General features: G+C 35.9%; 5 protein-coding genes across 5 annotated transcripts; 2 read left to right on the top strand and 3 right to left on the bottom strand.

Moving 5' to 3' along the window:
* The first annotated feature begins 17,704 nt into the window (after positions 1 to 17,704).
* Positions 17,705 to 18,307, top strand: LOC139900591 (uncharacterized). Its single transcript, XM_071883357.1, has one exon. It carries the CDS (start codon positions 17,705 to 17,707, stop codon positions 18,305 to 18,307), a length of 603 nt encoding a protein of 200 aa, XP_071739458.1.
* A 4,443-nt stretch (positions 18,308 to 22,750) lies between these two features.
* LOC139900590 (F-box/FBD/LRR-repeat protein At1g13570-like) lies at positions 22,751 to 23,792 on the bottom strand. Its single transcript, XM_071883356.1, has 2 exons — positions 22,943 to 23,792; positions 22,751 to 22,854 (listed from the first exon to the last, which is right to left on the bottom strand). The coding sequence occupies exons 1-2, from the start codon at positions 23,790 to 23,792 to the stop codon at positions 22,751 to 22,753; spliced, it is 954 nt and encodes a 317-aa protein (XP_071739457.1).
* A 3,987-nt stretch (positions 23,793 to 27,779) lies between these two features.
* Positions 27,780 to 35,030, bottom strand: LOC139900589 (F-box/FBD/LRR-repeat protein At1g13570-like). The gene is made up of 8 exons (XM_071883355.1): positions 34,230 to 35,030; positions 33,962 to 34,120; positions 33,657 to 33,871; positions 31,700 to 31,764; positions 31,521 to 31,574; positions 30,605 to 30,669; positions 27,889 to 27,963; positions 27,780 to 27,821 (listed from the first exon to the last, which is right to left on the bottom strand). The coding sequence occupies exons 1-8, from the start codon at positions 35,028 to 35,030 to the stop codon at positions 27,780 to 27,782; spliced, it is 1,476 nt and encodes a 491-aa protein (XP_071739456.1).
* A 17,476-nt stretch (positions 35,031 to 52,506) lies between these two features.
* Positions 52,507 to 53,787, top strand: LOC139900588 (uncharacterized). Its single transcript, XM_071883354.1, has 3 exons — positions 52,507 to 52,632; positions 52,717 to 53,257; positions 53,528 to 53,787. The coding sequence occupies exons 1-3, from the start codon at positions 52,507 to 52,509 to the stop codon at positions 53,785 to 53,787; spliced, it is 927 nt and encodes a 308-aa protein (XP_071739455.1).
* Positions 53,788 to 58,423: 4,636 nt separating this feature from the next.
* On the bottom strand, positions 58,424 to 60,356 carry LOC139900587 (F-box/FBD/LRR-repeat protein At1g13570-like). The gene is made up of 4 exons (XM_071883353.1): positions 60,342 to 60,356; positions 59,078 to 59,885; positions 58,804 to 58,962; positions 58,424 to 58,720 (listed from the first exon to the last, which is right to left on the bottom strand). Exons 2-4 carry the CDS (start codon positions 59,861 to 59,863, stop codon positions 58,424 to 58,426), a joined length of 1,242 nt encoding a protein of 413 aa, XP_071739454.1. The 5' UTR covers positions 59,864 to 59,885; positions 60,342 to 60,356.
* Positions 60,357 to 72,089: the final 11,733 nt, after the last annotated feature.

Here is a 72,089-nt window from a genome sequence, read left to right as displayed (position 1 = left end):
CCTTAAGTGCTATTTCTTTAGACTAAGATTTAGGTGCTTTAGAATTTTGCGACGATTTTAAAATTTTAGTGCCTTTTAAGTTACGACGCGCTATTTTCTTATTTTTATTTTTTGACGTTTTTCGACGCGCATTCTTTTTCTTTCTTATTTCTCGACGCTTTAGTTTTTAGGACTTAGAAATCTTCTCTATTTCTTATCTAATATCTCAAACAGAAAGAAAAATTATTTAAGTGGTTAAATTAATGGACGTTGACAATTTTCTGCTTCGTAGTAATAGTTGGATTTGTTAGTGGCTGAGTTGTGAACTTCCGATTTAAAGGGTTCTGGCTCCCTGCTGCATCTTTTGGCTATTCGAAACGTGGGCAAAAGCAGAAAAGTCTATTAATTGGACAACTTATATAAGTTTTTCTATTTTTATAACTAATAGGATAATTAGTAAATGCACCACATTGTAGCTAAAATTTGGCCATCGCAATAAAATGGAAAATTTTGAAAACAAGGCTATGGAAACTCTTTTTGATATCCAAAATCAATTAAATCAATACTCTCAAACGAGTGTTGATGACAATTCGTTCGGTCAATCTTGGATCACGAATGACGAAACAATAACTAGTTGTGAAATCTGTGGAGATTATCACTCAACATGGGAATGTTATTATTACGTTCCTATGAAAAATTACGCACCCACGGAACCTGAATGGAATGATTATGAAGAATACAATTCAAATTGGGATTATTCCCAAGAATATATCCAAACTCAACAACCAGTAGACGAGGAAAATTATGCGTCTGAAAATTTATTAGACAATATGAAAATCAAACTCGAAGAACTTGATGCTCAAAATGAACAAATGAGAGAGTTTGTAAATAGGCAAGCTGAAACTCTATCAGATTACACACCTGTTGATCTGAGGAGTCGTGTGCAAGAAAATCTCATATCATCGAATTTTGATGAATTCGAGAGCTCCGAAATCACCAACTATCCCGATGATACTTTTTATTCAGTCTTACCAATTTCACAACATATCGACACATTAGCCTCTACCGACGAAATCATCGATCCATCAACCAATAAAGATAAAGTAAGGGTGACAAATTAGTACTCTTGGGAAAACGATAACGTTGAAAATTTTAACCCCGAGGCCAAACCGAACTTCACCATTCCACAACCTTCCAACCCAATATTCTCAATAGACGAGTCATCCACCGGAAATGAACTACGAGCTGTAATAGATAATGACACCTCGAATTTCACCCAATTGGGTAATAGAGGTGAAAACTTTGACGTCGAGAATAAAAGGAAGGAAACGTTAGAAATTGTCCACCCTATAATATGTATGTCGGTGTATATCGATCCATTTGACCAAGAACCAGAAAAGAGACATATCCATTTACTAAAAGCTACACTTAAAAAAGAATTAAGTAGTGACGATCGGGTGAGTCTAAACTTTAAACCCATTGATATATTATACACCACCCGAGATATAAATAATTGGCTCACTATTCTAATTCGTGGAACTTATTCTACCGACTTCACATGTCGTCAGCTAAGTGTGGGGAAGTCTAACCCCACTTAACTTTAAATTAGGGGTTCGGGTTAGTGCATAACTCGTTAACAAAAATACATGATAAGTTAGGGTAAAAGACGCATTTTCAAAATTAACAAATAGTTCAGAAGAGCAACCGTTTTTGAAGAAAAATATGTGTGATAAAACAACATTAAGGAATGAACGATGAGGCGCGCCATCTATCATTCGAAGAGCTTTGTAAGTACAAACTAGGTTTCTTAATCACTTTTCTACACTAATAACCCTCATGAATTTATAATTATAGTCTGATTTCATGCAAATGAGGGCATTGCATGATCTCAAGTGTGGGGAAGGGTTATAAATTCTCTCGGGTTTGCACTTGGTTTATTTGCCAAATTTTGTGAAAATTTGAAAAATTTTCAATTAAATGAAGTCAAAATTATGTTTATACATATTTATGAACGGTGAAAACTAGGTGTTAATACCGAAATTATCGTTACCTCGGAAAGGACATAAATTGAGAAACACCCTAAAACGATTGAATTCATTTAAAATGGAATAAATAAAAAGGCAAAGAAAGAAACTAAGTGTGGGGAGAATGTGCCAAGTTATTCAATTAAAAACTATCTATCACATGTTTCTGTAAAGTTTATTGCAAGTGCTTTTGTTTTGGACTAAATTAACTGTTTTACCCGATTTACTGTAATGAAAGATGGATCTACACGATGAATCAATTCCATCATTAAAAGGAAGTAAAGTCTTCCGAAAAAGACACGCGCTTCTTGATTTAGGTCAGGAAGTTGTCGTCCAGACCAGCTGTAGGTTGACGAAAAATCTAGAAAAGTCATCTCTAAAATCAGCAGGAAATCCACGGACCTCAGCATCAAACAGGGTCGCCAAGTGGTCAGACTTATTCTAACCATGAGAGGATCTGTCTCGTAAAATGGGGAGGGCGCCGTGCAAATTAGCTTGATAAGACTAATGAATCAGACCCCCAGAAAGGATAATCTCCTTTTAAAGATTAAAAATCAGCTTTTAAGACTGATATTACTCAATCCTTGAGATTGATTTTAAAGATTGAGAATTACAAACTCATGGAATTCGATGATATCTAAACTCGAGCTTGAACGAGAAAATATTTTGATCAAAAATAAAACCGATTTGTTTTCTGAAAACCCATTTTCAATGCGTTCATTGAACGTAAAATCCTAGGAATTCACCTGGAATTCATTAGGTCACCTGAACCAAATCGGGTGTCAACCGTAAGAACGGTGGTTGCATATTGGTCGAAGACAGGACCTTTTGCCAAGACCGAAAAACTATAGGGTGATCTTTACTATTGCTCCTACAAAGGATAGTATTGCATCCGACACGTTAAAGACCATAATCAAAAGCATGTCACGGGACATTGCCTTAACAGTACTTGTTCATCGCTTTCCTTTACAACCGGACGGTAGTTTACCGAAAGGTAATATACGGGACAAGTAAACTGGACGTGTTGCTTTCCTAATACAAGGTTAGCAAGTGAGTGACACAAAACCATAAGTTTTGAGCTAAAATTTTCAAATCTGAAACCCACCAACCCACAAAAATATTTTGCAAACACCGGTGAAGGGTTATTCCGGAAAACCTGTCTAGGGTAAAATCTAGCATGAATTTTCAAAAGATCAAATGTTTTTATAAAGATCCAATTTCCTAACGGATCTAAATTTTCATAGTCATGTGGGACTGTAAACCACAAATGCTACTATCATTGTTTATACCGCCGTATCAAAATCACTGATGTACAAAGTGTGAAGAATAAAGAAGTGATTCTAGTGTGTTTTATTTCAAGACTGTATTGCTTGAGGACAAGCAACGTTCAAGTGTGGGGATATTTGATAGTGCTCCAAATGAACATATATTTAGTATCAATATCCCTCCGATATGTAAAGATTTCAGTTGCAATTATTCCATTTTCATGTAATATTCATTTATATTAAATAAGTGCGAAGACAAAAGGCGAAAACAACGAATTGAAGACGCAAAGGTCCAAAAAGCTCAAAAGTACAAGATACAATTAAAAAGGTTCAATTTATTGATAAGGAACGTCTAAAAATGACAAGAGTACAAGTTACGAAACGCAAAGTACAAAATATCTCAGCGTACGCAAGGACGTTCGAAAATCCGGAACCGGTACATGAACCAACTCTCAACGCTCGACGCAACGGAAAAAAAAAATTACGAGTCTACTATGTATATAAATATAATATAATATATAAATAATTATAAAAATTATTTATATATTATATATATTTAAATAAAAACCATCGGCAGCCTTGGATCTTAAACTTGTGGGCTGGTTTTGGAACCTCCGCGACTTGCGGAGCTGGAAGGCCAAATGGCCGCGACTCGCGGAGCAGTGAATTTCAGTTCTGGCTATAAAAGCTCTCGAGTTCTGCATGTAAAAAATATAATAAAAATAATAATAATACTCCCTAGTATAATATAAATAAATATATATATGTATATATAGTATAGATTAGTGTTATATTAGATTAGTTTGGGTTATGTAAAAATTATTTTTACGGGTTTTTAAAGTCGAAGCTCTGTCCGTGTAACACTACGCGATAAATAATCAATGTAAGTTATGTTCTCCTTTTTAAATTAATGTCTCGTAGCTAAGTTATTATTATGCTTATTCGAGCCGAAGTAATCATGATGTTGGGCTAATTACTAAAATTGGGCAATTGGGCTTTGTACCATAATTGGGGTTTGGACAAAAGAACGACACTTGTGGAAATTAGACTATGGGCTATTAATGGGCTTTATATTTGTTTAACTAAATGATAGTTTGTTAATGTTAATATAAAGATCTACAATTGGGCGTCCCTATAAATTACCATATACACTCAATCGGACACGATGGACGGGGTATTTATATGTACGAATAATCGTTCATTTAACCGGACACGGGAATGGATTAATAACCACTAGAATAATTAAAACAGGGGTGAAATTACATTCAAGGGTAATTGGTGTAATTGTTAACAAAGTAGTAAAACCTTGGTTTACACGCAGTCGATAACCTGGTGTATTCATTAAACAAAGTATTAAAACCTTGTTACAATTCGAATCCCCAATTAGTTGGAATATTTAACTTCGGGTATAATAATAATTTGACGAGGACACTTGCAGTTTATATTTATGACTGATGGACTGTTATGGACGAAAACCAGACGGACATATTAAATAATCCAGGACAAAGGACAATTAACCCATGGGCATAAAACTAAAATCAACACGTCAACCATCATGGTTACGGAAGTTTAAATAAGCATAATATATTTTATTTCATTTTTCCTCGTACTTTTATTTATTGTCATTTTAATTATTGTTATTTATTTTATATTGTTATTTAAATATCGTCATTTACTATACGCTTCGCTTAAAATATAAATCGACAAACCGGTCATTAAACGGTAAACCCCCTTTTATATATTATAATATATATTTTTTGTACAAATATAGTTGTTTAAAAATATAGTGTGCAATAAGCCCGCTCCCTGTGGAACGAACCGGACTTACTAAAAACTATACTACTCTACGATTAGGTACACTGCCTATAGTGTTGTAGCAAGGTTTAGGTATATCCCATTTGTAAATAAATAATTAAAACTTGTGTAATTTGTAACGTATTTCGTAGTAAAATATAGTACTATCACGTACCCCCACGCTACCACATCAGTTGGTCTTAGAGAACCAGAAAATTTGCATTAGTGTGTCTTATCGCGTTTGTTAGGATGCATTAGTGAGTCTGGACTTTGACCGTGTTTGATTTCAAAAGCTATTGCTTATCCTTGTTGGTTAAAAATTAATATGTTATTATTATGTGGTATTAACGTTCTAGTTGTTATGTGATAGATGTCTGGCTTAGAACTTATTATCACATTCAGTGACTCCGAACCAGAATCTTCAGATGGTGTTCCAGTCATTAACCTATCCGATGATGAAAACGACACCTTTGGGGAAGACTCACAAGTTCCGGATGAATCAATTGAAGATGAACCAGAAAGTGATCCTGAGGAGGAAGAAATACAGGAAATTACGAAAGACAAGTTCGAACGAGGAAAGAAAAGAAAGTCTACTGAAATGGAAAATCCAAATCCCGAGTCTAGAGAGAATGTTGTCGCACCAACTCCACCAGATACTTCCACACCTATTCCCGCTATTCCTATTAGTTCTATCCCGACATCCAGTTCTTCGGTTCCTCAGCCAAAACGCAGGGAGACAACCAGGATAACCTTTAAGCGATTTCTTTGAACACAAACGCTTTGGGTTAAATGATGCGCTGTTGTTTTAAACCATGGGATCATATAATGTTTTGTATAATATTACTAGTGTGGTTTGCTTAATGTTTGATGTAAGATAAGCATATGTAAAATAGTGAAGTGTGAAATGCAATAATTTTCCATGGTTAAGTATTATTTGGGTGGTAGTAATTGATTTTCGTACTAAGCTATTAAGTATGAACTTTAACGGGTAGGTACTACCCTAGATATAATTATAAAACGCTAATAAGAAGAAAAGGCTTTTATAATAATAACTGGTTCATATTATTAATAAGCTACGATGTACTGTAAATACATACTACATCTATAATATTCCATGTGAATAATTATTATTTTTTTCATTCTTGTTAAAGATTATGGCGCGATTGAACCGAATGACGGAACAAGAAATCCAGGAACTCATCAATCAGCGAGTGAACGACAGAATGTTATGGGTCGAGGCTGCAAGAGGTGCTGCAGTTAACCCAAATCCTCGTGTGGGGTGCACTTACAAAACTTTTCAAGGTTGCAAGCCCTCATCATTCAGTGGAACAGAAGGACCGGTTGGTTTAACCCGGTGGATCGAAAAGATTGAGTCTGTGTTTAAAATCAGTGGTTGTATTGAGAAGGACATGACCAAGTATGCATCGTGCACCCTACAAGATAGTGCACTCACGTGGTGGAAAAACTATGTGAAGGCCTTAGGAGGAGATGTAGCATATGATACTCCTTGGGAAGAATTCAAAACAATGCTAATCAACGAATATTGTCCAAGGAACGAGGTTAGGAAGTTGGAAGCTGAATTACGAAGCCTGAAAGTTGTTGGTACTGAACTCACCAACTACAATCAGCGATTCATGGAATTAGCTTTGCTATGTCCCGAATTGGTACCAACCGAAGAACGGAAGATTGAACTGTACAAAGACGGTTTGCCTAAAAAGGTCAAGGCAAATGTTACAGCATCCAAACCCAAGACTATTCATGAAGCTATCACCATGGCGAATGAGTTGATGGACCAGATTATTCTAGATAAGAACACCGATGTCAAGACATCGAGAAACAAAAGAAAGTGGGAAGGTAATCATCAACAATCCAACAAGAAACAAGAAACCACGCAAGGTGTGGGTAGCGGTTCAAACTCAGGTTACAAAGGACGAAATCCTTTATGTAACAGATGCCACAAACATCACTCTGGTTATTGTAATGTGGTGTGCAACAATTGTAATCGAAAAGGTCATCTTGCTGAAGATTGTAGGGTTCCCGCTACAAATACAAACGGTACCAAGACTCCTGCCACCAATGCAAATAGAACTGCCTTGGCTACTGTTACTTGTTATGGGTGTGGGAAACAGGGTCATTATAAGAGTCAGTGCCCGAATCCAGGGAAGAATAACAGATCTGCACGTGGAAGAGCATTTGTTATTAATGCTAGAGAGGCATATGAAGACCCGAAGCTTGTTACGGGTACGTTTACCATTAATAACTTATCCGCATCTATTATATTTGATACTGGTGCCGATAGAAGTTACGTGTGTAGAGACTTTCACGCTAAATTGAATTGTTCATTATTACCTCAAGATGCTAAGTACATGATTGAGTTAGCTAATGGTAAAGTAATTAAAGCCGATAAAATTTGCCGTGATTGTAATATAAATTTAGCCGGAGAAACATTTAAGATTGATTTGATACCCGTAGAATTAGGAAGTTTTGATGTAATAGTCGGCATGGACTGGATGTCCAAAATAGGAGCTGAAGTTGTGTGCACCAAGAAGGCAATTCGCATTCCTCGTAAGGATAGAACGCCATTAATGATTTATGGAGAGAAGGGTAACTCAAAGCTAAAACTCATTAGTTGTTTGAAAGCTCAAAAGTGCTTGAAGAAAGGGTGCTATGCTATCCTAGCACATGTTAATAAAGTCGAAACGAAGGAAAAAGTGAAGAGCATCAACGACGTGCCTGTGGCAAGAGATTTTCCTGAAGTATTTCCGGAAGAGTTGCCGGGATTACCTCCATTTAGATCTGTAGAATTTCAAATAGATCTAGTACCAGGAGCTGCACCAGTGGCTCGTGCTCCATATAGACTTGCACCATCTGAGATGAAAGAGTTACAAAGCCAGTTACAAGAATTACTGGACCGTGGTTCCATTCGACCGAGCACTTCACCGTGGGGAGCTCCGATTTTATTCGTCAAGAAGAAAGATGGATCTTTCCGAATGTGTATAGATTATCGTGAATTAAATAAGTTAACTATCAAGAATCGGTATCCACTACCGAGAATTGATGACTTATTTGATCAATTGCAACGATCATGTGTGTACTCGAAAATCGACTTAAGATCGGGCTATCATCAACTACGCGTCAAAGAAGAAGATATTCCGAAAACTGCTTTTCGGACACGCTACGGTCATTATGAATTTTTGGTCATGCCGTTTGGGTTGACTAATGCGCCAGCTGTATTCATGGACCTCATGAATCGAGTTTGTAGTCCGTATTTAGATAAGTTTGTTATCGTTTTCATTGACGATATTCTTATCTATTCCAAGAGTGAGCAAGAGCATGAGCAGCATTTAAGGTTGGTATTAGAATTGTTAAGAAAAGAACAGTTACGCCAAATTTTCTAAGTGTGCATTTTGGCTGAAAGAAGTGAAATTTCTTGGCCACGTTGTTAGTAGCAAAGGAATTCAGGTTGATCCAGCTAAAATTGAGGCCATTGAAAAATGGGAGACTCCTAAGACACCAACGCAGATACGCCAATTTTTGGGTTTAGCTGGTTATTATAGAAGGTTTATTCAAGATTTTTCCCGAATAGCTAAACCATTAACAGCGTTAACGCAAATAGGGAAGAAGTACGAATGGACTTCTGAGCAAGAGAGTGCATTTCAATTACTGAATAAGAAGTTGACTACAACACCTATTTTATCGTTACCTGAAGGGAACGATGATTTTGAGATATATTGTGACGCTTCGCGACAAGGTTTTGGTTGAGTCCTTATGCAACGGAAGAAAGTTATAGCATACGCATCCCGACAATTGAAGATTCACGAGCGGAATTATACGACGCATGATTTAGAATTGGGAGCAGTAGTGTTTGCATTGAAGATATGGAGACACTATTTATATGGGGTTAAATGCACTGTGTTTACTGATCATAAAAGCCTTCAACATATTTTTGATCAGAAACAGCTGAACATGAGGCAACGTAGGTGGGTCGAGCTGATAAACGACTATGATTGTGAGATTCGCTATCATCCCGGGAAAGCGAATGTAGTGGCCGACGCTCTAAGCAGAAAGGAATGGGAACCAATTCGAGTACGAGCAATGAACATAAAAATTCGCATGAATCTCAACTCACAAATCAAAGAGGCTCAACGAGAAGCTCTTACTAAAGAAAACATAGGAAATGAAATAATGAAGAAGTATGAGAAGAAACTCGTTATGTGGGAAGACGGAATTCGATATTTTGCAAACCGTATTTGGGTACCGAAGTTGGGTGGATTAAGGAAGTTGATATTGAATGAGGCACATAAGACAAGATACTCGATACATCCTGGAGTTGGAAAGATGTATCAAGATCTTAAGACGCATTATTGGTGGCCTAATTTAAATACAGATGTTGCAACATATGTTGGGGAATGTTTAACTTGTTCCAAAGTCAAAGCAGAACACCAGAAGCTGTCAGGGTTACTTCAACAACCAGAAATCCCAGAATGGAAATGGGATGGTATTACCATGGATTTCATCACAAAGTTACCTAAGACTGCCTGGGGTTATGACACCATTGGGGTAATAGTTGATCGTCTCACCAAATCTGCACATTTCTTGCCTATAAAGGAAACGGATAGAATGGAGAAACTATTACGATTATACATAAAGAAAATTGTTTCAATGCATGGAATACCTATTTCCATTATATCCGATCGTGATAGTATATTTACATCAAAGTTTTGGCAATCACTACAGGAGGCCATGGGAACCCGTTTGGATATGAGCACCGCATACCATCCGCAAACTGACGGGCAGAGTGAAAGAACAATTCAGACTCTTGAAGACATGCTCAGGGCATGTGTGATCGATTTTGGAAATGGATGGGATAAATATCTACCATTAGCAGAATTCTCGTATAATAATAGTTATCATGCGAGCATTAAAGCTGCACCATTCGAAGCACTGTATGGAAGGAAGTGTAGATCCCCTATCTGTTGGAATGAAGTAGGAGATCGACAATTAACTGGTCCCGAGATCATCCATGAAACTACTGAGAAGATAGTGCAAATCAAGGAGAGATTGAAAACAGCCCGTAGTCGCCAAAAGAGCTACGACGATGTCCGAAGGAAACCATTAGAGTTTTAGATCGGTGACATGGTTATGCTAAAGGTGTCACCTTGGAAAGGTGTAATACGTTTTGAAAAAAGGGGTAAACTGAACCCAAGGTATGTAGGCCCGTTCAAGATCATCGAACGCATCGGACCGGTAGCTTATCGACTCGAGTTACCACAAAAAATCGGCGGAGTACATAATTCATTTCACGTCTCAAACCTCAAGAAATGTCTTGCAAAGGAAGATCTCACCATTCCTCTTGAAGAAATCCAAGTCGATGAGAAACTACAATTCATAGAAGAACCTGTCGAAATCATGGACCGTGAAGTTAAACAACTCAAGCAGAGCAACATACCAATCGTCAAGGTTCGTTGGAATGCTCGAAGGGGTCCCGAGTTTACTTGGGAACAAGAGGATCAGATGAAACAAAAGTATCCACATTTATTTCCCGACAACGCAAAATAGGTACAACTTTAAAATTTCGGGACGAAATTTATTTAACGGGTAGGTACTGTAACGACCCGGATTTTTCCGATCGTTTTATACTTAGGAGATTAATATTTACATAAAATAAACCTTACCAACATGATAAGCAATCCAAACTGTTGAGACTTATGTTTTTGAAAAGAGTTTCACACAACGTTTGACCGTCCAATTTGACCGATGTTATCACGAACTATATAACACACGATAATTATACGATTATGTATATGTACATATCTATACATATTTAACATGATTTAAGGATGGTTTAACATTTCATTGTGAACTAACAATAATGAGTTATAAGTATACTTTGAGATCACTAACTTAAGTTTTCAAAACGATAACTATATGTAACGTTCTTTGACATATATACTTACAATCTATAATGTGTTGGTGATCTATGATTTAAGTGTAATGGGATTTATTTGTAACCAAAATAATCTTGATAAATATCGAACAAGTTTGGGGAAGTGTGGAGTGCACACTTGTTTGAACTTATCTTGATTATGACGGGGGTTCGGGGGCAGCGCCCCCGATAAGCGGGGTCCAAGGGGTGGCAACCCCTGGCGGGGTCCAAGGGGCAGATCCCCTGGAAGGGTCCAAGGGGTGGCAACCCCAGTTTTGAGCCTCTTTTACAGTTATAAACCCGTCCATATTTGAATTCTCGTTCCGATTCCTCAAAATTTCTACAAGTATATCTAGGGTATATGTAACCGTATCATACCCAGCTTCTATACGTATTTACTATTGGTATATACCAACAATAAACTTCAATGATCAGCCACTAGACATGATGTTACATGTGGGAACCAGCCATTTAACCTCATGTGTGACTTTTGTGCAAGAAAACAAACTAAATCTCCTATATATTCATCCCATAATCATGCTATTTTGCACACACACACATACAATTTCATTTCCAATTTTATTTCAAGTTAATTCACTCCCTAATCTCTCTTCATTTACCTACCCAAGAACGTATCAATATAGTCATCCGATTTCAAGGAGATTACTTCCAATCTTTCAATCCCACTCCACCACTCTTTTGATTCCAAGATTTTTCTTACCTTTTCCAGTAGCTTTGTCCAAGTAACTTGAGGTAGTAACCTTATTCATAACCTTATTCGATTCATATTTATATAGCTATCTTATTTTGTGTTGTAAAATTTTAACAACAAGAACATAGTTTGAGTGATTTCAAACTTGTTCGCAAACTAAATAGATCCTTCTAATTTGATTTTTAAAAACACTTCAAGGCCTGTAATATATCATATTATGACAAAATCGGATTAATCATATCTTGGCTAATTAACATAATATTTAATATATATTTACTTATGATTTGATTTTATATATTTCAGGACCACCCGTAAACAACACGAGAAGATTAATCATAAGACCTCATGATTGTACGCAACACGTCATTTGACAACACGGTACTTTATGTACGCAACACGTCATTTGACAACATGGTACCATGGGTCAAGATTAATTCTGATCAATACGAATATGATGGGGTCTTTATTTATTTTATTTAAGCAACTAATTGTGGACCACTAACATCGGACTGCTAACTACGGACTAAGAAAATATTAAAAGTATTAAAAGTATATATATATATATATATATATATATATATGTATATATATATATATATATAACGATTACTTGAAAAGAAAATATGTTGATATATTATATATATGGTTAGGTTTGTGATATCAATCGGAGACCAAGTCGTGATAAATACCTTCAAGGCAAAAGTGAGTATATAGTCCCACTTTTAAACTCTAAATATTTCGGGATGAGAATACATGCATTTTATGATTTACGTTATGGACACAAGTGATTAAAAATATATATTCTACGTTGAGTTGTACCACTGGCATACTTCCCTGTAACTTGGTAACTATTATTTACATGAGGTATTGTAAACGCGAATCCTGTTGATAGATCTATCGGGCCTGACAACCCCAACCGGACTGGACTACCAGTATTCAACGGTTGTACAGTACTTCGTTTCGGTAACTACACTTGGTACGGTGTAGTAAGATTTCATAATGAAGGGAATATGCGACGTTGATTAAATGTTAAGTATGGTTATCAAGTGCTCAACAACTTAGAATATTTTTATTAAAACGTTTATATATGAAATCTTGTGGTCTATATTTATAACGCTGCCGGCATTAAACCTATATCTCACCAACTTTATGTTGACGTTTTAAGCATGTTTATTCTCAGGTGATAACTAAAAGCTTCCACTGCAACATGTTGAATTTAAGCAAGATCTTGAGTATGCATATTTGTGTCAAAAATAAAACTGCATATCGGAGGATTTGTAATGTAAAATATGTTGGAAGTCGTATTGTTATTATCACATGTAAAGTTTGTAAGTCTAAGATTATCGCTAAACGATAATCATTATTAAGTTGTTTAAACCTTGTATTTGTAATAAAAGCTATGGTTTGTATTGTAAAAACGAATGCAGTTTTTGAAAAATGTCGCATATAGAGGTCAATACCTCGCGATGAAATCATATGTTATTGTAAATCGTCCTTATGGTTAAGGTCGGGTTATGACAAGTCTCTATTATCTCAGATAGGGATGGCAGATTTGTTTCAAGATTTTGGTAGACATTGCAACAAACATTGGGGACTCGTCTATACATGAGTACTACTTATCATCCACAAACTAATGGGCAAAGTAAAAAGACGATACAGACCTTTGAAGACATGCAACGAGCATGTGTTATCGATTTCGGAAATAGTTAGGATCGACACCTACTGTTAGCAGAATTTTCCTACAACAACAGTTACCATTCGAGTATTGAGATGGCGCCGTTTGAAGCACTTTATGGTAGAAAGTGCAGGTCTCCGATTTGTTGGAGTGAAGTAGGGGATAGATAGATTACGGGTCCGGAGATAATTCAAGAAACTACCGAGAAGATCATCCAAATTCAACAACGATTGAAAACTGCCCAAAGTCGACAAAAGAGCTATGCGGACATTAAAAGAAAAGATATAGAATTTGAGATTGGAGAGATGGTCATGCTTAAGGTTTCACCTTGGAAAGGCGTTGTTCGATTTGGTAAACGGGGGAAACTAAATCCAAGGTACATTGGACCATTCAAGATTATAGATCATGTCAGACCAGTAGCTTACCGACTTGACTTACCGCAACAACTCGCCGGGGTACATAATACTTTTCATGTCTCGAATTTGAAGAAATGTTTTGCTAAAGAAGATCTCACCATTCCATTAGACGAGATTACAATTAACGAAAAACTACAATTCATTGAAGAACCCGTCGAAATAATGGATCGTGAGGTTAAAAGACTTAAGCAAAATAAGATACCAATTGTTAAGGTTCGATGGAATTCTTGTAGAGGACCCGAGTTCACCTGGGAACGAGAAGATCATATGAAGAAGAAATACCCGCAGCTATTTCCGGAAGATACGTCAACACCTCCAACTGCTTAAAATTTCAGGACGAAATTTATTTAACGGGTAGGTACTGTAGTGACCCGAACTTTTCCATGATTATATATTAATTGAAAACTATATTTGCATGATTAAATGTTTCCAACATGTTAAGAAATCAAACTTGTTAAGACTTGATTATTTGAAATGAGTTTCATGTAGACAATTGACCACCCAAGTTGACCGGCGATTCACGAACGTTCAAACTTATAAAAACTATATGATGACATACATATGGATATATATATATATATATATATATATATATATATATATATATATATATATATATATATATAGTTATCATGATATTATGATAAGTATGTACCTCATTAAGTATTTTAACAATGAGTTAAATACATAAAAATGAGACTATTGAATTAAGAAACTTGAAAACGGTATATATAACGATTATCGTTATAACAACGTCTTACTAATTACATATGAATCATTTTAAGATATTGTTACACTATATATAAACATGTTAAATGATAATTAAACATATCATTTAGTATAATAACAATGAACTACATATGTAAAAACAAGACTACTAACTTAAGGATTTCGAAACGAGACATATATGTAACGATTATCGTTGTAACAACATTTAACTGTATATATATCATATTAAGATATATTAATACATCATTATATCATGATAATGTAATAATTTAACATCTAATTAGATATAATAAACAATGTGTTAACAATATTTAACAAGATCGTTAACTTAAAGGTTTCAAAACAACATTTACATATAACGACTAACGATGACTTAACGACTCAGTTAAAATGTATATACATGTAGTGTATTTAGATGTATTAGTACACTTTTGAAAGACTTCAAGATACATATCAAAGTACTTATACTTAACAAAAATGCTTACGATTACATCCTCATTCATTTTCATCAACAATTCTACTCGTATGCACTCGTATTTGTACTTGTACAATCACAGCTTCTAAATGTACTTACTTTTGGTATATACACTCCAATGATCAGCTCTTAGCAGTCCATGTGAGTCACCTAACCATATGGGAACCATCATTTAACATCTAGCATGACTTATGAGCAAGGAAACAAAAACACGAACTTCTTTTAACCCCACTCACCTTCACCACTCACCACCTACTTCATTTCACTTCCAATTTTCTTCCCAATTCTCTCTCAAAACACATACACTCTTCCATGAATATCTAAGTTACTATTTTTCCAGCAAAAAGCATCAAATACAAGCTTTGGTTATTACCTATAATCATCATAAAAATAATTACTCGAGAACACATCAAGAACACTTCCAAGTTTACAAGTTTACTTCCAAGTTTCCTAATCCATTCCAAACAATCATCTAAGATCAAGAAACCTTTGTTATTTACAGTAGGTTATCTTTCTAAATCAAGGTAATATTCATATTCAAGCTTTGATTCAATTTCTATAACTATAATTATCTTAATTCGAGTAATAATCTTACTTGAACTTGAGGTAGTAATGATGTTCATAACATCATTCGATTCATATATATAAAACTACCTTATTCGAAGGTTTAAACTTGTAATCACTAGAACATAGTTTAGTTAATTCTAAACTTGTTCACAAACAAAAGTGAATCCTTCTAACTTGACTTTTAAAATCAACTAAAAACATATTCTATATCTATATGATATGCTAACTTAATGATTTAAAACCTGAAAACACGAAAAACACCGTAAAACCGGATATACGCCGTCGTAGTAACACCGCGGGCTGTTTTGGGTTAGTTAATTAAAAACTATGATAAACTTTGATCTAAAAGTTGTTCTTCTGGGAAAATGATTTTTCTTATGAACATGAAACTATATCCAAAAATCATGGTTAAACTCAAAGTGGAAGTATGTTTTCCAAAATGGTCATCTAGACGTCGTTCTTTCGACTGAAATGACTACGTTTACAAAAACGACTTGTAACCTGTATTTCCGACTATAAACTTATACTTTCTCTGTTTAGATTCATAAACTTAAGTTCAATATGAAACCATAGCAACTTGAATCACTCAAAACGGATTTAAAACGAAGAAGTTATGGGTAAAACAAGATTGGATATTTTTGCTTGTTGTAACTACGTGAAAATTGGTAACAAATCTATATTAATCATATCCTAGCTAACTCATATTGCATTATACATGTATTCTAATATATTATGTAATCTTGGGATACCATAGACACGTATGCAAATGTTTTGACATATCATACCGACCCATGTATATATATTATTTGGAACAACCATAGACACTCTATATGCAGTAATGTTGGAGTTAGCTATACAGGGTTGAGGTTGATTTCAAAAATATATATACTTTGAGTTGTGATCTAGCCTAAGACGTGTATACACTGGGTCGTGGATTGATTCAAGATAATATATATCGATTTATTTCTGTACATCTAACTGTGGACAACTAGTTGTAGGTTACTAACGAGGACAGCTGACTTAATAAACTTAAAACAGTAAAACGTATTAAAAATGTTGTAAATATATTTTGAACATACTTTGATATATATGTACATATTTGTTATAGGTTCGTGAATCGACCAGTGGCCAAGTCTTATTTCCCGACGAAGTAAAAATCTGTGAAAGTGAGTTATAGTCCCACTTTTAAAACTATTATTTTTGGGATGAGAATACATGCAGTTTTATAAATGTTTTACAAAATAGACACAAGTGATCAAAATTACATTCTATGTTGAATTATCGAACCGAATATGCCCCTTTTTAGCTTGGTAGCCTAAGAATTGGTGTTTATTATAATTGCCACCAATTGACGTGAATCCTAAAGATAGATCTATTTGGCCCAACAAGCCTCATCCGAGTTACGGATGCTTTAGTACTTCGATTTATCATGTCCGATGAGAGTCCCGGAATGATGGGGATATTCTATATGCATCCTGTTAAGGTCGGTTATCAGGTGTTCATCATATGAATGATTTTTATGCAGATTGCATGTTGTTTATGAGAAATGGAAATATGAAATCTTGTGGTCTATTATTACGATTTGATAAATATGTAGGTTAAACCTATAACTCACCAATATTTTTATTGACGTTTAAAGCATGTTTATTCTCAGGTGATTATTAAGAGCTTCCGCTATTGTATGCTAATTTATGGACAAGAGTTGGAGTCAGCATGCTTGTATAATATTGTTTAAAAACTGCATTCGAAGACTTAAATTGATGTGTAATATTATTGTAAACTATTATGTAATAATCGTGTGAAAACGCTATATTTTAGATTATCATTATTTGATAATCGTCGTAATATTTTTAAACCTTTATCGATAAAATAAAGGTTATGGTTTGTTTTAAAATCGAATGCAGTCTTTGAAAAACGTCTCATGTAGAGGTCAAAACCTCGCAACGAAATCAATTAATATGGAACGTTTATAAATCGATATGAACGGGACATTTCATATTTCATCTAGACTCGTCTCCCTTTGATACCATCGCTGATAAACGCAACAACAGTGAGTGGACATTCGAGTAGACTAGGGACCGTTTGAGAGGTAGGACCGAAAGTACGCTGTCTGTTTTACTTGAGGAGATAGGCTGCCCAACGATGTCCAATAGACCTGATTCGTGGCTGTGTTCGATTAATAACGAAGGGGCATTCACTGTTAAAGATACGCGTGTTCATTTGGATAGTATTTTGCTTCCGGCATTGACTACTAGTACTCTATGGTTTAAGTTTATTCCTCGCAAAGTTAACATTTTTCTTTGGTGCATTGGTCTCAATTGTCTTCCCGTTCGTTGGAATCTTTCCGCTAAGGGGATAGATATTGTTTCGGTCGTTTGTGGTTCTTGCAATAATGGGGTAGAGACGTGCAAGCATATTTTCTTCGATTGTGTTCTTGCTAGCGAGGTTTGGCTTAAGATTCGTATTTGGCTTAATTGCGGTCTTCCTCCTTTAGACTCATGGGATTCTTTTATTTCTTGGTTGGAAGGTGTTCGATTACATGTTTCTTCAAAGAACCGGATCATTGCGGTGGTGGTGACGTGTTTATGGGCTTTGTCGCGTTTTCATAATGGTCTTGTTTTTCATGATTCTTTTTGTAGTAGAAGTAATTTATTTGATGTAATTAGATTAGTTGCTTTTCATTGGTTGAAAAATAGAAGCCATTGTGTTTCTAATTGGAACACTTGGCTTTCTATTCCTTTGTAATCGTCCCTTAGCGTCTTGCTAGGGATCGTTTTTCTAATATAATCATTTTTTGGCCGTAAAAAAAATAAATAATGGTGTTCAGTTGGTTTAAAGAAAATCATGTCATCCCTAAGAATCGAACCCATAACCTCTCCCTATCCCATAACACAAAGTACATGAGGAGAACCGTTGGGCATGCCCGCAAGTTCAAATACATACACTTTTAATATCAATTTACAATACATTGTCCACCTGTTCTGTATATAAGCAACACATTAACAAGCCACAAAATCTAAGCATATATATTGCCACAACCAGGAAAATACAGCATAAAACACTGATAACTTGAGATATAAAGGACGGGTGTTCAGTATTTGGTTTCAAACCGATTAACCTGACTATCGAATCGAATCCAAACCAGTTAAAACCAAACCAAATTTCAAAAATGGTTTTCGGATCGATCAAAACAGAAACCGAATTCAATATTCAGTTTTCGGTTTTGAATATTTTGAATTTCGTTTAACTGAAAATCGAATTCAAAACCAAAAAAAAACTTAATAACAATATTTTTATAATATGTTAATATATTTTTATAATAGTTTAGTGTTAAATACTTAAAAATTTAACTATAATGCAATTGTGAAATATAAAGATTTTGTTTGGAGTTTAGAATTCACGTACATTGATATTTTTATCATCTGTGAACTCGAATCTAGTTACTAAGTAACGCTTAATAATGATTATATTAATGTATTGTGTATCATATAATCATACATTTTGTAACTTTGTATGTTAGAATGATGTTTTTAATGAAATTTTAATTTTGTTTGTTTTTGGGTTGAACCAAAGCCGAACTGAAAATCGAATTCAAAAGTTAAAACCAATTAATCTGAAACCGAACCAAATTCATATTCGGTTTTCGGTTTTGATTTTAGAAGTTGAAAAACCGAACCGATTAAACCGAACCGATGAACACCCCTGAAAATTTGCAAATACAAAAGGTAAAAAAAACGTATCCCATTAATTCATATCAGACTAAAGATCACATTTTTGTTACTCCTATAGTTATTTTGATACAAGAACCATGACTACAAGTCTGGCCAATAATCCAATATCAAAAGATAAACCAATTTCACTCGAAACTACATGATATAAAAGATATAAGTGCACCATGATACTAAAACCAGTAGATATTCACTTCAGCTGCGGAAGAGGCTCGATGGAGTTTTAGGAGCTTCGTAGCAAACATCAACTTTCCATTCTTACAACCATTGACAAATATAGTAATCTTCTTTAGCGCGGGCGAACAAGCAAGTAAATTCTTTATCAAACATATCTCATTCTCCGAACCTTTCAAAAATCTAAACACCACATTCCGTAGATTAAGCTGCCCCATTGAGATGTGGTTCAACGCTGAATAACAAAATGCAGGTTGTGGGACGACATCATTGAATGCAGCCTACAAAATTTAAAAGTATTCAGATGCCACCTATGAGATTTTATATATTTTAGTATCATGATGTATATAAATTAACTTACAGAGATCTCAAGGGTCTGCAGTACTGGTGAACTCCAAATCATGTCAAAGGCAAACGATAACATAATATCACTTCCAAAATCTAAGTGGTATAACATTAGAGTGCTAAGGCAGCAAAAGGAGTTACGAACCCAATTCCTCGCACTTGATTCTTCTAAGAACTACTCAATGTAATATAATGAAAAAAGGTACATAAATAGCTACATATCTAATTGATAATTTGTTATGACAATTTGCCCAACGCACCCACACTAGCGGAAGCGAGGATATAATTGTTTGAGACAAACTTGCGAGAAATAAAAGAAAGCAAAATAAAGTAACTGATAACACGACGATTTAACGTGGTTCGGCAAAACCCTGCCTACGTCCACCCCAAGAGTTCCCTTTATTCTTATAATATAAAAGAACCCGATACAAGAAAAAGTACACTATGAGTTAAACCCAAACCCAAGCCCCTTAGATTTTAGTTTAAAATCTAAGTTTCCCGTACACTCTTTTACAATCCTTACAAGAATAAATTCTCGGCCTCACAAATAAACACACTCCGTTGATATACCTATCAACTATGTTTTTCTTTCTCTTTGTGATCTTATTTTTGTGGATGTCCTTCTATCCTCTCCAATATCACATATATATACTTGAGCATATTCATGCATGCATGGAACTTGGACAAGTATCAACCAAAATCCTAAGACAATTTTACTTTGTCCACTCCTACCTCCATGTAGAAGCTACTAGCAACTAGCAACTAGCAACTAGCAACTTTTGACTTAGATGGAATATACATGTGAAAAGCAAACAAGTGGGCAGAGCCGCAATTTATACATGCACAAGTCAATTTGACTTTGTCTACTAAATGATTTGTCATATATTTGGACTAGTGTCCAACAATCTCCACCTTGACAAACATTTATCTTTATTCGTCACCGAAAATATTATCACCTAGTATTTTCACCATTGGCCTCCTTATAACCGCTACACACACCTTGAATCACCTAGGTCCTGAACCTGATTCAAATAAAACGGCCAATAATCATGTGCAGCTGACTCTGTCAACTTACATAGTTGACTCCGGAGAGGAGTCTCGAATCACCTCTCCCACAGTAGGATTTTTCTTCTCACCATCATCTAACTCGATCGAACATGTCGTCACATGTTCCCGATAAATTTCCAGTGTGCACACTTTCCAAACCTTCGAGATACGAGTACATCTAGTACTCCCCACCAGACGATACAAACCCTCATACTTCTCTCCAATCATCAGGACCTTCACGCCACATGTGATTTTCATAACTCCACCTACGACCGAATAGCCGTATCCTTGAGAATCTAACTGGCTTAAGGAAATTAGATTTTTGCACATCTTTGGTTCGTACGCCATGCCACCAAGTGTGTAAGCAGCTCCGTGAAACAATTTTATTTTCACCATGCCAATACCCTCAACTTCACATGTTGAACCATCACCTAAAGTCAGCACCCCCCGCCTTCTTTAATATTAGCTTATCAAAATAAGCTTTCTTGGAACACACATGCATCGTACAACCCGAATCTAAAATCCATTCATCTTGAGCAGAAGTAGAACTTTTGGAGAATGTGAGAACATCTCCCAAATTAACCGACTCATTAACTGCTACTGCAGCTGATGAACCCCCAGATTTATCTTCACCATTCTTTCAGAGTGGACAATCTTTCTTGTAGTGACCCCACTCTTGACATTTGAAGCACTGGACACCCTTCATTCCGTCTCTTGATCTGGACCTACTTTTATCACCAGATCTTTTTTCCGGAAAACCTTCCCTTTCCATGACCAACCATAGCAAATTCATGCTCAAAACGGTCATCGGATCTTAGTCTCTTATCCTGAGATAAGAGTGTCGGTACTACCTCCTTCATCTTTACAGTAGCTTTTCCGTAAAGAACAGTAGTAACCAAAGTATCATACGAACTGGGAAGAGAGGTAAGAAGAATAAGGGCCTTATCTTCTTCCTCAATATTAACCTCAACTTTTGCAAGTTGATCCACCAGACCATTAAACACGTTCATGTGTTCAATGATATTCCCGCCTTCCTCCATCTTCAACCAATAAAGATCACGCTTCAAGTTCAGCTTTGTGGTCATATTCTTCCCGAGATATAACTTCTCGAGGGCCACCCACAACCCCGTTGCGGTTGTCTCGCCACTGACATTATTAATGATCTTATCACTGATGGATAGGCGAATGATACTGACACATCTTTCCTCGATGTCATTCCAATCGTCGTCCGTCATCTTTTCTGGCTTTCCGTCCTTTTTACCCTTCAACGGCTTTTCCAAGCCCTGTTGAACCAGAACATCCTTCACCCTTGCTTGCCACAAGGTGAAATTCTCGGTTCCATTAAATGGATCCACCTTAAACTGCATACCGCTATTTCCTGCCATCTCAAACCAAAAAATATCCGATAAACCTGGCTCTGATACCACTTGTTATGACAATTTGCCCAACGCACCCACACTAGCGGAAGCGAGGATATAATTGTTTGAGACAAACTTGCGAGAAATAAAAGAAAGCAAAATAAAGTAACTGATAACACGACGATTTAACGTGGTTCGGCAAAACACTGCCTACGTCCACCCCAAGAGTTCCCTTTATTCTTATAATATAAAAGAACCCGATACAAGAAAAAGTACACTATGAGTTAACCCAAACCCAAGCCCCTTAGATTTTAGTTTAAAATCTAAGTTTTCCGTACACTCTTTTACAATCCTTACAAGAATAAACTCTCGGCCTCACAAATAAACACACTCCGTTGATAAACCTATCAACTATGTTTTTCTTTCTCTTTGTGATCTTATTTTTGTGGATGTCCTTCTATCCTCTCCAATATCACATATATATACTTGAGCATATTCATGCATGCATGGAACTTGGACAAGTATCAACCAAAATCCTAAGACAATTTTACTTTGTCCACTCCAACCTCCATGTAGAAGCTACTAGCAACTTTTGACTTAGATGAAATATACATGTGAAAAGCAAACAAGTGGGCAGAGCCTACATGCACAAGTCAATTTGACTTTGTCTACTAAATGATTTGTCATATATTTGGACTAGTGTCCAACATAATTCATACACCATTTACAGCAATATAATGTAAATACAAAAATTTCAAATATCCAAATTTCAAATACCTTGCACGTAAAAAGATTCAACTTAAGCTCTTGAAGTTTTGAGAAATGACCCACAAGGTTATAAACTAAGAAATTTGAGATTCCTACGGTGTCAAGCTGACACAATGGGATGGATAGCGATTTGAGATTTGTAAGCTTTGCAATCTCAACCACTTTTACTTTTCCAATAAGATTAGTGTAACTAACTTTCAATAATTCAAGCAATGGACATTGAGTGATAATTTTTCCAAAATTTCCATTCTTAAATGCTACATGACGCAAGTCCAAGCTCAAAAGATTTGGGAAACCACAAAAAGTGGGTGCGGGGTAAAGAGAACAGTTATAAAGTGTCAAACATTGTAACTTCACACAAGAGAAAAGATGGGTAGACAACTTAAGAGGTTCTACTTTTATATCTATATTTATATTTTTAAAATTAAACTCTTTAATTCCCTTTTTGGACAAGAACATCACCCAATGATCAATATCCTTAACATCCAATACCTTTCTATATGGTATATAGAGATCAAACTTTGTAATGGAACCTTTAAGATGAAAAAGAAGTCTACTAATTATATTCCTCTCATCATACCTATTTTCACCTCCTAGTCCTTTCAAATACTCATAGAATTCCTTGTCAAATACGACGTTGCTGAGTAAAGTCCACTTGAACCTCCAGTTTCCTGACAAGATAGAAGTCCTGACCGCATAATGTATCGGCAAACGATCTAGAATATTAGCTATCACATCCTCCGGCATTCTGCTAATTATATCTTCAGATGCTGATTTGGAAGCATTACGTTTCACGGGAGCTGGTTCCATTATTCTAAAAATATTCCTGGATCTTTATGTGCATTGTATTGTAATCGAAATTGTATGCAAATAAATACAACTGTTATAAAAAAAAAATAGAGGATAAGCTTTAGTCATAAAAATCAATGGAATGATAAATCAAGGAGGTCTAATGTCACAATGCGATAAAGAGTAAAAAAGATTGGTGCAAACTACACAGTTGATGACTAAATTTTACACTAAGAAGATTACTGTAATTTAATTGTAAAAGCCCCTTTTCCCACATAATAAAATACGGAGGTTTATTATTGTTACATAAAATCTCTGTAATTATTATCATGGTCGTAAATAATATACGAAAAATAAGGAAGAACCCTAACCTTGATATGATGTTGTACAGAAAATAATTGGAGACAAACGTTGACGCACTAAAATTTACACTAAGATAATCACTCTATTTTACTTGTAATTAAAACCCCTTTTCCCAAATAATCTCTGTATCTTTCTTGTAACATAAAAGCACCATATCACATCACAAGATTTGATAAAATTAAGAGGCTTATAATTGTTTCATTAATCTCTGTAATTATTTTTATGGTAGTAAATAAAATATGAAAAATAAGGAAGAAACCCTAACCTTGATATGATGTGTCGTACAGAAAATAATTGGAGACAAACGTTCTTCTTCTACTGTATACGATAGAGATAAAACTCCAGAAAATATATTACTCCGTATTAAGAAACTGAAATAATGAATTCGCATAAAACAGAGTCCAAACCTAAATCAAACTCCTAAAACTCGTCAACTTTATATATAGAAACTATTAATTAAATAAATAAATACTAGTGAAATGACCCGTGAGATCACGGGTTTGTTTAAACGAAACAGTTTAATGATATGTTTTAGGTATTACGTAAATGTAAATGTTAAATTCATTTAGTTTAATGAACCGTGGAACCACGGATTTTGACTAAAAAAAATTTTCGTTGTTTTTATAAACATATTGATGTACTTACCTTGGTCGGAATAAATGAATTGCATTTATTCTCCCGCCACTTTCTTTCAATTTTTATCACAATTATTATTTTCCTTGTCATAAAAGCTTACATTACAACCTATTATTGAGACATGTATTTCACATACATATATAAAGCAATTAATCTCTTTAAAGAGAACCCATATTTCACGTTAAAATAAAATATAGAAAAAAGACTAATAAAATAAGAATCTTGCTAACAACCACCCATATGGTTATCGTTAGTGTGATTTAAAGGGTTGTGCTGAACATTTACTTACTGATTTGAAAGTGGCACTTCTTAAATTGCACAGTTATTTTATACACGTTAATCCTAAGTACTGTCGTTAGCAAAATCCATAAAGTAATAGTTACTAAAACTTTATGAGTAACATCATAACATAATATGATTGCGTTTGTTTCGATGAATGATATCAATTCTCATAATTAATGTAACAATTCCTTTTAACAACAATCTTTCATTTTAATTGAAAAATGTGTACATCAAACCTTCAAGCACAAATGTATATAGATCCTAGTAATGCAATATACTCATCCACTCATAAAATAAAAATTATTTGCTTGTAACTATTTTTTAGTAAGATATGTGAATTCAAGGGTTTGTTCAAATTAAATATATGAAAGTTTTATAAAATAGCATTATTACATCCACTACATGCAATATTATATGAAACTTGGTTAATTTAAATTTGATAACATATAGAGTAGATATGTATGTAGATGACAATTTAAACAAATTGAAATAAGTAATGCATTTCAAAAATGAGAAATCGATACTGAAAATAAATTATAAATAATGAAAACAAATTAAATTCATATGAGTAACCATAACCCTCCTTGATACATTATTAGAAATGTTTGTAGTAGCATTAACATTAATGCATATATTCTAATTAGAAAGAGTAAGTTTATTGCAAAAAGCAACATGCTTATATGCTAAAACTTTTCAGATCAATATGGCACAGCCCAAGTTCTTCATGCAGTACACATCAACTAATGTGCTTTCTACGCAACATCAGGTAACAACTAAATGGGACCAAAATGATCTATTTTTTTTAAAGGTAATAATATATTAATACATCACCAATTACAATAAATGGGAAGTGTATATTCTAACCCAAAACCAAAAACAACAACAGACCAAAATACCAACAATCAATACAAAACAGACACCAATCACCTCAGCATACCAAAATGATTGAATGCTACTAAAAGTTAACCAAGGTTTGAATTTTGAAATGGTTTAGGAAACAAAGAAATAGTATATGTAGATACAGTTCCTATAGAAAGATGATACTTTGCACTAATTCGATATTAGAGAGTTGTCTTCCACAAAAAGCTAGACATTTTATAAGTATTAATTAAATGCATAAACTTTGACATTTTATAAGTGTTAATTAAAAATTGAAAAAGCAGTCCAAACTTTGTCAAACATAAAAATGAGTATTTGACATCACCTGTCTATTGAGTTACTACTCCATGGATCAAAAAACGTACCTTTGAAGCATGAACAATAGCAGCAAATGACATGTTTGAGTTTTGATAGTCCAATACTTCATCAAATACCTACTAATCATACACCATTACCATAACCAACATACTAACCAAGGAAAAATAAAAGCTAGGGTATTAATTATAAAAACCTTTTTCAAGAAACAACAATCAGGAAGTGATCACACTACTAAAAATATCATAAGTAATCCAGACATCCATCCATACATTACCTTTTAAGTTATATTCATCAAATGAAGTATTAAAACTTCACTTGACATTGTTGATATAAAAACTACTATCAAGTACACATTTTTAAAAGAATGGTATGGGATGAGCAAATTCAGCTTTTATACATACATATATACAAATAGTAGGCGTGCTTTTTAAAACCTTTACTGATTAAAAGCTATTTCCGAGTTTAAAACGTATAAATTATCAATTGACCCAGTTAACCTGCTTCATATTAAGCTATTTCGTATAATACCCATTTGACCGAATTTTAATATATCTCGACTAAAATAATTCATACGTAAATGGGTCAAAACACCACGTCTACACACCACAAAAAGAACGCAATCAGAAAAGACATACCTTGAGACTTAAAGTAGTTGGCTTCTTGGGGTTGCATAGTCAATACACAGGGGTCTGCTTGAACAATAATGGTCATTCACAGCTCTTGTACTCTCATTCCCATCACCAAATCTAACAGACCCATAACCTTTAAAAAATCTAATAGCTTAACATGGGTCTGCTTGAACAATAATGTTCATAGCACAACATGAAAACACAAATTAGAAGTCGATAATATCGCACATAACTTAAAGGATTGTCACTGCAGTAAGTACAAAGGAAATTACTTGTTTAACCTCTCGTTCCATTTTTTCAGTAGATCCAGTCTTATTGTCTATCATCACTAACAAATAATCTTATAAAGTAGTATTCTTTAAAAGATTAAATGGCTCAAGGTCAATGCAGATATGGTATGATTAACATAAGTATATTTATACCTTTATACTAAAGAGTAAAGGATTGCAATAAAAGTTTTTAAAGGAGATGGTGAACATACTGGTGTGTGTTATTTTAAACCATTTTAGTCTAATACTCCATATTAACCATCAGGTCTGACCCATATATCAAATGTTAGCATGCTTTATGCCCAGCAAGATGACTATGTTCTTTTAGAAGCACCAAATAGTTTTCATTCAACCTGACATCAAACAATTAAATATGTTCAAAAATGACATTAACAAAATCAGTTTTCATTCAAGCATTTGATCAAACATATTTTATCCATGAAAAAGATGGATAATTTTATACACCCACCAATAATCAGCAATAAAACCATGTTCACATTAAATTTATTTATTATCTATAAAACAAAACAAAAGATTATTTGTCTACCATGTCTATAGTTTCTATTATTTCATATATGTTGCGTATAAAGATACACAATACTAATATACTAATACTAAATTAATTGATGATACTAACCCACGTGAGTTGTGAGCATACAATTGTTAATCACAAACTGATACAAAAAAAAAAAAGCAAAAACAACTTCACTTACCTTTTGAAGTTGTAAACAATTGCCTCACCTGATCCGCAACTCTCATAGTGTCTGTCCCATTGCCTTTCACGGTTACTCGATCATTATTCGAGTTAGGTTCAACCTGTTCATCACATAACATAATAATAATTAATTAGAAAAGGTTAAACTAATTGATCATGAACATCACAATATTTACAATATTATTTCAAATTAATTATTATTATGACTTAACCATTGTAAACAACTATATTATGATGTACACCACAAAAAAAGCCTTAAGATAAGTATACATGTAGCAAGCATTCATAACCGGGATTGATTTCCGTAAATCAACAATTGTTAAGTTTTATTCTTTAAATATTAGGATTAAAAGACGAATCGGTACATGAAAAATAGTTAATCAAACATTTAATTCACCGTTGCAGTCCGCCATCCTCCACCGCTAGAAAAAACCCCACCTTTCACTTTTCAGTTGAAGTGGTGCTAGCTATCTCCTAAAACCAAATTTTCATGTTCGATCAAACCCATAAACAAAAAACTAAAACCAATGACACAATAAATATGTATAAAATCATTGACAGAACCATAAATATTCAAAATAGATACGGAACCCTAAATATTCAAAATTGATACGGAACCCTAAATATTTAAAATTCATACTGAACCATTAATATTCAAAATTAATAATCACGAAATAGCACATAGCAATATAGTTACCTCAAAGCTTAAAAAAATAGATTTCGTTGTTCTATAGATCTTCAAAACCAGGTTTGCAGGTTTAGATCTCAATCGACTGAATATTACCGGCCACGATCTTTTAGGAGTTCTTCTGAGGAGGTTTTTTGTTTTTGATGTTTCAATTGACAATAGGTTTAGAAAATTATTAAACTCGTTCATTTAATAGCTTACAAAGCTTTAAAGAGATAATTAATAGGATAAAGATCATTACCTTGAATGATAGAAGCTTGATGGTGATGAGAGAAGATATGATGGTTAAAGAAAGAGGCGTGCAGACTCAGAATTGAATTTGGGGCAGTAGCGTGAAGACTCTTTTAGGGTTTTAAGAAAAAAAAGCTTCATCCCATTTGATTTAATCTGATAAGATTTTAATATTTGATTTATATTATTTTTATTTTATATACCGTATATGTCTAATATCTAATCTAATAAACTTTAATTTTTTAATTGTAATTAAATTGTTTAATGACATCATCTAGATGTCCTGTAATTATTTCTTTTATTTTTTGATTTTCTTTAACAAAGAGAAATTAGTTATTTATGATGTCATCATTTTAGCATTTTAATAGAAACTATAGATAGATAGATAGATGAAGTAACCTTGTTGGGCAAGGTTTTTTCAGTCTGGCCCATCAATTAGCCCGTTTCCACACCTGCAAGAGATACGAATAAATTGAGAGCAAGCTTTCAGACTCAGAGGCGGCCAACAAAAGGAAGAGTCCATTTCAGTTATAAAAACGAAGACAAACAGCATTTTGGTGAAAAAGGATCTGCAAGAGACACGAATGGAGCTTATGGCCGCACAACTATATTTACAAAAGACTGAGGGAAATTTTGAAAAAAAGGCTTAAAATACTTGATCTTGTTCAAAGTAAGATAAATCAAAACAAAGTACAAGTTAAAGATGCACAAGCAATTTAACTTCACAACACGTATATAAACATAGGAGGTTTTCTCTAACAACACTTGTATATTTTTATTACGGTAAGTTGCATCTCGTTGGTGCATGTAATCCCTAGTTCTTAGTCGTTTATCTTTAAATACATACACAGTCGACCGAGTGAGTTCACTCACTCGACCGACTGAGACACACAGTCGACCGACTGTCTAACACTGTGTCTAACTGCAGTATATATACGGGACTTGACCTCCCTTGAGGGGTTACTCATTCCCATAACCCTAAATCGTGTTGCTTTCGTTCCAGTCGTTCCCAACACCGAAAACCACCGAATATCAACGTTTAGGAGTTGTTCTAATCAAGTTTAATCCCTAGGTTCGACTAATTCGACCCCAACACGACCCATTGTTCGGTTAATCTTTGTTCTAGTGATTTTTGCCACTAGATCGAGTCACAAGCGTCCTAAGATCCGTCAAATCAACGTCAACACAACACAAATAATCTCTGTTATTTAGATGTAACATAAAAGCACAAAATTTAATAAAAATACGGAGGTTTATTATTGTTACATAAAATCTCTGTAATTATTATTAGTATTACTCGTCGTAAATAAGATCTGAAAAAGAAGGGAAAAAACCCTAACGTTGATATGATGTATGTCTTCTTAGGGTGAGTGATTTCAAGCGACTAATATATACGATAGAGAGAGAACTTCAGAAAATATATTATTAAGAAACTGAGGAATTAAGAAAGAATGAGCAGCCTAGATTGGGCCTCATCAGAGTACTGTAATCATATTAAACTAAATAATAATCACATCTACGTTTACCTAAAGTTATTTCTTACCAGCAACAGAACCATCACCATAATAAGTCACTTTTCATACGCTCTTACAATTTGTTTGCTTTAAGGGTTTAATAATTTGAGAGAAAAATCAAGAAATACATTTTTCACCCTTTTTGATCATGTAGGTAAAGTAGTCAACTGCCAATACAATGGCTGCCAAATACATACACTTTTAATATTAAAACAACAATACATTGTCCACCTGTTGTATATATAAGCAACACATTAACAAGCCACTGAATCTAAGCATATATATATATTGCCACAACCACAAAAATACAGCATACAATGCTGATAACTTGAAATATAAAAAGGTGGAACACATTAGCTGCAAGTCTGCAACCACTGAATATGTGCAAATACAAAAAGTCAAAACCTTATCCCACTTATTCATATCAGACTAAAGATCACATTTTTGTTACTCCTATAGGTGTTTCGATTAACCACAAATATAAAAAGATAAACTAATTCATAACTATCGATGATCAAATTGCAGATGTCTTCCCCAAGCTGTTGTCCTCGCCAAGATTTCTCTTGTTACGATCCAAGCTACAGGTCGTTCCCCGGCCTTAGCTTGAGGGGGAATATTATACAGATGCATTTAATAACCGCACTACATTTAATAGAGTAGTTGGGAGATGGTAGTTGTATTACATTTAATGTATAGATAATCTAGATATCTCATGAGGTTATAAATACCCGTTCATGTATTCATAAAGAAACACAATAACATATACACAAGAACACAGTTCAATATTCTTTCTCTTATCTCTTATATCAGTTAATACCCGGACACTGCCCGTATGGATGTGTTTCCGGGTACCGTCGATCGGGTTCGAGTTTCCGCCCGAACGTGTGTGTTACGTGCAAATGATGAGGGTCATTGGAATAAATGATTCGCTGATGCAAAAATCGTCGTTCAAAAAAAATAAAAAACAAAATGTCATTTAAATTAACGAAACAAAATGACAACATTAGAGAAATTGGGCACATATTGAGACAAAAAAAGTGGATCGCAATAAACTGGATGCAGAAATTTTATTGCGTTAATTCATATTAATCATATTAAACTAAATAATAATCACATCTACGTTTACCTAAAGTTATTTCTTACCCATAATAAGTCACTTTTCATACGCTTTTACAATTTGTTTGCTTTAAGGGTTTAATAATTTGAGAGAAAAAACAAAAAATACATTTTTCACCCTTTTTGATCATGTAGGTAAAGTAGTCAACTGCCAATACAATGGCTGCCAAATACATACACTTTTAATATTAAAACAACAATACATTGTCCACCTGTTGTATATATAAGCAACACATTAACAAGCCACAGAATCTAAGCATATATATATTGCCACAACCACAAAAATACAGCATAAAATGCTGATAACTTGAAATATAAAAAGGTGGAACACATTAGCTGCAAGTCTGCAACCACTGAATATGTGCAAATACAAAAAGTCAAAACCTTATCCCACTTATTCATATCAGACTAAAGATCACATTTTTGTTACTCCTATAGGTGTTTCGATTAACCACAAATATAAAAAGATAAACTAATTCATAACTATCGATGATCAGATAGCAGATGTCTTCACCAAGCCGTTGTCCTCAACAAGATTTCTCTTGTTACGATCCAAGCTACAGGTCGTTCCCCGGCCTTAGCTTGCGGAGGAATATTATACAGATGCATTTAATAACCGCACTAAATTTAATAGAGTAGTTGGGAGATGGTAGTTGTATTACATTTAATGTATAGATAATCTAGATATCTCATGAGGTTATAAATACTCGTTCATGTATTCATAAAGAAACACAATAACATATACACAAGAACACAGTTCAATATTCTTTCTCTTATCTCTTATATCAGTTAATACCCGGACACTGCCTGTATGGATGTGTTCCCGGGTACCGTCAATCGGGTTCGAGTTTCCGCCCGAACGTGTGTGTTACGTGCAAATGATGAGGGTCATTGGAATAAATGATTCGCTGATGCAAAAATCGCCGTTCAAAAAAAATAAAAAATAAAATGTCATTTAAATTAACGAAACAAAATGACAACATTAGAGAAATTGGGCACATATTGAGACAAAAAAGTGGATCGCAATAAACTGGATGCAGAAAATTTATTGCGTTAATTCATAATAATCATATTAAACTAAATAATAATCACATCTACGTTTACCTAAAGTTATTTCTTACCAGCAAGAGAATCATCACCATAATAAGTCACTTTTCATACGGTCTTACAATTTGTTTGCTTTAAGGGTTTAATAATTTGAGAGAAAAATCAAGAAATACATTTTTCACCCTTTTTGATCATGTAGGAAAAGTAGTCAACTGCCAATACAATGGCTGCCAAATACATACACTTTGTATATATAAGCAATACATTGTCCAACTGTTGTATATATAAGCAATACATTAACAATCCACATAATCTAAGCATATATATATTGCCACAACCACAAAAATACAGCATAAAATGCTGATAACTTGAAATATAAAAAGGTGGAACACATTAGCTGCAAACCTGACGTGGACGATCCACTCCCGTGGCAACCACAGAGCATACTCTGACTCCTATAACCGAGACCCCCGTCAAACCTGATGCTCTGATACCAGTTGTTGGGAAATTATGGTCTCACTAATTCCCACCACCAAGCCCAACAATAATAGTAAAGAAATAAGAACAATACACAACACAAAATTTAACGTGAAAACTCCAAAACAAGAGAAAAACCACCGGCCCCCAAAGAGAGAAATACACTATATCACAAATTGTTACAATGATATAGATGACTCTCTTAAGCCAACTACACTCTCCAAAATATTTAACTAATACAACTCTCAAACAAGGGTAAGAAAGAAAGAAATAATCAAATACTTAAAGTGTATTGAATGGTGCAATTTGGAAGTAATCCCATGGTCTCCTTTTATAGCCAAGGAGTTCACCTCCAACTTTCTCCTCCCACCTATGTGGGATAACATCCTTCACAAAGTAACCATATCAATTTTTCTATCAAAAAATAAAACCAACAATAAACATAAAAAGGTGGAACACATTAGCTGAAAGTCTGCAACCACTGAATATGTGCAAATACAAAAAGTCAAAACCTTATCCCACTTATTCATATCAGACTAAAGATCACATTTTTGTTACTCCTATAGGTGTCTCGATTAACCACAAATATAAAAATATAAACTAATTTCACTCGAAACCACATGATATAAAAGATATAAGTGCACCTTGATACTAAAACCAGTAGATATTCACTTCGGCTGAGGAAGAGGCTCGATTGAGTTTTAGGAGCTTCGTAGCAAACATCAAATTTCCATTGTTAACAACATTGACAAATATATTAATCTTGTTTAGTGTGGGCGAACAAGCAAGTAAATTCTTTATCAAATATCTCTCATTCTCTGAACCTCTACAAGATTTAAACACCACACTCTGTAGCTTAAATAGCTGCTCCATTGAGATGTGGTTCAACTCTGAATAACAAAATGCAGGTTGTGGGACGGCATCACTGTATGCAGCCTATAAAATTTTTATAAAATATTCAAATGCCCACATATGAGATTTAATGATGATTAGTATTAGTATCATGATGTATACAAATTTACTTACTGAGATCACAAGGGTCTTCAATTCTGGTGAACTCCAAATCATGTCAAAGACAAACGATAACATACTATCACTTCCAAAATCTATGTTGTATAACATTAGAGTCTTGAGGCAGCAAAAGGAGGTACGAACCCAATTCCCGGCACTTGATTCTTCTAAGAACTACTCAATGTAATATAATGAAAAAAAAAATACATAATTGATATTTCATAAACCATTTACTGCAATATAATGTAAAGTAAAAAATTTCAAACATACAAATTAGTCATACCTTGCACGTAAAAAGATTCAACTTAAGCTTTTGAAGTTTTGAGAAATGACCCACAAGGTTATAAACTAAGAAATTTGAGATTGCTACGGTGTCAAGCCGACACAATGGGAAGGAAAGCGATTTGAGGTTTGTAAGTTTTGCAATCTCAACCACTTTTACTTTTCCAATAAGATGAGTGTAAGTAACTTCCAATAACTCAAGCAATGGACATTGAGTGATAATTTCTCCAAACTTTCCATTTTCAAATGCTACATGACGCAAGTCCAAGCTCAAAAGATTTGGGAAACCACAAAAAGTGGGTGCGGGGCAAAGAGAACAGTTATGAAGTGTCAAATGTTCTAACTTCACACAAGAGAAAATATGGGTAGACAACTTGATAGGTTCTACATTTATATCTATATTTGTATTTATAAAATTAAACTCTTTGGTTCCCTTTCTGGACAAGAATATCACCCAACGATTAATATCCTTAACATCCAATACCTTTCCATATGGTATATAGAGATGAAACTTTGTAATCGAACCTTTAAGATGAAAAAGAAGTCTACTAATTATATTTCTCTCATCATACCTATTTTCACCTCCTAGTTCTTGCAAATACTCAAAGAACTTCTTGTCAAATACGACGTTGCTGAGTAAAGTCCACTTAAACCTCCAGTTTTTTGACAAGATACAAGTCCTGAGCGCATATTGTATTGGCAAACGATCCAGTATATTAGCTATCACATCCTCCGGCATTCTGCTAATTATATCTTCAGATGCTGATTTGGAAGCATTATGTTTCATGGGAGTTGGTTCCATTATTCCAAAAGTATTCATGATCTTTATTTACACGGTATTATTATCGAAGATGTATTCTGATGCAAAAATAAAAAATACAGTCATAATTGTTTTAAAATAGATACAGGATAAGCTTTAGTCCTAAATATCAATGGAATGATAAATCAAGGAGGTCTGATGTCACAACACGATAAAGAGTGAGAATTTTACACTAAGATTATAACTGTATTTTAATTGCAAATCAAAGCCCCTTTTCCCAAATAATAAAATACGGAGGTTTATTATTGTTTCATAAGATATCTGTGATTATTATTATTGTCGTAAATAATAAAAAAAAATAATAAGGAAGAAACCCTAACCTTGATATGATGTCGTCTTCTTAGCGTGAGTAATTTCAAGCGACCACAGTAATATGGACGCGCGTACAGAAAATAATAGGAGACAAATAAAGGAATTGATATTTCCAACATTCGATTTACTTCTTCCACCTTTAATTACTATAACACCCTTAATGATAGGTTTAGATAAAAATTCTAAAACTTTTTGTTCTAATTTATTAAGGGGTATTTTGGGAAAAAAAACATAAAATTATGATGGAACAAGTAAAAATGATGTTAGAAATATCATATATACTGACAGAGAGAAAAATTCATAAAATATGTTAATGTTAAGAAACTGAATAATGAATTCGCGTAAAACAGAATCCAAAACTAAATCAAACTACTAAAACATGTCAACTTTTAATATAGAAACTATTAATTAAATAAATAAATAAATAAATATGAAGTAACCTTGCTGCCCAATCTTTTTCCAGTCCGGCCCATCAATTAGCCCGGTTCCAGATCACACATTCACACACATCTTGTTAATCACACCATACTAAAAAAAAAAAAAAAAAAAACTGTTTCAAGTAGATACCCATTTAGTTTCGTCTAATTATATGCATTGCTTACATATAAAAGTTTACAGTTCTGAATCTGGCATAACGTGTATCCAATACTACAATGTAGGTGTAGACGCTGAGAGCAGTGGCGGTACCAGGATTTTTTTTCACTGGGGGCAAAAAAAAAATTTAAAACCGTAGCAATTTTTTTGAGAAAAATATGGAGGTTTTGGGGCAAAAAATGGAGGTTTTTAGGCAAATTACGGAAGTTTTGGGGCAATATTTGAAGATTTTGAGGTAAAATTTGAAAATTTTTGGGCAAAATCTGAAGGTTTTAGGGCGAAAAAAAAAATTCACCGGGGGCAAAGTTGAAAAATCCAAAATTTTTACACTGAAAATTGCAAATCCACTGGGGGCGGCTGCCCCCGCTTGCCCCTAAACAAAACCGCCCCTGGCTGAGAGAGGATCTTAGAATCAACCTAACACGATCTAGAGGCGGAATAACACTAGAACGAGCTTAAACGAATATCTATGGGTTTTCGGGTTCGTACAAGTCAAACCAAGATTAGATCTTGATAAACACGAAGCCTAGACTGACATTCTGTGGTATTTGGACATGAAGATTGAGAGAGAGACTCGACCTAGAACTGTTTTCGTGTGTGTGTAATGTGCAGAGTTGTTAACCAAATTAATGAAGATTAATTAGGCTTAAATACCTCAGTTCCTATGTCGGTCGACAGTGGATGACAGTCGGTCGACTGACCATGTCAGTCGGCCGACTGTCGAGTAATATTACGAATTATATTTAAACGTTTACAAATATAAAATAACACATCGACAATCAACGTTTAACAATATTACAGGTTACAACATGATCGAATAAAACGTTAAAGTTCATGGAACTAGGGATTACAAAATATGCACTAACAAACTCCCCCTAAGACCTAGTTCCTCATAAGTCTTCGATCTGCTTCAATCTCTGTACGGATCTGTAACCATATTGTTCAAATAACAAACCTTTGCAACACGAATGTACTGTTGTGCTTGAACTCTATTTTCTGGCCTGTACAGCATCCGATTGTAGTACAATGTGAAGATGTCAGCTTCACAGCAATTTCTCAACCAAACGGGATCTAAAACCCGTATCGAGTCTGTCTCATCTTCCTTCAATTTGTCCAAAACGATGACTGCCTCCTCTGAGCGTTCATCGTAGTACCACCAGCGAAAACGTGGGCTAAAGTTCTGCGGCATTTTCATCACAGGAACCTTTCTCATATAATTTACTGGCTTGTATTTGACAATCTTTCTTCGTTCGCCCGTTTTCTTGTTTGTTCGATAAGTGATCGTGGGAAATTGAGGGCTGAATCCCTCAAAGTTCTTTGACAAGTACGAGTGTCTTATCTTCTTGCAGACAATATTAGGAATTCCGTCATAATCCCTATATAACATTTTGAGCCTAGCCACCTGCATAAATTCAAAGTACGGTAGAGACGTGAACTCGTATCCATGTTTGATGTAATCCACTCCGTACTCCTTCTTTATTGCGTATATATTCAACTCTTTAATATATGCCCATGCAATTATTTTTCCTTTAGCCAAAAGATTCGCCGGTCTATTAATGTAATTCATCCATTTAGGTTCCGGCGCTGGCTTCTCACAATATTTTCTGATCCTCAACAGGATCTTCCACTCAGCTTCTAGAACTTCTATCTTTTCTTTATTTATTTTGACCGGTAAAAACCCCGGAGGCAAATCTTCGGTCTTTTCTTTTTCTTCGCATTTACGGTTTAGAAGCTCTTCATTCATTTTGAAGTAGTCTTGAAATGTAGGTAGATCTTTATCGTTATTACATTCGTACTCCGGAAAATCACCTATTGGTTCATCTTCAATAATTACTTCATCAAAATCGTTGTCGTTTTCATTACTTATGACAATTTCCTCAAAATCATCACTAGAATCGTAACGATTCTCAAAAGATGAGCTAGCAGTTGCGTCAGCTGAAGTACTTGCTTGTTGCTCTTGACGCACTAGCTCGGCCTGCTCCTCAGCGCTTAGATCCGGCGGGATCTCCCCTTCTTCTAAATCATCAAATACAACTGAGTGATTCAGACGATCCTGCTTTGCCAAAAAATCACGTAAAGAATAATCAATATTTAGAGGAATTACTGACAGTGGGTTCTCGCTTGTGCCTTTAGCAATATCCAAACCTAGCTCATCCTCGCCTTGATTGTTAAAATTACCAAAGTCTATATCCTCCTCGAGATCAACAGCCTCAATATCGAAATTATTTTCCCACTCAAGCACCTTCGACAGTGCCTTGTTCGCTGTAGTCTCAGCCTTTACAATCAGCAAATTCTGAGCATCAAACTTAGTTTGTAACTTCTTCAATTCAACCTGTTGATCTTCAACCTGCTTGGTCAGTTTGGCAATCTCAGCATCCTTTCTTCTCTCTCGTTCATCAGCTTTTTCTTTAAACTTTTCAAATTCAGAAGCCATATTGACAACCTTCTCACTTAATATAGAAACCGCAGCATCTTGTGTAATAACAGTCGTGGATGCAGCAGCATGAACTCCTGTATCAGTTTCAGCACGTGTTTCTTGAGTAGCAGCAGCTGAAGGTTGTCGTTGTGGTTGTGATTGCTGTGATTGTCGTTGTTCAGTAGCTGAGGACGACTCAGTCCTTTTTGCCTTCTTAATGAATCTTATGCGCCTCTGCTTCGGCTTTGTCGTAACCGAAGGACCCTCAAATTGTTTTCGCTTTCTCAGCTCGAATTGATCAGGGTCAAAGTCATCTCCTTCATCGTCTTCATCAACCAGTATCTGTTCAGTTGTAACAACTGGCGGTGGCTGATTAACCTCTTGATCGTCTTCACCAACTGCGACGATATCATCTTCATTACCAGACGTACTGTTCTCATGACGACAGACAGCACCTGGTGGACATACATAGTTTTTATTTGCGAGGTGGCCAACCAATCTCTTGAATGGTTCATCCGGACCTCTCTTTTGCTTGACTCGATTGAAAGTCAAATCGTTCAGATGATTCAGCTTAATCTCATCCTCCCAAACCTTATTCAATCCTTGCACTTGCTTTTCAATCATCACCTGCAAGAACCTAGGAAACATTAAGTGGCTCTTCTTTTTCACGTTCACCAACATGCTTCTGAAAATTACTTCGGAGAAATTGAAGTCCGCATGAAGAACTAGCGCTGCAAACATCGAGCTATAAGTCTCATTCAGCTCATCAAAACCGCCTACCATTGGACTCATGCATCTCAACAACACCAAAGTTAGGTATTTGTATTGAGGACAGAATCGAGTTCTCTTAACATCACCTTTCATTGGATCACCAGAGTATCCACATCTTACTAGACACCTTCGGACCTTAGTTCTATTCAGTGTGACTGGCATAGAATCATTATCTGGAAAACCTAAGTCTTCACGAACTGTCTGTGACGAGATCTTTACAATTGTACCACCAACGCTGCTTCGTATCGTCTTTCTTCCTTGTTCAGTGACAATAGAAGCATTGTTCCAGAATTCTCGTTGGTGTGAGTAGTATGCCTTGCATTCTAGAGTTATTGCAGTATGAATCCTGGACCTTTTCAAGAATTTGATAATATCAACGAAGCCTTCCTTTGCTTCAGGTCCTTCCTCGTTTAGACATGCCTCTAGATTGGCATTTTCGCTTGCCGTCAGGCCTGGAAGATTCTTGGACAGAATCACCTCTTCCTCATGTACGTCTTCGTTCACTGGACTACCTAGTTGAGCCATTTATTCTGCTATACAAACATATATACAATAATCGAAAAGCATTAAATCGAAAACCATAAAAAGAATACAGGAAACAACAGTCGGTCGACATACTATGTAAGTCGGTCGATTTTCAAGGACAGTCGACCGACATTTATACAAATCGATCGACTTATAAAGTCGCCCGACATAGGGTAAATCGGTCGACTTAGGAAGTCAATCGGTCGATTTATCTAACGAAGCAAAAACGCAGATCCAAACTCAAATCCACCGATTTTATGGTGTTTTGTTTCAATCAAAGACTAATAAAGATCCAGAGAAAGCCGATATACATGATCTAGTATTCAACTAACTCTAACAGATCCTAATTCGCACCAATTTAATCGAAAATGAAAAATAAACAAGAAAACTTCAATAACTTTCGATTGAAAAAGAATTACCTTGATTGGTTAACGGCGCTGGAATCACAATTCAAAGATGTATACGAAAAACACGATCAAAAGCTCTTCCTTGCAAAGTTCGAATTTTTTGGTAAATCAACACAATCGTACGAAATAAAGAAAATCGGCAGTCTGAGGCCTTTTTATACCCAGCTTGACAATCGGTCGACTTTGGTGTTATGTCGGTCGACATATGTGACAATCGGTCGACATACTTGATAAATGATCGACATACTTGATAAACGGTCGACATTATAACAAACGAGTAAGTCGGTCGACTTTGTTCAACATCGACCGACTTATGTTATAAAACGGTCGACTGTCTCCTCCCTTTATAAAATAGTTTTTCGTTTTAGAAACCCCAATAATTCCTTCTATTCACTTCCACTGGCTGATTTTACACGCAAAATATTTTCATTTTGAAGACTTTAACAGGTTTATGATTTGAGATGTGTAGTTCGTTTCTTTTTGACGTCGAGACACAATTTGTAACTTCAAGGAAATATACACATATTCACATAAGCAAACAAATAAAATGTTTTTGTATTTTTCAAAATAAATATCAACACACTGAAAAATCTTTTTGTAGTTTTTAGGATTTTAAAACTTTTCACAATAACAATGCAAATGAAGTACAATTCTTGTCAGAAAGTCAATGATCAAGGTTAAGAAAGATCCAAGATTGTATGGCATAAAACATGTTATTTACAGGAAGCAGTTTCTGTAAGTCATAAACCTAAGGAAGCTAAATTATCAAAATGTATACATGTTCAATTAACATTCAGACAACAGTATGTACACAAGATTTCACAAGTAAAAGCAAACAATAACAGAGAAATGAATTTAACATGGTTTCTATTTTCATCAACCTTTTACAGACTTTCCTCTTAGACATTTTGATGATCAAGTTAATTAATTACATTAACATATTGCTATGTTAGATTCAATCACAGACTCGGTCATCAATGTGAGATCGCACGATTTTTTAGGTAGTCAATTGAGCACAAGTCTATTGACGCTTTCCGTTACCACAAACACATACGTTAGGTCCAATTGAACAGGAAGATTCTCATAGTAATTTTGGAATATCCCTGTCAGCCATTAGCTTCTATCGAAAAGTATACTTTTCAATTCATATGATCCTGATGGATCTTATAGTATATTCAATATTCTATCAATCATGCAATCTACCAACTTCTATCAATCTCATTCCTTCTTTATTATTAAAGTTATTGGAGGAAACGGAATGAAAGACGTAGCTTTCTTAATAAGTGAGTATTCAGAATATCTCTCTGAAAACATCTTTCGCTGTCTAGGCCTTAATGGGTACAGTCCCATATCACAGAAAATGATAATAAGTCCAATAGAATGGTTTTGTTGAAGTATGAATGATTTAAGTTCTTCTTGGTAATCTTCACACTCATTTGTATTCTTGCAAAGACTTCTCTTCTTGATTTCATCATTATCTTGACCTTGATATTTTCGTCTTCCATGATTTCACTTCTGTTTTCATGATATAATAACTTGATATGCAATGTGCCATTTTTTTTTAAACAACACATTGCAGTCTTGACTTTGATTTAGTTCTCGAATTGACTTCCTTGCGATGAAGATCTCTTTTCTTCATTTGTGTATCAATTAACTTAAATCATTCATTCATGGACTGTCTGTAATATAGAACCACACTTTTCAACCCGTTCACAGGAAAGACACTCTTATTGAGATAAACTTACTATTTTGGAGTTTAGGTACGATTCAAGAATTAAATTTTGATAGAAGTCGGTATGCATAGTCAATTAGAACATTTTCAACGCTTATTGATCGCTTGAATATCCCAATTAGTCGTGAGACTCAATGGTGCAGCAATTTGGAATTTGCTTGGGGATATTCTACATGTGTTTCTAGATTATACGTCATGATAGGGGATACCCTCACCTTTTGTTGATTTCCTCAACAATTTTCTTTAAAGTATGCACCTGTGGTAATTAAGTGACTACCCTCAACCGCTGTAAACCTTTCCATGAGTTCCTTATCAAGATATTTACATGATTGTGATTATGATCATCTCATTCTATGATTAAGTCCGTATCCCATTTTTATATAGATCAAACTCGTTTTTTTATTTTCTGAATATCTGATGTTGCATTCATTACTCCCCCTAAAATACTAAAAATCTAAAATCTTTTTGGTTTTTGGATTTTAAACACACAGAAACAATCAGAAAGAAAAGAAATATAAACACACAGTATATACAGCTATGCAAGCAGAACACATAAAATGAAGTTACTCGTTGGTCTCTTCGTCAGGAACGACATCTGACAATATTTTGACACTTAACTCAGTTAACAAGAAATCAAAACGTGGTTTATCAAAAGCTTTTGTGAAAAGATCAGCCCTTTGCGTAGTTGTGCCAATTTGGATAACGTCAATTAGCCTTTTCTCATAACAGTCTTGAATAAAATGATATTTAATCCCTATGTGTTTGGTCTTAGAATGATTCACAGGATTTTTCGTAACAGCTATGGCAGCAGAATTATCAACAAAAATAGGAGTGTTAGAAATATTCAAACCGTAGCCACGAAGCTGCTGTTGTATCCACACAACCTGAGATGCACAGCTTGCTGCAGCAATGTATTCAGCTTCACAAGTGGACAAGGCCACTGCTGTCTGCTTCTTGCACTGCCATGTAACTAGTCTGATTCCAAGGAATTGACAACCTCCTGATGTTGACTTAAAATCTTTCTTGCATCCACCATAGTCGGAATCACTATAAGCCGTCAGTACAAAATCATTATCACAGGGATACCATAGGCCCAAATTCAGAGTTTGCTTTAAATAACGCATAATCTTTTTCACCACAAGCAAATGATGTACATTCGGATTTTCTTGATAGCGAGCACATAAACAAACTGCGAACATGATATCAGGGCGAGACGCTGTTAGATACATCAACGAACCAATGATGGCTCTATATAAGTTTTGATCAACCTTATCACCTTCCTTATCCGGTGTAATCCCGTGATTCACCGATAGCGGCGTCCTTGCAGGACGTTCATCTTCCATTTTGAATCTTTTCAGAATATCTGATACATATTTTGTCTGATGTAAAAAGATACCCTGATTCGTTTGTACAACCTGAATACCAAGGAAGAATTTGATAGTTCCCATTGAACTCATCTTGAACCGTTTCTGCATTACCTCCTCAAAATCATCCACCATCGTCTTATCTGTAGATCCAAAGATAATATTATCCACGTACACATGTACTAGCATTATATGCTTGCCCTTTTCTTTGATGAAAAGTGTCTGATCGATGACACCTCTTCTGAAACCATTATCAATCATATAGTTGGACAACATACCATACCACGCTCTTGGAGCTTGATGAAGCCCATACAGTGCTTTTTCTAGACGATATACCTTTTCTAGAGAGTGTGGATCTGTAAAACCCGGTGGTTGCTTAACAAACGCGGTCTGATTGAGAGTCCCGTACAAAAAGGCGCTTTTGACATCCATTTGATAGACCTTGAAGCCTTTAAAAGATGCGAATGCCAAAAATATTCGAATTGCCTCAAGTCTAGCCACTGGTGCAAATACTTCATCATAATCTATATCAGGGATCTGTTGATATCCCTTCACAACCAGTCTAGCTTTATTTCAAATTACAATACCTTGCTCGTCTTTTTTATTCTTCCATACTCATCGAAGCCCATAAGGTTTGCAACCATGAGGCGGAGTCACTAGTTTCCATACTCCTAAATTCTTGAATTGCAAAAGCTCTTCTTGCATGGCATTTACCCAATCATCATAAAGAAGAGCTTCCTCAACAGAATTTGGTTCAATTTGACACACAAAGCATGAATATGCATGTAAGAAGAGTTTGCCTGACCTATTTAGTGAAGAATAGAAAGCTTGCATAACATTCTCAGTTGAAGCTTTCTGATTTTCAGACGTTGAGGCATCATTTGATGGTGCTCCAGAAACTCCTTTCGAATCAACAATAAAATCATCTAAGTGTCGAGGTAGGACAACTGTTCGTGATGATCTACGAACACCTTCAGGTTCTGGTTGTTCTTCCTGAACTTCTACAATTTGTGGCAGATTATGAACACTTTCGCCACTGTCTATAGGTTGTGACTCCTCTTCAGAATCAGATCCATCATAAGATTGATCATCTTGATAATCACCTGATTCTTCATCATCTTGAACAAGTTGTTGTTGCGGCACTGGGTGATGTTGTGGTGCCGTTTGAGATTTCGGAACCATTTGTGATGGAGACGTCTGCATTTCATTCAGTAATCTTGCAATAACTTCATCATCAGTAGCAACAGACGGAAGACCAAAAGAATCAAACAAATCTTCATAATCAAACTGCCATGAAAAACCTTTCCCAGCAGGAATAGCAGCATTTCTTTGAACATCTACTTCGAAATGTTCTTCAACACGTTTAGATACAGTGTTGAAAACTCTTTTGTTTGGATTCCCATAACCAAGAAATATACCAGGAATAGCCTTAGGATTAAATTTTCCTCCAATATCTCGTATCATGATTGAACACGGTGCACCAAAGGGTTTGAAATGTTTAATGTTAGGCTTCCTTTTATGTAGCAATTCATAGCAAGTCTTTCCATGCCTCTTGACTACTAACAATCAGTTCATTGTATAACATGCTGTAGCCACAGCTTCACTCCAGAAGTTAACCGGTAAACTTGAATCGGCTAACATAGTTCTCGCAGTTTTAATTAACGTTCTGTTACGTCTTTCAGCAACACCATTTGATTGCGGAGTATAAGCTGGACTGAACTGTTGTTGAATGCCTTTCTCGTTGCAGAAACTCTCCATCTGCTGATTCTTGAATTCAGTACCATTATCTGTTCGAGTCTTCCTAACCTTTAACTTGTACAAAGATTCCAGCTTCAAAAACAACAACTTTATATTTTCAAATGTGTCAGACTTCTTCTTTAACATCACTACCCAAGAGTATCGTGAGTATTCATCAGTCACTACTAAACAATATGAATCTCCATAGATGCTTGTTCGATTAATCGGACCAAAAAGATCCATATGTAACAACTCTAGAGGAACAACAATTGAATGATGTTTCTTGTTGCATGTGACTTTTTAGTCTGTTTGCCTTTCTTACACGGAAGACATCCTTAAGGAATTTGAAAACTCTTAACATTTACTCCCTCAATCCGATTATTATGAACAAGATTGTTCATCTTTCTCAAGCTCAAATGACCCATACGCTTGTGCCATGAAATTGATTCTTGTTCTGTAGCTTTGGATATGAAATCTTGATGACCTGTTGCAGCTTTAACATGGGCTGTTGACATATCCAAAATATACAAATCTTTATTTCTGGGAGCTGTCATAAGAATCATCTCTTCCGGTATTACATACTATTTCTTCAAAATGTAGCATCTTTGATCATCAAAAGCAACCTTATGCTTTTTATCTGCTACTTGCGAAACTGACAGCAGATTATTTGACATCTGCTTCACAAAATTCACTTTATCAAAACTAACATTAGCATTAGCAATCACACCCTGAGCTGTAATAAAACCTCCTTCATCTCCTACAAAAGAAACAGATCCTCCATTTACTGATTTGACATTAGAAAGTAAGGACATGTTTCCTGTCATGTGCCGGGACGCCCCACTATCAACAATCCAGGTATTTCTACTCGGATCGTAGGCGACCTGCACAACAAGAAAAGAAGTTAGTTTGAGATGGACACCCATGCCCGAATGGCAGTGGGTTTCCCATCGACACCAATAACTTGCACATCCATCCATTGACCCTTTGATCCTGATGGATCATTGGACTTGTCAACAACCTTTGTCTCGGTTTTAGGCTTCCAAACGGTACATTTACCAACAGATTTCTCATAATAGTCATTCGTTTGAAAATTTTTATTCACACCCGACTGTACCCTTGTGGATGAATTAGCAATAGAATTTGACTTTGGTTTATAAAAACCTTTTGAACTATTACTTGAAGTACCTATGGAACTGGAACTAGAAGCATAGTGTGTAGTTTTCGTTTCAGTGTCAGATTTTTTTTTGGTGTTTTCCAACGCTGTTGACAGTTAACAGCACAATGACCCTTTTTCCCACATTTATTACAGTTTTGAGTTTCTTTTGTACGTGTTTTTGAACTCAGATGCTTATTGGGAAAAGACTGTTTCATGGGTGACATAGGCTTCTCAACATGATGTTTCAAGCCTGGTCGACGATTAGGATGCACATATTTAGGCACATTGTTAGTATTAGGGCTCCTTTTATTAAATAGTTCTTCAGGTGCTTGTGTAAGAACATATTATTTATCTAGGTTGAGTCCCTGCTGATACTTGACAGGTGTCTGAAATATTTTCTTTCCATTAGCGTTCCTAGAGTTTACTTGTTTTCTAGGTGTGGGTTGTCCGCTTTCACTAGCCTTACTAGCATTCAATGGATTTTTCAGGATAGTAATTGGTTTGGATTTTGGTGTCACAAACTCTGAAACTTTTTCATACTCTGAATCAGATTTACTGTCCTCAGCTAAGTCTTCAACAACCGGCTTAGTGCTTTCTGATTTTTCATTCTCTACAGGCTTAACACTTAGGATTTCACTAAGGCAAGAATCAGAAGGTTTATTAATGTACTCATTCCTAAGAGGAGGAGGACACTCTTTATAACCTAAACCCTTTTTACTATCATTCTTGTTATAGACAGTATAGTTAATGACATATGACATTCGCTGCCAAGTGTCATTTCTAGCCTTTTTTGACTCATACTTAATCTTAAACTCTTCCTTTTCTCTCTTAGCACATTCAAGTTGATTTAAGTACATCATTATGGCCTTTTGGTCACCTGAAATTGTAGCTCTTAAATCATGAACTTGATTTTCTAGAGTTTTGATTGTCTCCCTGAATTCCTTTTTATTGTTAAACTGAGTTAAATTAGTCTCGTATAGGCCTTTTACCTCAAGATAAGCTGCTTTAACAATCCTAAGTTCCTGTTTTACTTCAGGACAGTAGATACATCCTAAGGGGATATCATTCACTTTAGAAACTATGGATTCAAGTTTAGCAATTTCTAACTTATGATCAGCACAATAGTTACATACCAAAAGAAATTCAGTTTGTACCTTAGAGTCACTTGATGTGTTTGCCATGAACGCATATTCCTTTTCTTCAGTCTCTGATTCAGGTTCAGATTCTGAACTAGAACTGGAACAGTCAGAATTATTCAACTCAACTGAAGTCTTGACATCATCTACTACAATAGTTTCTCCATCTGATGAAGACGAACTACTGTAATCCGTCCATACATCGCCATCATTGTGCATTGCGTACTTGAACTTCTCATACACTCTCTTGTTAAGAACACCTCTTCTAACATATCTGATCATTGCATAAGTTCTCTCAATTCTTGCTTCCATCTTGCAGATGTAACACATGCATTCATTCGCAGTACCAACACAACCAGCTTTCTCTCTCTCTTGTTTCTCACTTTCAGTTTCTTCTTCGGTCTTAGGCATTCTAACAACGTTAGCATGATTTTCATCATCAGCAAATACTGTCCAATCACAACCTTCGTCTGAATATGTTGCAATTAAGCCTTTTGCTTTATCATTTCTGATAGTATCACTGCTCGTTGTTTCAACTGGCACATTAACCTTTGTCTTATTATACTGATTGTGAAATGGGTTGTGAAAACCAGTTTTCTGTGGCCTGGTACATGTTCTTTTGAAGTGTCCTAACTCAATTCAATTAAAACATCTCACTTTTGACATATCAAAACCTAACTTAGTATCTCTAGTAACACCTAAGCTCTGTTGACCTGTCCTTTTCAGAAATTTCTTCGCTCGTCTAATCACACTACCCATAGCCTAGAGGATATCCATCTTTTCAAGTTCATCCTCATCAATCTGCTCATAATCTTCTGCTTCTAAATGAGCATTACCAATTTGACCACCAACCATTTCATTATAAGAATTAACTACCAAAGCAACTAAAGCCATATCTTCCTCTACAACTGAAAGGGGCCTAGTTCTTAAATTCTCAGTGTTGAGAACTACAGTTTTTGGCTCCTATCTAATGGTGGACTGATTTGTACTACTAGGCTTATTTACTTGGGTTGGAAACATCACATTTTAAGCAGGTTGTGATCTATTTACAGCACTATCATTAGAAACAAATGCTGTTTGTAAGGGAGCATGAACATTGCTTAATCCAGAAGTACCAGCTTTGTAAATTATAGGACTCTGCTGACCCTCAAGATGTTTCTTCTTGGTTTTCATATCCAAGTCCTTTACCATCAATTTTGATGTGAATTTATCTAGGGTCAGTGATTCACCAGCAGACGAAGCTCTGTCTTCTATCTGTTCAATAAACGCATCCCACTTGTGTGGTAAACCATCTGTTAATTGTTTGATAGCTTTCTGTTCTGTAACTTCTACACCTAAGTTACCCAATTCAGAGACAAGCTGACGATAACGAATGATTGTCTCTTCTAACGTTTCATGACTTAGAGCAGCAAACCTTTTCCATTCACTTTTGATTACTTTAGCTTTCTTTTCACGATACGCCTTATTTCCTTCGACACCTATCTTAATAGCATTCCAAAGAGAATATGATGTTAAGTGCATTTGATATTGATGATAAATATCACCGTCTAAACCGTGGGTCAATTGAGCATAACATCTACATTCTAAGGCATATGTTTCTTTTCCTGTCACGCTATAATCTTCATACTTTTTACTATTACCATCAGTACCTAAAGGCTCTTTATATTCATGTTGTATCAAATCCCACATTCTAGGATCAAGGCCTCTAATGTAATTCATGAACCTAGCCCTCCATCTAATGTAATCATTTGTATTATCAAGTCTAGGAGCACGATTGGCACTGCCTGATTCACTATCAGATAGTAAAATGTTTTGAACGCCGGAAGTAATTGCCATTGCCTGATCAGACACCTTAAAATTTAATTAAGGTTGAATCTGATCCTAAGTCGGTCGATGAACAGCTACAGTCGGTCGATGAACAGCTACAGTCGGTCGATGAACATCTACAGTCGGTCGACTGTCAATGGTTAATCGGTCGAAGTTCTGTTTACATTTAGTCAAATAGTAGTACTTTTTTCAATCGGTCGATGTTCCTTCAATCGGTCGGTTTAGTACTTAAGTCGGTCGGTTTACAACTTAAGTCGGTCGGTTTACAACTTAAGTCGGTCGGTTTAAAGACAATCGGTCGAACTAATGACAATCGGTCGAAATACACGAAAATCGGTCGATTGTCTCCTAAGTCGGTCGACTGTACTTTCTTTCAGAGCTAGAATCCCAAAAAAAAAAAAATCAGGTTTTTGACTTCTAAACGATTTCAAGCTCAATTTTCGAACTAAAACTACTGACCAACACCTTAAGCAACTTAGAATGACTTCTGTAAACACTCTAAAGCAATTAAAACCAAAGGTTTAACGTAAAAGTATACAAAATTCAATCCAAAACCAATTTTTTTGACCCAAAAATATACCAAGAACTCGTTTAAAACAATTGATTCAGCAAGCCATCGCTCTGATACCACTTTGTAGACGCTGAGAGGGGATCTTAGAATCAACCTAACACGATCTAGAGGCGGAATAACACTAGAACGAGCTTAAACGAATATCTATGGGTTTTCGGGTTCGTACAAGTCAAACCAAGATTAGATCTTGATAAACACGAAGCCTAGACTGACATTCTGTGGTATTTGGACATGAAGATTGAGAGAGAGACTCGACCTAGAACTGTTTTCGTGTGTGTGTAATGTGCAGAGTTGTTAACCAAATTAATGAAGATTAATTAGGCTTAAATACCTCAGTTCCTATGTCGGTCGACAGTGGATGACAGTCGGTCGACTGACCATGTCAGTCGGCCGACTGTCGAGTAATATTACGAATTATATTTAAACGTTTACAAATATAAAATAACACATCGACAATCAACGTTTAACAATATTACAGGTTACAACATGATCGAATAAAACGTTAAAGTTCATGGAACTAGGGATTACAAAATATGCACTAACAGTAGGGTCTAGTAATGCACCTATTCTTAGAGCCATTTACAGCAAACATGATGATATGAGTCCTTCATCACCATCATGATACATTACCTAAAGAAATATTACGAATAATAGATTGAGTCTGAATCAATATAGATTTGTGAATATGTTCATCCTAAATAAATTAAGAGTTGTTTTATTTATTTATTCCCGGAAATATAAAATTAATTAAAGAGATGGACCGTTGGAAGTAACTATAGATGACAATTTACACCCAATCCAAAAATTTTACACCATGGACATTGAGATACAAAAGTGGATCGCAAGAAACTAGAAAAAGTATTGCCTTAATTATTTCATAGACTACCAACGAAGCATTGCTTCAATGGTACCGCGGTTACACTTGTGTACTCGCAGGGCTAGAGGTGTCGGGTTCGAGCCTCGTCACCCGCTCTAGGAATTGAAATATATTCCTTGAAGGTGGCCCAAAGGGAAGGTTTTACCGACCCGCTCCGGGACTAAGATCCGGCCCGCCTGCCCCTCGGGATGGTTAAAGGGTCGGATCCTCAGAGTGTGGTTCGGGTTTCCTGCCCGAAAGCGCGTGTATGTGTGCAAATGATGACTAGACTTTGGTCCGGACTGATGCAAGCTTGCCTTTCAAAAAAAAATTATTTCATAGACTAATAATCACATCCACATTTTTGCAACAGGCCGGTGTTCCTAAATAGAAAAAGAACCATCACTAGCATAAGTCTTTTTCTTATGCTGTTACAATTTGTTTGCTTTAAGGGTTTAATAATTTGAGAAAAAAATTCAAGAAATAAGATTTGGTATGAAATGTAATCAATTGTCAATACAGTTGTTGGCAAATGCATATATTTTTAATATCAAACTATTACAGCACTCCTATTACATATGCAGTCCACTAAGAAGCCGCAAAATCCTTGGTAAGAAACATTTTTAATATCAATATTTTAATATCAAAATATTGCCACAACAATGAAAATACAGCTGGCAAACTTGAGATATGGAAGGCACACCACATTAGCTACAACAACTTACTATGTGCAAATATCAAAAGTCATGACCTTATCCCATTGATTCATATCAAACTAATTATCACATCTCTTTTACTCCTAAAGCTATTTAATTACAAAACAAGAGCCATAACGACAATTAAGCTTAACCAGTCTAGCCACAATTCTGTCCAATTAATACCAGAGGATATAAGTGCATATAATAATACTAAGACTAGTTGATAATCACTTTGGGTCACATGATGATCACTTGGGCTGCGGAGGAGGCTCGATGGAGTTTTGACAGCTTTGTAGCATACATCGACTTTTCATCGTCACTACAATAATTCAGGGATACGGGACCTATAACAATCTTCGTTACGAAGCTAGGGTGAAAAAGCAAGTATATTCTTTATCAACCACATATCATTCTCTGAACCTCGATGGAATGATAAATCAAGGTGGTCTGATGTCACAATGTGTTAGAAATATTAATGTATTTCTAGTACAATCTAGAACTAGTGATGATACTTAATGAAAGAAGATATTTAGTTAATAGATATTTAGGAAGAATTAACTAGAAGTGAGTAATTAATTGTTTAACTTGTTAAAATGTCGGTCATACTACTTCTAGTGAGTAATTAACTGTTTAACTTGTTAAAAAATCAGAATATACTAGAAGTAGTATGACCGACATTTCATGCCTATAAATTGGCAAATGTACTTGCAAATGTAATCACTTAACAAGTAATCAATAAAACTCAATTTCCTTTCTAAAATAAGAAGTCCATCATCATACTACTCAAATTACTAAAACATCCCCTCAACTATATTTAAACACTATAATACATCTAAACTAAAATTAATCAACTTCTAAATCTACAACTAATTTTAACAAGTGGTATCAAGAACCGTGTTTGGGCGTTAGTTCGTATACACCATGACTACCGTTGGTGCATACAATATTCCCGTCCCTATCTTTGATGGTGACAACTATGATTTTTAGAGTATCCGAATGAAGACATATTTTCAAGCACAAAGCTTATGGGATATTGTCGAATTCGGGTTTACAACTCCAAAGGACGTCGAAACTCTGTCCGTGGAAGAACGTGAAAAGCACAACAAAAATGTTGTAAGAAATGTTGCCGCTCTAGGTTATATTCAACAAGCCTTGACACCGTCCATCTTTCCACGAATCATGGGAGCTACGACAGCCAAAGAGGCGTGGAAAATCCTTCAAGAAGAATTTCAAAGAAATGTCAAGGTAAGAGCTGTCAAACTACTAACTCTAAGAAAGGATTTTGAAAATTTAAATATAAAAGACACTGAGACCATAAAAGATTACTATTCTAGAATTAAAGAAATAGTAAATCAAATGAGAGCTCATGGAGATAATATAAGTGATAAGAGGATCGTAGAAAAAATACTTATCAGTATGACTGAAAAATATGATCATATCATTACTGCTATCGAAGAGTCGAAAGACATCGAGACTCTATCGGTACCATAATTAATTGGCTCTCTTAAAGCATACGAGCCTAGACTGAGTCGGCATAGTGAAAGCTCACTTGAAAGTGTGTTTCAGTCTAAACTCAAATTACGGTCTCAAAAATCTAATAAAGAGGGGAAAAGAAATTTTGAAGAATACTCGAGAGGAGGAGAAAAACCCAGAACCGGGTTCGATCAGAGAAGAAAAAGCTACCCTTCATGTGGTATTTGCAAAAAAACAAATCACTTGGAGAAAGGTTGTTTTCACATAGGGAAGTCACAATGCAATAATTGCAAAAGATTTGGACATTTAGAAAAAGATTGTCGTTTAAAACGAAATCACCGGGCTAACTACACGGAAGAAAATGAAGATATAACGGAGAACAACAATCAGCTATTTTATGCTTGCCATGATGCAAATGAGCTAAGAGATGACGCTTGGTTCATCGACAGTGGGTGCTGCAATCACATGACAGGAGATGAGAAACTATTTCAGAGTATCAACACCTCCATGAAGTCCCGCGTCAAGTTAGGGAATGGAGCACTCGTGGATACTAAAGGTAAAGGTACTATAACAGTTCAAACTAATAACGTCACTCTATCTGTTAATGACGTTCTTCTAATACCAAGTTTAGCAAGTAACTTGCTAAGTGTTGGACAAATGATGGAGCACGGATACTCTTTACTCTTCGAAGATAAATCATATGTTATACGTGACAAGAAAAAGAGCTATAAATTAATAGCCGAGGTGCCAATGGAGAATCGCAATTTTTCACTTCGTTGAGACATGACCATGAAAGTTCAAGTTGAAGAATCATGGCTATGGCATCGAAGATTTGGCCACTTTAACTTTCACGCACTAAAAATCCTCCAACATAAAAATATGATGAGAGACTTACCAAACATAGACGAGATCACTGACACGTGTGAAAGTTGTATGATGGGCAAGCAACATCGAAAACCTTTCCCTCGTAACAAAGCCTGGAGAGCGAAAGGTATATTGGAGCTAGTGCACACCGACGTTTGTGGACCAATGAGGACCCCGTCTCTTAACCAAAACAAGTACTTTAGTCTCTTCATCGGTGATTATTCTCGAATGACGTGGTTTACTTCGTGCGTGAAAAATCAGAAGTATTTACGATATTCAAGAAGTTCAAGAACTTCGTAGAAAAGAGTAGTGGGCATTCTATAAACACTAAGGAGTGATAGAGGAAAATAATACACCTCTACACAATTTAATAAATTTTGCGACGACGAAGGAGTTAAACATCAACTCACTGTTGGTTACGCTCCTGAGCAAAATGGCGTCTCTGAACGCAAATGTAATGGAAATGGTCAAAACGATGATAAATGAAAAATGCCTTCCAAACAGTTTTTGGGCTGGAGCTGTATACACGGCTGTATATATATTAAATCGATGTCCAACGAAAGCAATAGAAAACAAGACTCCGATTGAGGCATGGAGCGGAAGGAAACCATTGGCGAAACATCTACGAGTATTTGGGTGTATTTGCTACATCCATGTTCCTAAGGAGAAGAGTCACAAGCTCCAAGAAAAATCGAAAAAAGGAATATTCTTGGGCTACATCACACAATCAAAAGGCTACCGAGTCTATTACCTGAAGACAAATAAGATCTTCATCAGCAGAGACGTAGAGTTTGACGAAGATGCTTCTTGGAACTGGGAGAAAGACAAAGTCGAAAAACAAACATATCTGCTGCAGATATCTATTGAAACTACATCTCAACAACCACTACAAATGGAGCATTCTGGACAAGATGAAAGTACCGGAGAAACGAGCCCTGCTACGCCAACTTCTCCGTCATCAACATTACCTATATAACACAAGACGATTCAAGTCCAGAGTCAATACCTGGAAGAGTTAAAAAGTTAACAGAGGTATACGAGACTTGCAACTTCACAACTATAGAACCTGAAAGCTATGAAGTTGCAACCAAAGATGAAAAGTGGGTGGCTGCTATGAACGAAGAAATTAGAATGCTTGAGAAAAACAACACATGAGAGTTAGTTGATCATCCCAAAGACAAAGAAATAATTGGAGTTAAGTGGGTTTACAAAACAAAACTCAAACCTGATGGTTCTATACAAAAACACAAAGCAAGGCTAGTAGCTAAAGGCTACTCGCAACAACTTGGAGTCGACTACACTGAAACTTTCTCACCCGTAGCTCGACTGGATACTATAAGAGCACTTGTGGCGCTTGCAGCTCAACGAAGATGGAAGATTCACCAACTAGATGTGAAATCAGCCTTTCTAAATGGATTTCTAGAAGAAGAAATATACGTCGAGCAACCACAAGGGTTCATTAAGAAAGGAAAAGAAAATCAAGTCCTAAAGTTAAAGAAAGCCTTATATGGACTCAAACAAGAGCCACGTGCTTGGTATAGCCGCATTGACAGCAACTTCACAAGTTCAGGATTGAGGAGGAGTCAAAGTGAGCCCACACTCTACATCAAAATCCAAGGTAACTCTGACACTCTCATTATTTCCGTGTATGTTGATGATCTTATATATACGGGGAACAATGAGCGAATGATAAAAGAGTTTAAAGAAGACATGATGAAAACGTTCGAGATGAGCGACCTTGGATTGATGCGCTATTTTCTTGGCATCGAAATCAGTCAAGAAAAGGAAGGCATCTTCATATGCTAAAAGAAATACACAGAAAATCCCCTGAAACAGTTTAAACTATACGGTTGTAAAACCGTAGCCACACCACTAGTTGCCAATGAGAAGATGAGAAAAGAAGATGGATCGGATAAAGCAGACGCTTCAAGATTCAGAAGTCTCATTTGAAGTCTACTATATCTAACAGCAACAAGACCAGACATCATGTACTCAACGAGTCTGCAATCCAGGTACATGCAAAACCCTACTCAAATACATTACGGAGCTTCTAAAAGAATATTAAGATACTTGCAAGGTACCATGGACTATGGAATATGGTACAAGCCCACTATAGACTCGACGCTTCATGGATACACTGATAGTGATTGGGCTGGATCGGTCGATGACATGAGAAGTACTTCAGGATACACATTCACGCTTGAATCTGGTGTATTCTTATGGGCATCAAAGAAACAAGAAACTATGGCAAAATCATTAGCTGAAGCCGAGTACGTCGCAGCCGCAAACACAGCTAATCAAGCTATATGGCTAAGAAGAATACTAGAAGACATGGGCGAAAAACAAGACGGTGCTATACAAATATTCTGCGACAACAAGTCTGCAATCGCGATGGCAAAGAATCCAGTATTTCATGGTAGAACAAAGCACATCGATATCAAATATCACTTCTTACGAGAAGTCTCCGTCAAGAAAGATATTGAATTAAACTACTGCAAAACCGAAGAGCAGATTGCAGACATTTTAACCAAAGCACTGCCAAGACCCAAGTTCGAGTTCTTATGCAACATGCTCGGAGTAACACCGATATACATAATTAAGGAGGAGTGTTAGAAATATTAATTAATGTATTTCTAGTACAATCTCGAACTAGTGATGATACTTGGTGAAAGAAGATATTTAGTTAATAGATATTTAGGAAGAATTAACTAGAAGTGAGTAATTAATTGTTCAACTTGTTAAAAAATCAGAGCATACTAGAAGTGGTATGACCGACATTTCATGCCTATAAATAGGCAAATGGACTTGAAAATGTAATCACTTAACAAGTAATCAATAAAACTCAATTTTCTTTCTAAAATAAGAAGTCCATCATCATACTACTCATATTACTAAAACATCCCCTCAACTATATTTAGACACTATAATACATCTAAACTAAAATTAATCAACTTCTAAATCTACAACTAATTTTAACACAATGAGATAATTAGTAAGAATGATATTCCATATTGGTGCAAACTACACAGTTGTTGTACTAAATGTTACAGTAAGATGATCATTGTATTTTACTTGTAAAAGCCCCCTTTCTCAAATGAAATCAGTATTTTACTTGTAACATAAAAGCACATCATAAAAATACGGAGGTTTATTATTGTTACATAAAATCTCTGTAATTATTATTATTAATTGTCGTAAATAAAATATGAAAATAAGGAAGAAACCCTAACCTTGATATGATGTCTGTTTTCTTAGGGTGAGTGATTTCAAGCTACTACTAAATACGATAGAGAGAATGCTAAGAAAGAATGAGCAGCAGCAGGTTTATAAGTTTATTGAAGTTCAACTGCTTGAACTAATTATAGCCCAAAATCAACTTATGGCCCAGTTTAGTATATCCCAACATAAAGCACAGGCCCAAAACCTTGGTAGTATGCCAGCCCAGATTGATAGTTTGCTAGCTCACATTGGTAATTTGCAGCTAGGGCCTCATTAGTGCTGTATTCATTATTGGGCCTTAACAGTACAATGGGCCTCATGATCCCGGCCAGACTGCCACATGAATGTGCATCTTCTTACTCACTCACCCTTTTGTACATAATCTTACTACTGTATTATTTTTTAGTAATTGCACTTTTTCATATATCGTTGTTGGTGATGGGTTACCCATTACGGTCACCAACACCGGTCATAACATTTGCCACACCATAAACAAGTCTATCTCCGACTATTGTGTCTTTCTTGATAACTTGTTATCTGGGTTATCAAAACTTCAACTTACTCCTTCTCGGTCCAGTGCCGAGGCTGAATATAGAAATGTTGTGAACACTATCGCCAAAACCTATTAGCACCGCAATTTGTTTCGTGAGCTTCATTACCCATTCTCCTCCAATATTCTCGTCTATTGTGATAATGTAAGCGCCGTTTACATTGCCTCCAACTCAGTTCAACACCAGGTGCCTCCAACTCAGTTCAACACCAGGGGACGAAACATATTGAAATCGACATTCACTTTGTTCGGGATCTCGCTGTTACTATATAGGAGTAGGCGGTCATCTTCAACAAAGGTCTAATAGACCGAGTCCATCTATGCTATCGAGCTCGACAAATCCCAATATTCTAATAAACAGTATTTAGCGGACGAATGCACCTCATTGGCCGGCTCACTGAATGAAAAAGTATTAAAGACAGACTTAGGCTTAATGTTTCACCCTTTGCCATCCATAATTGAATCATGGAAACAAATTTGGAGTACAAAAAATGGTACAAACCAATTCATTCTTCTTGAACCTGAAAAACAACAATGCTTTGATCGATGATTTGAAAATGAAACCAACCAATATATCAGTTACAGGGTCCAGAAGCCATAACAAGTTTAAAAGCACGAATTGTGATGGTATAAAACGAAATAAACAAACAAACATCAATAAGAAAATTGGGTATATATTGAGATATAAAAGCGGATCGTAAGAAACTACATACAAAAATCTTATTGCCATAATTCATATTAGACTAATAATCACATCTACATTTTTTGCTAAATCTTCTATTTTAAAATAGAAAAAAAACCATCAACATAATACCTTTTTTTCTTGCAATTTCTTTGCTTTGAGGGTTTAATAATTTGAGAAAGGATTAACAAAAAAGATCTGGTAGGAAAATTGATCAATTGTCAAATAAAACATTTCAATGTCCTATTGCATATATATACAATAACAAGTCACAAAAATCCATATTAAGAACATATATTTGCCACTACCATGATAATACAACTTTTATGCAAAGAACTTGATATATAAAAGGTAGATCATATTAGCTGCAAGCACTAGCTATGTTCATATGCCAAAAGTTAAAACCTTATCTCATGATTCAAATCAGACTAATGATCACAAGTCTGGCTAATATCAAAAGATGAACAAAAGTCCGACAAGTCTGGCTAAGACCAGTTGATCTTCACTTCAGCTACGGAGGAGGCTCGATGAAGTTCTAGCAACTTTGTGGCAAACATCAACTTTCCATTCACATCACCAAACATCAGGTAAGGTTTGGTATGTATATCAATCTTGTTTAGCTCGGGGGAACAAACAAGTAAATTCTTTATCAAACATATCTCATTCTCTGAACCTCTGAAAGATTTAAACACCACACTCCGTAGCTTAAGCTGATCCATTGAGATGTGGTTCAATGATGATGAACAAAATGCAGGTGGTGGGACGGGATTATTGTATGTAGCCTACAAAATTATAAAAATATTCAGATGCCCACCTACGAGAGTTAACGATCATTAGTATTATGATGCACATAAATTATACTTACTGTGATCTTAAGGGTTTGTAGTTCTGGTGAATTACATATCATTTCAAAGGCAAACGATAACATAATATTACTGCTAAAATCTATTGGGTCTAAAACCAGAGTGCTGAGGCAGCGAAAGGAGGTACGAACCCACTTTTCGGCACCTGCTTCTCCTAAGAACTATAAGAAAAGTGGTACACAAATAGCCACATTAATTAGCACTAGGAATATAATTTAAAAGCAATTGCTGCAATATAAAAGTAAAGAAAAATTCAAATATCCAACTTAGGCATACCTTGCACTTACGAAGATCCAAATAAAGGTCTTGAAGTTTTGAGAAATGACCCACAAGGTGAAAGATTAAAGAACTCGTGATCGCTATATTGTCAAGCTTACACAATGGCAAGGATAACAATTTGAGATTTTTAAGTTTCACAATCTCAATCATTTTTACTTTTCCAATCCGATCCCAATTCCTAACTTTCAAAAACTCAAGTAAAAGACATTGAACGATAAATTCTCCAAAATTACCGTTCTCAAATGCTACCTGATACACGTCCAAGCTCAAAAGATTTGGGAAACCACGAAAAGTGGGTGGTGGGTAAAGAGAACAGTTACGAAGCTTCAAACGTTCCAACTTCACACACGAGAAAAGATGGGTAGACAACTTTAGAGGTGCCGAATTCATATTAATAAGATTAAACTCTTTAATTTCCTTTCCGGACAAGAACATCACCCAATGATTAATACCCTTAACATCCAATACCTTGTCTTTTGGTAAATAGAGATGAAACTTTGTAATGGGACCTTTCAGATGAAGAAGAAGCCTACTTATATTAGCCTCTTTATACCAATTTTCACCTCCAAGTCCTTGCAAATACTCAGAGAACTTCTTGCCAAATACGACCTTGCTGAGTAAAGTCCACTTGAACCTCCAATTTCGTGACAAGCTAGAAGTCCTGACCGCATATTGAATTGGCAAACGATCCATAATATTTGTTATCACAATCTCTGGCATTGTGCTGATAATATCCTCAGATGCTGAATTGGATGCATTATGTTTCTTGGGAGCTGGTTCCATTATTCTTAAAATATTCCTGTCTCTTTATTTACAGTGTAACATTATTAAACACATAATATGATGTAAATAAATAAACTACCGTTAAGGAAGTCTGATGAGTAAGAAGGATTGGTACAAACAGCAAAGCTTGTATTTTTTTTAAGAATGCACCAAAATGAAAATTATACTAATCACTACATTTTTTAAGCTTGTCTTTGTAAAAGCCCCTTTTTTCCTCGATAGAATCCAACAATAAATGTCCCAAACCTTGGAGTTTCATAACCTAACAGAGTATCATCAGTTCCATATCAAGTAGAAGTATGAATCAAGATAAAGAAATTGTTACCGTTAATAATTTTTCGGTAAAAACAACATTAAGGCGTAGTAATCAATGTATTTAAGTAACCCACTGGCTACATGAAAGCAACACATCCCAAGCTTAAAAAGGTTATTATCATTGTGAATAAAAAAATTACGAAGTTATGGAAGAACCCCTAACCTTGATATGATGCTGTCTTCTTAGAGCGAGTGATTTCAAGCAAGTGAACAAAAATTTAAAATAAAATACAAAAATATGGAAGAAACCCTAAAGAGAAATGAAAGATTTGCAAGAGCTTGTGAATTCTAGGAAACACAAAGATGGTACTCTGTTAAAATATCATTACCTACCCTTTTACTTGCTAGTTACTGTACTAGTTAGACCGCATTTAGCATTTAACCCTGACTAAGTGAAGTAACTAGTTATACCACATTTACCATTTAACCCTGACTGAACTAAGTTGGTGCATTTTTTTTTAAGTGAAATAATGAGTTCATGACTCTGACTTGTCAATGACATAACATAAAGTTAAATAGTATTGAGTGTTAAATTTGAGGAGTGGAAAGTTTTTAAGTTATGATAAAATATGATTGGAAGTTGAGTGAAAAAAATTAATTAATTAATAATATATATAATTTTTTTTTGAAGTTGTGATGTGGTCCAACGGTTGGTGTCATGTCTCCTTTATGGAATGTCGACTAGACGGCTGCATATTAATTCACAATTTCATCCCTGCCATGAAGTTCCACCCATGGCACCTTTCCCACATCACGTTGGGGGTAAATGGGAGAGGGGGTTTTACCGTCCATGTCCCGTATGGGTTTGGTGCGGGTTTCCTCCTGGACATGCAGTTGGGGGCGGGTATAACTGTGTAGGAGATGAACACGTGAGTGGTTAAGTCCCCCTGAGTGATCCATATATATATATATATATATATATATATATATATATATATATATATATATATATATATATATATATATATATATATATATATATATATATATAGGGGCAGGATCAATGTGGAAGTAACCAATCGGAGGGAAGCGGGGGGAAGCAATTTTTTTTTTCCGTTTTTTTGAAAAAACTTTGTTCACGAACATTATAGATTGGATGAAAATAAGAACATTTAGAAAAGATAAAGAAACTGTTATCGTTAATAATTTTTCGGTAAAAACAACATTAAGGCGTAGTAATCAATGTATTTAAGTAACCCACTGGCTACATGAAAGCAACACATCCCAAGCTTAAAAAGGTTATTATCATTGTGAATAAAAAAATTACGAAGTTATGGAAGAACCCCTAACCTTGATATGATGCTGTCTTCTTAGAGCGAGTGATTTCAAGCAAGTGAACAAAAATTTAAAATAAAATACGAAAATATGGAAGAAACCCTAAAGAGAAATGAAAGATTTGCAAGAGCTTGTGAATTCTAGGAAACACAAAGATGGTACTCTGTTAAAATATCATTACCTACCCTTTTACTTGCTAGTTACTGTACTAGTTAGACCACATTTAGCATTTAACCCTGACTAAGTGAAGTAACTAGTTATACCACATTTACCATTTAACCCTGACTGAACTAAGTTGGTGCATTTTTTTTTAAGTGAAATAACGAGTTCATGACTCTGACTTGTCAATGACATAACATAAAGTTAAATAGTATTGAGTGTTAAATTTGAGGAGTGGAAAGTTTTTAAGTTATGTGATAAAATATGATTGGAAGTTGAGTGAAAAATTAATTAATTAATAATATATATAATTTTTTTTTGAAGTTGTGATGTGGTCCAACGGTTGGTGTCATGTCTCCTTTATGGAATGTCGACTAGACGGCTGCATATTAATTCACAATTTCATCCCTGCCATGAAGTTTCACCCATGACACCTTTCTCACATCACGTTGGGGGTAAATGAGAGAGGGGGTTTTACCGTCAATGTCCCGTATGGATTTGGTGCGGGTTTTCTCCTGGACATGCAGTTGGGGGCGGGTATAACTATGTAGGAGATGAACACGTGAGTGGTTAAGTCCCCCTGAGTGATCCTAATATATATATATATATATATATATATATATATATATATATATATATATATATATATATAGGGGCAGGATCAATGTGGAAGTAACCAATCGGGGGGAAGCGGGGGGAAGCAATTTTTTTTCTTCCGTTTTTTGAAAAAACTTTGTTCACGAACATTATAGATTGGATGAAAATAAGAACATTTAGAAAAGACACTTCGTGATGAATATTATTATTTTGGCGGGAAAACGCTCGTCAAAAATAACATTCAAGATAATATTGTTCGTGAAGAATGTTAACGTTTTTTTTTTTCATGTTTTGTGAAGTAAAATTTAGCCCGATTTAGGGTTTAGGGTTTAGGGTTTGGTGTTTTGGGTTTATTCCATAAACCCAAAACACCAAACCCTAAATCCTAAACTCTAAACTCTAAATCGTTCGTGTTAAAAAACTCAATCTAAATTCTAAATCTAAACCCTAAATCTTAACCCTAAACCCTAAATTTCTAAACCCTAATATCTAAACCCTATAAACCCTAATATCTAAACCCTAATGTCCAAAACCTCAACATACGCTCGAAAAACACGATAATTGTTATATATTACTTCTTCGAGCGTTTTCGCGCCAAAATAATAACATTCAGCACGAAGTGTCTTTTCTAAATGTTCTTATTTTCATCCAATCTATAATGTTCGTGAACAAAGTTTTTTCAAAAAACGAAAAAAAAAATTTGTTTCCCCCCGCTTCCCCCGATTGGTTACTTCTCTCTTGATCCTACCACTATATATATATATATATATATATATATATATATATATATATATATATAGGGAGAGGAACCAATGCGAATTTTTTAGTGTGAGAACTCTAAGAATTCAAAAATACACTAAAATTCGAACAAAAAAGGGATACGGACAAACAAAAAACACGGTAGTCGAGAAAAAAACAAACACGGACGAACAATTTTTTTTTTGTTCGAATTACCAAAATGAAGAACACATTTTTTTTCGACTACCCGTGTGTTCTACATTTTTTTGTTCGACTATCAAAAATGTAGAACACATTTTGTTCGGCTATCACATTTTTTGTTCGACTATCACCTTTTTGTTCGGCCGCCTTTTTTTTCTTCGTCCTTCCCATTTTTTACTCGACTTCCCCTTTTTTGTTCGCCCGTGTCTCATTTTTGCTCGAATTTTCCTTTTTTGCTCGAATTTCAATGTATTTTTGAGTTTTCAGGGTTCTCACACCAAAAAAGTTCTCATTTGATTCCTATACTATATATATATATATATATATATATATATATATATATATATATATATATATATATATATATATATATATATATATATATATATAATTTTTTTCTACATTCTGATTTGCTGGAAAAAACGCCTTTAATTTTTTTCGTTAGCTGCTTGACTAACGCGTCGTCAACGTTAGATCTGGTGCAACGGTAGGGGTGTCAGGGCGTCAAATTTTAGCCACCTCACATGCCAACTCACATTTTAGGCGTTACTTTTGTTGGGGTGTCGCCCCGTTAATGACGATCTTATACTCATATATCATGGTCCATTTCAATTTACTGTTGTGGGGTTTATGTATCGTACTGTATTTAGATAAAAGATTTTTAAGTGATTTTATGGACCTAGCTATCATAGGACTAAAGCATTTTAGTGGTAAACACCAACTTGACAATAAATTAGAAGAAAATGAGTAATCATGTATGCGGCCATGGCCGCCCCCAAGCTACCATGAACTAAGGCAATGTAGATGATGCACAAATACGATGCAGCAATGGACTTATGCAAATCAGATGGGGTTTCGAGCAATGTGACTTACTTACTGCGCATATATATGGTGTTACCATGGACATAAACAAAACAACCATGAGCTTAGGCAATGTGACGCATGAGGTGTAGCTAGTGCATAAAGAGATATCACATAATTAACTTGCGAAAGTGCACCACAATAGGCACAATGGGAAGACGCCACAGAATGGTGTTGCATAATGTTGTCCTCACAGATCATATCTTCACTTTTACCACGAACACAACTTGGTGTTACCTTGAGGCGTAACGATAGTCAATGAAGACATTACAAACCAGAAACCGGTAGCGACTTGGTGTTCCCTTGAGGCGCAATGATGCTCTTCCCCAAAAGGGAGATACATTTGGCTTTGTAGGTAGCCTGAGTTATCGTGGGCGAACCTCCATGGCCACAAAGGATTTAAATTTTTTTCACATAGGATTTGAACTCTAGACCTCTGAGTATTTTCACCCATAGAGATTAAATGTTTACAATTAGGCCACCACAGTTACGGTTTGTCATATTACTCTGTAACATATAGACTTATTGTTAGGAAGAGAGGATCGCCTGGACGTTGGGAGATACAAATTTGAGAGAAAAATAACTCTATTACTCACAAGAATAGATTACACGAGTATTTACAAAACTCTAAAAAAAACTCTCAAACTCACACACACTCTCAAGGTTGTGATTACACTTCTCTGAGTGATTTGGAATAATTTACAACTGAGGTTTACACCTCTATTTATAGCTAAGATCTTATAGCGGTAGATAGGAGTGAACGAGGAAGATGACGTGTGAACGTGGAAGGTTGGCGGCCGTCACCGTTTTCAACTTTGCTACTTCCACATGGTGTTCAAAGAAGGCTAATTTGAACATCTAGAAGGTGGGCTTCTAGATTGTAGGCTGGAAACCTTCAATTCTCCCCCTCCAGCCGAATCCACGAACATTCCAGTTATGTCTCTGCATAACTCCAATTTCTCTCGAGTCACCACCTTTGTCAACATATCCGCAGGATTCTCCTTTGTATGGATCTTCACTAGTCTCAATAGTTGTCGATCAATTACCTCGCGTATCCAATGATAGCGAATATCAATATGTTTTGTACGGGAATGGTACATGGAGTTCTTGCTCAAATCTAGAGCACTCTGACTGTCACAATGTACCTTGTACTCCTTTTGCTTGATTCCAAATTCTTGGAGATAACGCTTTAACCACAACATTTCTTTTCCAGCTTCTGCGGCAGGAATATACTATGCTTCAGTTGTGGATAATGCAACACATTTCTGTAGTCTTGACTGCCATGAAACAGCTCCCCCTGCAAAAGTTTAAATGAATCCTGAAGTAGATTTCCTACTATCATGATCTCCGGCCATATCCGCATCTGTATAGCCTTCCAAGATTGGATCAGCTCCCCCGTAACAAAGTCATATCTTCGTTGTACCTTTAAGATATCTGAGAATCCATTTTACCGCCTCCCAATGCTCTTTCCCAGGGTTGGATAGAAAACGACTCACTATTTCCACTGCGTGAGCAATATCGGACCTTGTACACACCATTGCATACATCAAACTTCCAACTGCTGAAGAATATGGTACTGACGACATCTCCCTGATCTCTTCCTTGGATGAGGGACATGATCTCTTACTTAACTTGAAATAGTTGGCTAATGGAATGCTAACAGGTTTGGCATTGCTTATATTGAATCGTTCAAGCACTCGTTCAATATACTTCTCCTGAGATAACCACAACCTTCTATTTTTCCTGTCTCGAGTTATATGCATTCCCAAAATCTGTTGAGCCTCTCCTAAGTCTTTCATGTCAAAAGACTTCGAGAGTTCCTTCTTCAGCTGGTTGATCTTCGTTGCGTCTACAATCAAAATATCGTCTACATATAGTAGAAGAGCAACGAAATTTCCTTCAAAAAACTTCTGAATGTTGACACACTCATCTTGTAACGACCCTGGAATTTTCAACGTTATTTTATTAATAATTATTATTATTAATACGCGTGTTTAAACGAAAGTACGTTATTACATTTACATGTTTTCATGATTGCCCGAACTTGACTTTTAAGTGCCCGAAACGTCTTTGTGACACCCGAAACTTGCACGAATGATATTTCTAGATATTATTTGCATTCATGATTAAATTTATTAATCATTTTAATTAACTAAGGCTATTAGTTAGTTACTTGGGCTTTAATTGGTTTAACTTGTGATTTATTTGAACTTGGTCTTTGTTAGTGTAATGGACTCATGTTATTGGACTTCCAAGCCCACCCTACATTATTAATGGACCCTTTAGCCCACTCTTTCAAGTGTAAGTATCATTTAGAACATGGAACTAGCTAGTTAAGAGAATTGGAATCTAGTTGCACTTAATCCCCATGTAAACCATCCTTTTAACCAACTTTAGAAGCTTTAACACATGAGTAACCATTGAACACTCCCTCCCCCCCTCTTTATTCAGCTGCAGGCCGTGGCCTATGGGTGCCCAAGGAGTGGTTTTTGTTTCAAACTTTGCTTACTTCTTTCACTAGTTCACTTGTATTCCTCTCATTCAAAACACACACTTAATTCTCTCAACTTTTATTTCTCTCTTTTCTCTCTAAACTTTGTAAGTTACAAGACTTCTTTTCTTTCTCTTTTTTTTGCTAAAACCGAATTATATACACACTTAATCATCATCATCTTTTGTTACTTGCTTGTTTGATTTCTTGTTTGTTGTTGTTACTTGTTTCATCTTGTTGTTGTAGTTACTTACTAGCTTTCAAGAACCTAACTTTCTAGTTTTGGGTCTTCTATTATCTTGTAAGTTCAAGAACACAAGAACATAAACTCACTAGTTTGTGATTCTACTTCAATTGTTTCAAAAGTTACAAGTTCCATGTGTTGATTAAAGACATACTTGAAGCTCATGAAGTAAACTTTAAAGTTTACTTTCTAAAGATCAAACTTTGGTTTGAATCTTTAAAGTATGAACAACCATGAACCTTTTCTTATTTATTTAAGTTTACTTCTTCAATTTATGCACTTTAATTTCATGTAGTTAGTTTATATGGTCAAGTACTACAAGTTAGTCTTGATCTCATATCTCTTGAACAAATTAAGTTAACTTTGAAAGTTCAAGAACACACAAATAAGTTTTCTTTAAATATAACTTTGGATCTAGACTTTTGAGTCTTGGATCTTCAAGATCAAACTAAGAACTATGTTCTACTACTTATGATCTTGATTAGTTAGTTAACTTTCAAGTTTATAGTTCAATATTTCTTTTATAGTTCATATAAGTGTCAAACCTAAGACTTTGATGTAACTTTGGTTCATCAAACTACATGCAACTCTTAAGTGAGTTGTGCTTCATGTCTTAGACTTGCACTAGGGTTATGATGGTCAAGACTTAGTTAAGAGGATGTAGATACATCAATGAGTTGTACACTTGAAGCTATATGCATCAAGGATGAGAACCATGATGAACATCAAACACCGAGACCACCGGAACCCTTTTAAACTTACTGTTTCTGTCCAAAACTTTCTGACCTGATGCTTCTGGAACAGACCAGTAGACCTGGGCTGTTCTAACCTTGATTTTTAGATAGAACTTTTCGAGTAGATAACTTTTCATATAGGACTCGTCTTAATCCGAGTTACGGTTTAGGATTTATGGCCCTCCGGTCGTCACTATGTCCTTTAACGTTGTGCAGAAATTTCAGACCTACTCGCACTTAAACCATCACCACGGTTAAACAAAGACGAGTTTGCTTCTGTACATTTTACCACACTTAAAAGACTCATAGACGGAGCCATGGCCACTGGTCTCACCTTAATTCAGTAAGGGTAGAGGCCGTGGTGACTGACTGAAGTCAGAATTTGTTTTAAACTACTTTCATAAACGAAACCTACTTTACACCTTTTGTTTAATGATGAAGGATGATGACCCTTAAGACCTTAAATACATACTTTTAAACCTATTAAGACGATTTACTGACTTAGTATTTTTTGCCTTAGGTTGAGGACCTTCGGACCGTTTACTTGCACACCTTTACCGGACCGACTTTACGACTACATTATCATTGTGAGTTATAGCATTCCCTTTTTACTTTAACTTATTTTGGGAACTGAGAATACATGCGGATTTTATGTTTTACATACTAGGAACGAGTACTTAAACTTATATATGTGTGGGTTATATAACGGCAGAAACATTCCCTTTAGCTCGGTAACGTTTAATCATTGGTTTTTGAACCATGAACGCGAATCTTAGATATGGATCCATAGGGTTTGACATCCCCACTCGGGCTAGTCGCGCTAGCATTTAACGAGTGTTTAATACTTCGTAGACATACGCACTTGCCAAGTGTACTTTCAGGGGGTATAAACGTTAAGTTAGTTACCAAGTGCCCACGGTTAACATATACTTTATCATACTGTTTTGAAACGCTCTTTGTAGCACTGAAATCTCGTGGCCTACCTTACATACTGTTATACTTAAACTCTAGCTCACCAACCTTTTGTGTTGACGTTTTAAGCATGTATTTCTCAGGTGCTTGAGGTTGCTTCTGCTGTGTACTAGTCATTCCAGGGGTGAATGGAGGTCGTGCTTTTACTGACGCGTTTGACCATCGTCGTAGGGTTACTGCTCGTAAACGAGTTGTGCCATACCCTGCCGACCCACAGATACGTAAGGTTCCCCGTTACGTATTGACTATTCCTGGAACCGTACCACCTAGATTTAGATACGGACCACTTACATCTAGGGACGTACCGTCTACATCCGGAGCTGGACCATCTACATCAGCACCACCCGCACCACCCGCCCCACCTGCACCGCCTGCCCCACCAGCTCCCTCTAACGAGGAACTGATGAGGGAGATTGAGACTCTCCGAGCTCGAGTCACTGAGCTCGAGGAGCAGTTGGCTCGAGGAGCAGTTCACCCGCCTTCACCGTAGGACTTTGTATTTAGATTTCATGATGTAATCTAGCTATAGTTTCATGTATTTCATATGTATTGTACGAACTTATTCAGATGTATGAAACTTATTATTATTAATGAATGGAACTTTGCGTTATTTAATTCTTGCACGATGTTCTATTTACATTGTTGTACGATGATTCTGTGGTATTTGTACCTAGATGCATTATTTAATAACATGTGATGTTTTGATTCCATGTTGGTCACTATATACTGTACTATTACTACTTGCATACTGGATTTTGACTTGAGTCAAAATTTTTGTTTAGAATACCATGGCTAACGGAAGATCCACACCTACCGCCGCCCGGATTGAGGACATGATCAACGAACGGGTCGCTGCAGCCCTAGCAGAAAGAAATCTCCAAGCTCCACCGCCACCACCACCGGTTATTCCACCCGTTCGAAATGGGTGTACTTACAAGGAATTCCATAGCTGTAAACCGCATAACTTCAGCGGCACCGAGGGACCAGTTGGTCTCACCAGATGGTTCGAGAAACTTGAATCAGTATTCCGAGTTAGCAACTGTTCGGAGGACAATAAGACCAAGTTTGCATCTTGCACGCTATCTGACGGCGCGCTAACGTGGTGGAACACGTTAGCTCATGCGAAAGGTATCGATGAGGCGTATGCTACGCCATGGGAGGAATTCAAGGCGGCTATGATTGATGAGTATTGTCCGAGAACCGAAATTCAGAAGATGGAAATTGAATTCATGCAGTTGAAGGCCGTAGGGAACGACCTTAACAGTTACAATCGTAGGTTTTTGGAGTTAGCACTGATGTGTCCGACCATGGTCACCCCCGAATTCAAGCGCATGGAGAAATACTTCTCGGGACTCCCTAAGTCCATCAAAGGAAATGTCACCTCATCCAAATCACCGAATGTTCCCGAAGCAATGCGCATGGCGCATACTCTCCTGAATCAAATCATCCTTGATGAGCCGGAGAAGGCTAAGTTTGAAGCCGGTAGTAGTGAAAAGAGGAAATGGGACAACAACCATAACAACCACAACAACCACAACAACAACAACAACAACAACAACAACAACAACAACAGGGGGAGAAACTACGATCAAACCCCCGCTAAGAGGCACAACAACGGTGGAAATCCTAATCCCAACAACAACACCAACACCAACCCGAACTACAAAGGAACCTTACCACAATGCAAATGGTGCTACAAACACCACACTGGGTATTGCAATGTTGTTTGTGAGAAATGCCAACGGGCTGGGCATATCGGAAAAGACTGCAAGGTCACCACTTTGAATGGGAAGCCGAACACCAATGGGCCAAAGAAGTGCTACGAATGTGGACAGACGGGCCATTTCAGAAATGCATGCCCCAACAAGCGAAAAGATAGCGAGCCACCCCGTGGTAGAGCTTTTAATGTTAATGCGAGGGATGCACGCGATAACCCGACTTGGTGACAGGTATATTCACAATCAACAATCTTTTAGCTTCTGTCTTGTTTGATACTGGTGTGGATAGAAGTTATGTATGTAGACATTTTTGCGATAAGATTAATTGGTCATTAGTCCCGTTAAAAGAAAGTATGCTTGTCGAGGTCGCAAATGGAAAACTTGAAAAGGTTGACCATGTTAGTCGTGGAGCTATTATCAACATAGCTGGTGCAGATTTCGAAATTGACTTGATACCTATCAAACTGGGAAGTTTTGACGTGATCGTCGGTATGGATTGGTTGAGCAAGATAAAGGTCGATATTATTTGTGGAGATAAAGCACTTCGCATACCACAAGGAGACGGCGAACCACTGGTTATCTATGGAGAGAGATGTACCTCGAAGTTGAACCTCATTAGTTGCGTGAAAGCGCAAAAGATAATGAAGAAGGGACGTTTTGCTGTCCTAGCACATGTGAAAGCGGTAGAAACTGAGGTGAAGAGCGTGAACGACGTTCGAATTGTGAACGAATTTTCCGATGTCTTCCCAGAGGAATTGCCTGGATTGCCGCCGCAGAGAGCCGTAGAGTTTCAGATTGATTTAGTGCCAGGAGCTGCACCTGTAGCTCGCGCACCTTATAGACTCGCACCTTTCGAGATGCAAGAATTACAGAGTCAACTACAAGAGCTACTTGACCGAGGATTTATCCAACCAAGTTTCTCGCCTTGGGGCGCACCTGTTTTGTTTGTGAAGAAGAAGGATGGATCCTTTCATATGTGTATCGACTACCGTGAGCTCAACAAATTGATAATCAAGAATCGGTATCCTCTTCCACGAATTGACGATCTTTTTGATCAACTACAAGGATCTAGTGTCTACTCAAAGATCGATTTGCGATCCGGCTATCACCAGTTGAGGGTGAAGGAAAGTGACGTGATGAAGACTGCATTCAGGACCCGTTATGGTCATTATGAGTTTCTCGTGATGCCATTCGGTTTGACAAATGCACCTGCCGTGTTCATGGACCTCATGAATCGTGTCTGCAAGCCTTACTTGGACAAGTTTGTTATCGTCTTCATAGATGATATCCTCATCTACTCTAAGAGCGAAGAAGAACATGAGCAACACCTCCGATTAATGCTTGAACTCTTAAGACAAGAGTAACTTTACGCCAAATTCTCCAAGTGTGAATTTTGGTTGAAGGAAGTACAATTTTTGGGTCATGTTGTAAGCGACCAGGGTATCAAAGTTGATCCCGCCAAGATTGAAGCCATCAGCAACTGGGAGACCCCCACTACTCCGACGCATATTCGCCAATTCCTAGGTCTCGCCGGTTATTACCGAAGATTCATCGAAGGATTTTCTCTGATTGCGCGTCCTTTGACCGCGCTGACTCACAAGGGCAAGAAGTTCACTTGGGAACCCGCACACGAATCAGCATTCCAAACCTTGAAGAAGAAGTTGACCACCGCACCTATCCTATCACTTCCTGAAGGCAGTGATGACTTTGTTGTTTATTGTGATGCATCGAAGAGTGGTTTTGGTTGTGTACTGATGCAACGATCAAAAGTTATTGCCTATGCCTCCCGACAATTGAAGATTCACGAGCGGAACTACACTACGCATGATCTTGAACTTGGAGCCGTTGTCTTTGCGCTCAAATTGTGGAGACATTATTTGTATGGAACTAAGAGCACTATTTTCACCGATCACAAGAGTCT

This window comes from Rutidosis leptorrhynchoides, chromosome 3, assembly GCF_046630445.1.
Source record: "Rutidosis leptorrhynchoides isolate AG116_Rl617_1_P2 chromosome 3, CSIRO_AGI_Rlap_v1, whole genome shotgun sequence".
Lineage (NCBI taxonomy): Eukaryota > Viridiplantae > Streptophyta > Magnoliopsida > Asterales > Asteraceae > Rutidosis > Rutidosis leptorrhynchoides.
This window is presented reverse-complemented; position numbering and strand designations above follow the sequence as displayed.

Excerpts from the sequence above, each read along its gene's own strand:
- LOC139900591 (XM_071883357.1), top strand. The coding sequence starts at position 17,705 with ATGTCCAATAGACCTGATTCGTGGCTGTGTTCGATTAATAACGAAGGG.
- LOC139900590 (XM_071883356.1), bottom strand. The coding sequence starts at position 23,792 with ATGGAACCAGCTCCCGTGAAACGTAATGCTTCCAAATCAGCATCTGAA. Across the intron at positions 22,855-22,942 it reads TGTATTTACATTATATTGCT|GCTCTGCCCACTTGTTTGCT; the intron begins GTAAATGGTGTA and ends TTGTGCATGTAG.
- LOC139900589 (XM_071883355.1), bottom strand. The coding sequence starts at position 35,030 with ATGGAACCAACTCCCATGAAACATAATGCTTCCAAATCAGCATCTGAA. Across the intron at positions 34,121-34,229 it reads TGAATCTTTTTACGTGCAAG|TTCTTAGAAGAATCAAGTGC; the intron begins GTATGACTAATT and ends TACATTGAGTAG. Across the intron at positions 31,765-33,656 it reads GTTAACAATGGAAATTTGAT|TGGTTGCAGACTTGCAGCTA; the intron begins GTTTGCTACGAA and ends GCACATATTCAG.
- LOC139900588 (XM_071883354.1), top strand. The coding sequence starts at position 52,507 with ATGAGAGCTCATGGAGATAATATAAGTGATAAGAGGATCGTAGAAAAA. Across the intron at positions 52,633-52,716 it reads AAGACATCGAGACTCTATCG|TCTAAACTCAAATTACGGTC; the intron begins GTACCATAATTA and ends AGTGTGTTTCAG. Across the intron at positions 53,258-53,527 it reads TCTAATACCAAGTTTAGCAA|ACGAGATCACTGACACGTGT; the intron begins GTAACTTGCTAA and ends TACCAAACATAG.
- LOC139900587 (XM_071883353.1), bottom strand. The coding sequence starts at position 59,863 with ATGGAACCAGCTCCCAAGAAACATAATGCATCCAATTCAGCATCTGAG. Across the intron at positions 58,963-59,077 it reads TGGATCTTCGTAAGTGCAAG|TTCTTAGGAGAAGCAGGTGC; the intron begins GTATGCCTAAGT and ends CTTTTCTTATAG. Across the intron at positions 58,721-58,803 it reads TACAAACCCTTAAGATCACA|GCTACATACAATAATCCCGT; the intron begins GTAAGTATAATT and ends ATAATTTTGTAG.